The sequence below is a fragment of the Humulus lupulus genome, chromosome 7 (genome assembly GCF_963169125.1).
Source record: "Humulus lupulus chromosome 7, drHumLupu1.1, whole genome shotgun sequence".
Lineage (NCBI taxonomy): Eukaryota > Viridiplantae > Streptophyta > Magnoliopsida > Rosales > Cannabaceae > Humulus > Humulus lupulus.
Genome location: NC_084799.1, coordinates 158,067,160 through 158,139,248, shown reverse-complemented (window position 1 = coordinate 158,139,248; position 72,089 = coordinate 158,067,160). Strand labels below are relative to the sequence as shown.

Below are 72,089 nucleotides of genomic sequence, written 5' to 3'. Positions count from 1 at the left end.
AAAATAAGCCTACCATCCACTACATGTCATCCCACATGGCCCAACAACATCAAAGTTGGCCACATGCACCATCAAACATAGCTAAACAAGATTTAAACTTAAAACTCAAGAACTCATTAGAAAAACCAGAAATAACCTAGCAACTCAGATGATCAAGCTCAGAATTCCTTACATTTGATGGGGAATTCGACCCTAGGTTGTCCTCTAAGCCTTTCTAGCCTTTAACTCCTCAATTCCCAAAGCTTAATTCCCTTAACCTCCATCCAAAACCCAAGTTAAGAAATCAATTCTAACAAAACTCATCAAAACCTTTAAATCTTACCTCAATTGAGTAGCTCATTCCTGCTAAATTCTCTAGCTTCACCAAGGATCCTAGCCCCAAGCTCCAGCCTAAGCTTTCTCTGAGTTACAGCTTCAAAAATCCTCAAGAAATGGTGAAGAATGGACAAACCGAGTGGAGGAGAAGGAGGTAAGCTCAAGTGTTCTATTTTCTCTTCTTTCCTTCTTCTTTTCTTTCCTTTCAGCTTCTACTAATTTCTACAAATCCCACTAAGTCCATAAAGGCAGAATGACCCCTTATCCCCTTTTAAATCAAATGACCATTTTGCACTCTCATTAAGACCTAAGCCTTTAAACATACCAAGGGCATTTTGGTCATTTGCTCCCAATTCCTCGAGTGTCCCTAACAATTACTGCTTAAACCCCGTCACCTAATTAATTACCAATTATTTTCCTCAATGTCAAATAGTCTCCAATATATTTCCCAGATTCCCAAAAATACCCCAGGCTCCCCCGAGCCGGGTATAAATCCCCACCGTGACTTTTTCGCTAAACTGCTCACTAGGATTACCTCGGGTCACAAGCTGCAAATATATCCACATAATAATGTGGTCTCAACAATTTATCATAAATAATTACATTTATGCCCTCAACAGGCCAAGATTACGAATATGCCCTTATAATCTAATAAGGGCCTACATGCATACTAATACTCATAACCATGCATCTCATATATCCATATAATCATATAAGCTAGCATATCACATAATCATGCATTTAATCATTTAAATCACACAAAATCCAGTTATGCTCTCCCAGCGGACTAATCAAGGCCCTTAAGCCTTATTAGTGATTTTGGGTCGTTAAATAAGCATTCATAGCATAAACTTAACAAGTACTTAAACAGAAACAACATGCATAATGGGGCTACGCCCTGCATCATAATTACATAGGACCATGCCCTGAAATACAAACTATAAGGCCACGCCCGGCTCTACGAGTACAACAGTTTTCTTACCTATGTCCCGAGCTTCATGAGCACCAAAATCTCGAGCACAGTCCTCTAACCCGAGCCTCGCTGAAAACCTAGTCACAAACCACAAGTAACACTCTCGTTACTAACCAATTCACAATTGTACCTCGGAACCAATCCCGTGCTCTCGAGACCTCTCATTTCCCCACACAAGGTGGCGGAAGCATCCCTTGAGCCCCCTGAGCCAAGACCCTAAAAACACAAAATACCCTATCCTGAAAATGGCCTAGCACCATGGCACTACCCTATAGGGGCCGCGACGCCCAACAGGGCTCGTCTGACCTGATTCAACCCAACACCGTGGCATGGAAGAACAGAGTCGCGACGCTCATACGCGAACCCAGAAAACTGGGTTTTTCCCAACATTTTTCCCGAGCCAAAACACATCCAAATCACCACTAAGGTACACCCAAGTCCCAAATCAGCTTAAAACCTCAAATAAACAGTATGGTAACTCAAAAATAACAACAACATACTCAATCACTCAACCAAACCCAAAAATCACCTAGTGGTTCAAAACTCCACAAAACTTAAACCGCCTGTAATGACCTAAATTTGCTAATAAGGCTTAGAGCCTTGATTAGTGTGCCTGGAGGGCAATAAGTGAATTACTGTTATAATATGTGAATTTATACGAATATGTGATAGAGATGCATGTTTAGTTGAATTAAATATGCATGTGAGCCCCGTTTGGATATTAGGGGTATGTTTGTGATTTTAGCCCGTTGGGGGCATAAATGTGATATGTCTGTGATATATCTGTGTAGCAAAATCCGAGATAGTTCTAGGGAGCCCTTAGTCAGTAAGTCACAATAGGGTTGAGAATTCGACTCGGGGCGAGTCGAGGGGTATATCGGGTAAGTGATATTTTACGAGGTTATCAGGTTATGGAAGTAAATATTTGGAGATATATTTAAGGTTAGAATGTCTAGGAGGGAATATTGGGAAAATTTACACATTTTTCCCTCGAGGACGTTTTTGGTACCCCGAGCCTTGAGGTAACCACATAGATTTAAGTTAAATAAAACAAAATAAAGGAAACCCCTAGACTTCCTCTAAACCGACCCACTCCCTCTCATTTGCTCTAGTTTTCCTATACTCTTGAAGGCCTAGTAACATCTTGGAGAAAAACCAGCAAAAACTAAGGAATTGAAGCTAGGAACCAAGCTAGAGTTTTGGAAGCTTGGAGCTTAGGAAACTGAGTTGTGGATTAAATTCTGTACAAGGTAAGCTTCTTAATATGTTGAGTTGTGTTAATTTGCAGCTGGTTTTAGGTTGAATTTTAGAGTTTTGCATGTTGGAGGGATGAAGATTCAACCTTGATTTTTCTAAGGGTTTTGGCATGAGTTTCTGTTGGGTTTGGCTGTTGAATCAATATTATAATCTTTGTGATAACTAGTTTGGAATGTTGGCTTGATTCTGGGGATAATTGGACTGGTTTTTGAGGTGAAAATAGTGAGTTTTTCTGGGCTCGAGGGGTCGGGCAATGGCGTTGTTCTTTCTGAGCCGCAGCCCCATAGAACTTAGGGCGCCTGGAAATGAAGGTGCGCCGCGGTGCGTGTGGGCTATTTTGAGGCAAGGCCTCGGGTTGAACTGGGGGCTGCGGCATGAGTCCCTAGGGCCTCGGCACTTATGGTACTTTTGGGTTTTAAAGAGGTTTTAGGCTCGGGAATTCACTAGTTAAGGCTCGGGATGGATTTTATCACCCGGATTGATAGAATTCAATGCCCCGGAGATTATAACTATGGCTTAAAGTTATTTAATAGATTAGAGCTTGATGGGTGGATATTTTTAATGCGTTGTGATTAGGGCTTCGGCGAGGCTCGGACTAGGGAATGGTGCTCGGGATATCGGTGCTTAGAAAGCTCGGGACACAGGTAAGAAAACTACTGTTCCCATAGAGCTTGTGTTGCAGGGCTCGGCCCTATATGATTGTGTTGCAGGGCATGGCCCTTTGACTGGATTTATGTGTGTATTAATATCTGTTTAGTACATAATGTGTATGTGTTAATGATGGAACGGCGATGGCCGAGAATGGCGAAGACCGGAACGGCGAAGGCCGAGAACGGCAAGGGGCTGGGTGCAGCGTTTAGCACGCAGGGTGCGAGTTGCCAGGGTGAGATCCCAAGGGATGCCTGGGATATCCTTACGGTTTAGACCACTAGCCGAGGGCTTGGTAAAGCACCTATGACGACATGGCCGTACTTGTATGACCTGGTGTTGGCTTGATTTTATATTAAGTGTTTGATATATGTTTATCATCTGTTTGTGAGGATTTTCTTGCTGGGATTCGGCTCACGGGTGCTCTATGGTGCAGGTAGAGGCAAAGGGAGGGTTGATCAACCTTGAGTATGGCGAGCGGGATGAGCGGTGCGTACATGTCCGGTCTGTCTGGCTGCCACAACCAGGGGTGTTTTGGGAGATGTTTGTACAAAACTTGAATTTTGTTATTTAGTCGACTCTAACCAAGTTTTGAGTTGTAAATATTTCTAAACAATGTTTTTTTTTTTGGATCCCAAATGTTATATGTCTTATAATTTGCAATGAACGGTTTATTCTCAAGTTTATGACTCTTATTATGGTTTAATTACACGTTTGTCTTAAAACCTCGATTAGCGAGTTAATTACACATTTAAACTCACTTAGTAATGGCTCTAAGGCAGTAGGGCGTTACAACTTGGTATCAGAGCGAGCCAAGTTTTATGGTTTTTGGAGAATGACTGGACATGTACGCTCACCGTCAGTTGCAAGCTCAACTCAGGGTTGGTTGGTAAGATTGACCATTATGTTAAAATATGTGCTTAAATTCTCTGTTTGCCTGCTTATTTGATATAGAGCATGATGAATGATTTAATGTATGCATGATGTCAGGGCATGGCCCATTGTGTGTTATGTGTTATTTGAGTGTCATGTGGATTGGTGCATGTGGTTAACTGATGTGATTGGGAGGTGGTTTTGGATGTTGTTATGATGCCTGATGAGAGGCATCATTGGTTGCAGGCATATTTGTTGAGATGCCTCGTTAATCATCTAGACTCTGCGGCAATCGGGCCGAGGATGATAACCAAGGTCAGGATCCTCCACCTGCCCCACAGAATTGGCAACAAATGTTTGCCGAAATGGAAGCAAGGCTGCAACGAATAGAGGAAGAACTTCGCCAGCTAAGGCAGCAGGCCCCTCCACATGTTACAGGGTTGCCGATTCAGCAGGTTATGGCACCAACGCCTGTACAACCTGTTGTGGAGAATAAATGGGAGCCTTTGTATGAGAGGTTCAGGAAACAGCATCCTCCCACCTTTGAGGGTGGACCAGATCCACTGCGGGCAGAGCAGTGGATGAATATGATCTCCTCCATTCTTGATTTCATGAGGTTTGAGGGGAACGAGAGGGTAGCTTGTGCAAGCTACATGTTCAGAGAGGATGCCCGCATCTGGTTGGATGTGGTGGTCCAGAGGAGGAATGTGACCGTTATGACCTGGGAAGAGTTTAGGAACATTTTCAATGAGAAGTAGTACAGTGTGGTAGTCCAAGCTATGAAGGTTGATGAGTTTATCAACCTAACTCAAAACTGGATGACCGTGACAGAGTATGCTCTGAAGTTTGATCGTTGGCGAAGTTTGCGCCAGACCTAGTGCCGACGGATGCAGCAAGAAGGGATAGGTTTGTACGGGGATTGAATGTTATGATCTCCCGTGATGTAAAAATCACTTTGGATCCAGAGACTACTACCTATGCTCAGGTGGTAGACAAGGCCCTTACAGCTGAGGGGGCCGAGGACCAGATTTGGAGAGAGAGCGTTGTTAGGCGCGATGCCAGGAGGACAGTGCCTCCTTTTTATAGATCCAGCCGGGGTAGTGGCTCCGATGAGCAGAAGAGGAAGGCCCCAGATCCCTTTGTTCCTCCCAATTTTGATAGGAGGGCACGGGGTGGTTTTAGTGGCCGTCAGGGCGGAAGTGATAACTGGAGGAGCTTTACAGTGTGTCCTCGTTGCAGATGAAGACGTCAGGGTAAGTGCAGGATTAGGGCCTGCTTTACTTGTGGGAGCGCCAATCATTTGAAGAAGGACTGCCCACAAGCCAGGAAGGAGGAGCCAAAGCAAGGCGATAGTCTCGCTCCTGCCAGGGTGTTTACTTTGACTCAGACGGAGGCAGAGGCTAGCCCCTCAATTATGACAGGTCGGATCTCTAGTGCTGGTTCTTCTTATACTGCGTTGTTTGATTCAGGAGCTACCTATTCATTTATGTCTGCTAGAGTGATAGATCAGCTGTGTAGACCTAGTGTTCTGTATGCTAGGGGTTTTCAGACTTTGTTGCCGACTGGGGAACTGGTAGTCTCTAGGAGGTGGATTAGAGCTTTGCCAGTAGAGGTAGATGGTAGGGAATTATTTGCTGATCTAATTAAGCTTGCGATGGATGACTTCGATATGATCCTAGGAATGGATTGGCTATCAAAGTATAGGGCGACAATTGACTGTAAGCGCAGGATGGTGACTTTTGAACCAGAAAGGGAGGTACCCTTTATATTTGTGGGAACAACTAGTTGACCACGGGTACCTATGATTTCGGCATTAAAGGCTAGGGACCTGATGCAGGGAGGTTGCGTAGGATTCCTAGCGAGTGTTGTGGATACCTCTAAGGTTGTGTCGATTGGACCGGGGGAGACCAGATTGGTATACGAGTTCCCAGATTTATTTCCAGCAGATCTACCAGGGCTGCCGCCGCAGCGGGAGATTGATTTTGTTATAGAGTTGGTACCAGGAGCGGAGCCAATATCCAGGACACCTTATCGAATGGCTCTGGCTGAGTTGAAGGAGTTGAAGATCCAGTTGTAGGAGCTACTGGATTTGGGGTTCATCAGACCAAGTTTCTTGCCGTGGGGTACTCTGGTGTTGTTTGTTAAGAAGAAGGATGGATCTCTCAGAAGATCTATTGATTATAGGGAGTTGAACAAGTTGACCATTAAGAATAAGTACCCACTGCCTACGATTGATGATTTGTTTGACCAGCTGCAGGGAAAGATAGTGTTCTCCAAGATAGATCTCCAGTCAGGTTACCATCAATTAAGGATCAAAGAGTAGGACATACCAAAGACCGCTTTCCGCACGAGGTATGGACACTATGAATTCCTAGTTATGTCCTTTGGATTAACCAATGCTCCAGCAGCTTTTATGGACATGATGAATAGGGTTTTCAAGGATTATTTAGACAAGTTCATGATTTTATTCATCGACGATATCCTGGTGTACTCACAATCTGAGACAGAGCACGAGCAGCATCTACGTTTGGTATTGTAGCGGTTAAGAGAGCATAAGTTATACGCTAAGTTCAGCAAGTGTGAGTTTTGGTTACCACAAGTTACATTTCTGGGTCATATCGTCAGTAAGAAGGAGATTCTGGTTGACCCAAATAAGATTGAAGCAGTCAGAGACTAGCCTATACCGAACAGTGTTTCTAAAGTGAGGAGTTTTCTGGGGTTGGCAGGGTATTACCGGCGGTTTGTTGAGGGGTTCTCCAGAATAGCTATGTTGTTGACAGAATTGACAAAGAAGAAGACAGGGTATGTTTGGACAGACCTATGTGAGAACAGTTTCAAAGAGTTGAAGCGGCGATTGATTACAGCGCCAGTGTTGAGTTTGCCAACGGATAATGAGAAGTTTGTGGTTTACTGTGATGCTTCCAGACAGGGTTTGGGGTGTGTATTGATGCAAGCTGGGAAGGTGATAGCCTACGCATCGAGACAATTAAAGGAGTATGAGTAGAGATATCCCACGCATGATCTGGAATTGGCAGTGGTGGTGTTCGCACTTAAGATTTGGAGACATTATTTATATGGTGAGAAGTGCGAGATATACACTGATCATAAGAGTTTGAAGTATTTCTTCACTCAGAAGGATCTGAATATGCGCCAGAGATAGTGGTTGGAGTTGGTCAAGGATTACGATTGTGATATCCTGTACCATCCTGGAAAGGCTAACGTAGTTGCTCATGCTTTGAGCCGGAAGGGCCCAGGACAGCTGTTTAGTTTGAGACAAATATCCGAGGAGCTAGCAGAGGAGATGACCAGAGCGGGTATAGAGTTGATGGTTGGTCGGTTAGCCAACATCACTCTTCAGTCTACACTCCTTAAGAGGATCAGGGAGACTCAGGAGAATGATTCCCAGTTGAGGGGTTACAGGGAGAACATCTTGGTCGGAGTGACCAAGGACTTTTCTATTTCAGAGATGGGTTACTGAGATATAAAGGTCGGATCTGTGTTTTGATGGATGTAGATATCCGGCGAGAGATTATGGATGAACTGCATACCACTCTCTATTCCTTGCATCCGGTACGACGAAAATGTACCAAGACTTGAGAACTTTGTACTGGTGGTCAGGCATGAAGAGGGATGTGGTGCATTATGTGGCCAAGTGCCTAACTTGTCAGCAGGTCAAAGCTGAACATCAGAGGCCAGCGGGGTTACTGCAGCCTCTAGGGATTCCAGAGTGGAAATGGGAAGATGTCGCCATGGACTTTGTGGTTGGGTTGCCAAAGACCATAGGACAGCATGATTCGGTGTGGGTGATTGTGGATAGGTACACCAAGTACGCCCACTTTTTACCAGTCAGGACGACTTATACTGTGGAGCAGTATGCTGAGCTTTACGTGAAGGAGATTGTTTGACTACATGGGGCACCAAGGTTGATAGTGTCTGACAGGGACCCCACCTTCACCTCCAAGTTCTGGGAAATTTTGTAAAAGGCTATGGGCACACAGTTACGGTTTAGTACCGCTTATCATCCTAAGACAGATGGACAGACTAAGAGGAAGATTCAGATACTAGAGGACATGCTACGAGCCTATGTGCTAGATTTTGGGGGATCTTGGAGTAGGTATCTTTCTTTGATTGAGTTCTCGTACAACAACAGCTATCAGGCAACTATCGGAGTGGCTCCATATGAGATGCTTTATGGGAGGAAGTGCAGATCACATATTCATTGGGATGAGAGAGGTGAGAGGAGGTATTTAGGTCCTAAGATGGTTCAGAGGACCAATGAGGCAATTGAGAAAATTAGAGCCCGAATGCTCGCCTCCTAGAGTCGCCAGAAGAGTTATTCAGACTTAAAATGTAGGAGTGTGGAGTTCCAGGTTGGTGACCATGTGTTTCTTAGAGTTTCACCTTTGAGGGGAGTGAAATGGTTTGGTGTTCGGGGCAAGCTGAGCCCTAGATTTGTTGGCCCCTTTGAGATTTTGGAACGGGTTGGAGAGGTAGCTTATAGATTGGCAATGCCTCCAGCCTTATCATGGGTCCATGACGTGTTTCACATGTCCATGCTCCGGAAGTATATGTTAGATTCGATGCACGTTCTGAGTTATGAGAATTTAGAGTTGGATCAAGATTTTTCTTGTGAGGAGAAACTAGTTCAGATTCTCGACCGGAAGGATAAAGTCTTGCAGAGCAAGACCATCGCCTTTGTGAAAGTGTTGTGGAGGAATAGAAAGGTTGAGGAGGCGACATGGGAATTGGAATCTGAGATGTGGGAGCGGTATCCCAAGTTATTCAGGTAATTTCGAGGATGAATCTCTGTAAGGAGGGGATAGTTGTAATGACCTAAATTTGCTAATAAGGCTTAGAGCCTTGATTAGTGTGCCTGGAGGGCAATAAGTGAATTATTTTTATAATATGTGAATTTATGCAAACATGTGATAGAGATGCATTTTTAGTTGTATTAAATATGCATGTGGGCCCCGTTTGGATATTAGGGGTATGTTTGTGATTTTAGCCCGTTGAGGGCATAAATGTGATATATCTGTGTAGCACGATCCGAGACAGTTCTAGGGAGCCGTTAGTCAGTAAGTCACAACGGGGTTGAGAATTCGACTCGGGGCGAGTCGAGGGGTATATCGGGTAAGTGATATTTTACGGGGTTATCAGGTTATGGAAATAAATGTTTGGAGATATATTTGAGGTTAGAATGTCTAGGAGGGAATATTGGGAAAATTTACCATTTTGCCCTCGATGACATTTTTGGTACCCCGAGCCTGGAGGTAACCACATAGATTTAAGTTAAATAAAACAAAATAAAAGAAACCCCTAGACTTCCTCTAAACCGACCCACTCCTTCTCATTTGATCTGGTTTTCCTATACTCTTGAAGGCCTAGTAACATCTTGGAGAAAAACCAGCAAAAACTAAGGAATTGAAGCTAGGAACCAAGCTAGAGTTTTGGAAGCTTGGAGCTTAGGAAACTGAGTTGTGGATTAAATTCTGTACAAGGTAAGCTTCTTAATATGTTGAGTTGTGTTAATTTGCAGCTGTTTTTAGGTTGAATTTTAGAGTTTTGCATGTTGGAGGGATGAAGATTCAACCTTGATTTTTCTAAGGGTTTTGGCATGAGTTTCTGTTGGGTTTGGCTGTTGAATCAATATTATAATCTTTGTGATAACTAGTTTTGAATGTTGGCTTGATTCTGGGGATAATTGGACTGGTTTTTGAGGTGAAAATAGTGAGTTTTTCTGGGCTCAAGGGGTCGGGCCGCAGTGCTGTTTCTGCTGAGCCGCGGCCTCATAGAACCTGGGGCACCTGGAAATGAAGGCGCACCGCGGCGCCCTTTAGGAAGGCCCGCAGCGCGTGTGGGCTATTTTGAGGCAATGCCTCGAGTTAAGTTGGGGGTCGCGGCATAAGTCCCTAGGTTCGCGACGCTTATGGTACTTTTGGGTTTTAAGAGGTTTTAGGCTCGGGAATTCACTAGTTAGGGCTCGAGATGGATTTTATCACCCGGATTGATAGAATTCAATGCGCCAGAGAATAGAACTATGGCTTGAAGTTATTTAATGGATTAGAGCTTGATGGGTGGATATTTTTAATGCGTTGTGATTAGGGCTTCGGTAAGGCTCGGACTAGGGAACTGTGCTCGAGATATCAGTGCTTAGAAAGCTCGAGACACAGGTAAGAAAACTACTGTTCCCATAGAGCTTGTGTTGCAGGGCTCGGCCCTATATGATTGTGTTGCGGGGCATGGCCCTTTGACTGGATTTATGTGTGTATTAATATCTATTTAGTATATAATGTGTATGTGTTAATGATGGAACGGTGATGGCCAGGAATGGCGAAGGCCGAGAACGGCAAGGGGTCGGGTGCAGCGTTTAGCACGCAGGGTGCGAGTTGCCAAGGTGAGACCCCAAGGGATACCTGGGATATCCTTACGGTTTAGACCGCAAGCCCAGGGCCTGGTAAAGCACTTGGGACGGCATGGTCGTACTTGTATAACCTGGTGTTGGCTTGATTTTATATTAAGTGTTTGATATTCGTTTATCATTTGTTTGTGAGGGTTTTCTTGCTGGGCTTCGGCTCACGGGTTCTCTATGGTGCAGGTAGAGGCAAAGGGAGGGTTGATCAACCTTGAGTATGGCGAGCGGGACGAGCAGTGCGTAGATGTCCGGTCTGTCTGGCTGCCACGGTCAGGGGTGTTTTGGGAGATGTTTGTACAAAACTTGAATTTTGTCGTTTAGTCGACTCTAACCAAGTTTTGAGTTGTAAATATTTCTAAACAATGTTTGTTTTTTGGATCCCAAATGTTATATGTCTTATAATTTTCAATGAACGGTTTATTCTCAAGTTTATGACTCTGATTGTGGTTTAATTACACGTTTGTCTTAAAACCTCGATTAGCGAGTTAATTGCACATTTAAACTCATTTAGTAACAGCTCTAAGGCAGTAGGGCGTTACACCACCCTTCACAAAACTTAAACCACACTAGCATATAAACTTCAGAAATGCATGGAATTCTTACCTCAAGTAGAAATTCATCCTAGAGATGTATTCAAATCCAGTCCCAAGCTTAAATCCACAAATTTTTAATCTTAACTTTGCCAAATCTTCATTCCAATAATCCACAAGGTAAAACACAATTCAGATCTAAAACCACAACATTTCATGGTTGAATTCAACAGAATAACAACTTAAAATCCTTACCTCAAACATGCAGAACAACCTCTAGCTCCCTTGGTTTGATTCCCCACTTTGATCCCAAAAAATCAGAGGTCCTTCCTTTTAGTTTCTGGTTTTCTCTAGAGCTCCCAAAAGACCCAAGCTTAATGCCAAAGTGAGAGCGACATGTAAGACTTTTCCTCAGCCAAAGCCTATCTACTACTAATGCCAAATGACACATTTGCCCTCCCCTCTAACTTAGACTTTAACTAATCCTCAAGGGCAGCCTAGACTTTTCCTTATCCTCTTGCAAGAATGCCACATTCCCACTTAATTTCCCACCTATAACGACTATCCTCAAGAGTTACTTATAATTACCCAAGTTACCAAAGTACCACTAACCACTATAGTGCTCTCTTTCTAATGCCCCCATATGCACATTAGCTCGCTTGCAAAACTGAGATATCAAGGAAGGGAAAAAGAGGCACCCCACCTTTTTGGTCGCACAACTGCAAATTTCACTGAGAATGATTATGCCCACATCAATAGTTTTGGTTGTCATAATGGCATATATGAGGAACAAAATCTCCAAAATGATGGAGGAGATGCGGGAGAAGGGCATGAAGCTGTTTCACATAAAATAGAACCACACCATGGCATTTGGCACTTAGAATTTACGGCGTAAAGTTGTAGGGCGCGAGGCCTAGACAGAGGCACATCTGTTTATTGGGTCAGACACTAGGTGGAGGCTCCAGTGATCATTAAAGAAAAGTTACAGACACATTTAGCACCCCTGAACCAGATAAGGGGTTCCATAGTGCTCAGAGTAACCGACAGGATGGGGGCGAGCACTGGAAGATTTACCCACAGTGTGCTCGGTGCAAGAGGCGTCATTTGGGAGAATGCCAAGTGAGGGCATGCTTCTTATGTGGGGTGGTTGGATATCGCAGGAAGAATTTCCCATGACTGAGGAAGGAAGAATCAAAGAGGGCGGACAACATGACTCCAACTCGAGTGTTCACTCTGACGCGGTCAGAGGGTGAAGCTAGTCCCTTAGTGGTAACAGGTTAGCCTTCTAGTTTTGATTCTTCTTATATTATGCTAGTTGGTTTGGTATTATGTATTTCATAGTATCTAGGAGAGGCACAAATAAATTGTGTAGATTATTCGATTATTGCGTTATGGAGGTTTGGGACCCCATTGCCCATTAGAAATTTGTAATTTCAAGGAGATGAATTTGATTACTACTATTAGAGGGTTAGTATTGGATTTGTCTAGGCTAGTCATGGAAGATCTTGACATGATATTGGGCATGAACTGACCAGCCTAGTATGGGGGCAATCATAGACTGTAAGGAAAGGTGGAAACCTTTGAGTTCGAGAGAAAGGACCTGTTAACATTTACGGGATTCCTAGCTATTGTGGTGGATACCACCGAAATTATACCAATTAGATCAGACAGGATTGGATTAGCCAGTGAGACCTCATATGGGATTTTCTAAAAATTTATTAGGATCGCTATCACGTTGGGAGAATGAGTCAGCTATGGGTCTGACGCCCGTATAGAACTGGTATTTGAGGTATTGTACATAATAGTCTTAGCAAAATGGTTCTTAAGAATCACTACACGATTGACAAAGTTGACTCGCAAGATTTTGAAGTTTGTTTCATCAGACAGATACGAAAACATCTTCCAGGAGTGGAAATGATGATTGATTGTTGCTCTAGTGTAGGATCTTCCATCAGATTAAGCTTAGTTTGTGGTTTATTATGATGTGTCGAGACAGGGGTTAGGTTGTGTCCTGATGCAGATTGGAGGGGTGACTGCCTATGCATCAGGATAGTTGAAAGAATATGACCAGTAATACCCTGTATTTGACTATGGGGGCTAGCAGTAATGGTATTTGCATGGAAGGGGAAGCATGAGATTACACGGGTTATGAGAACTTAAAGTATATCCTTACTCAGAGGAATCTTAATGTGAGATGGAGAGTATAGTTAGAATTGGTGAAGGATTATGATTGTAAATTTTCTATCGTTTGGGGAAAGCCAATGTAGTGGCAGATGCTCTAAGCCGGAGAGGTCCGGGACAGTTAATTGGTTAGAACAGACACTACAAGAAAAAACAGTATTCATAACACTTAAAAACGGCTGACTGGGAGTATTGATAACGCTTCTGAAAATGCTAACATAGCCCCTGTTATTAAAAGTCTTGTCTTTTCTATAACATTATTTGAATGTTATGTTCGATGTTATCTTAAACTATTCAATAACACAGTTTTAGTTGCAATAATATTCAAAAAATTACATTTAGTTAGAGTATTTGGTTATAAATTTGGAGTTTAATCTTATACTTTATGCATAACACTTTCCAACTATTATGAAAATTGTTATATTTGATCATTTTAAAACTTTTTTAGTTCATTCTATTATATAAATCATAACTTTTTGTCCCAATTATAATATATTATACAAAACAACCATAATTATTGTAAATTCTCCCAGTAATAACATTTTGTTATTTTGTAATATGCATTTTTAATTGTTGTAAAAAGTTTTTATTATTGTATTTTGATTAAAAAAATCACAATTGATCACAAGTGTAATATTAAATAGATCAAAAATTTTAAATATTCAATATATATGATAAACCATGAGTATTTTTACATTTGAAGACGAACTACTTCAAACCATGACACTGTCCACTTCAAAAGTTCTTAGTTCTAACTTGAGTTTGAAAGCATACATAATAAAATTCTATAGTCTTGCACATCTTATGCTTCAAAAGTAAAAATTAGAAACATAACAAGATACACAAAAAGTAAACCATGAAGCTTGCTCCACCCTCCAATTCATCATCCACTCCATTGTGCACTTGTCTTTGTTGTGAAGTTGATTTGCTTAGCTACACAAGAGTTTATATAATTAATGCTTAAACTTAGAGTTAATAGTAAACTAAAAGAGTACAAAAAGAAAGAAAGTTAATAAACTCATTACGACTTTATAAGCTGGCCATGAAATTACACTAACTACATCACATAGGCATGAAAGATTGAAGATTTATGCTTGGTAAAATACTCATTAGAAAAGTTAGCTCAAACACTTTATGATTATGAAATAAAAATGCAAATGATACACCAACCAAACATATATATATACAATACAACAACTAATTTATAAAGAAAATCCAATAGCATAGACACATGAACTAGAATTAGATCAAATATACAGTTCCAAATAGCAAGAGCAATGAATTTGCCATTTTTATTGTAGATTTCACTATTAAAGGTTTCTCAAAATCCTGCAGACCTAGTTTCCATATGATAATCAACACCAACAATTCAAACAAATCAAACAACACACAGGTTTTCATCCATATATCACCGCAGCACACATAATTCTCAGAACCTACTTCACTAAGACATGCAAGTTTTCAACCTTCCGTTATCACCGAAAAACACAGAATTCCCAGAACCTACTTCACTATGGATGAATATCTAAGATATTCAAACTCTACTAAAGTTATACAAATTCTATTCAAAATTATAAAAGATTGAAAATTAAAAAAAAAAATCAAATACAACATACCTCTTGCAATTAGCTACCAATCCAATGCTTTACAAGAATCACTAAAGCATTTATAAATCATAATTAATACCCAATTTGAACACAAACATCAATTTGCACACAGCTCATATTCAGACCACAATTCCCCATCTCAGTTTATGCAAATAAAATTTAAAATCCAAATAAAACTAACAACATACCCCAAGTTATCAGAACTCATTCGAATTTAAAATTTCAAAGTTAGTTTCTCTCCATGAAATGTTTAAAGCTAAAGTAAAAATATCGACATCGGGACAACTATAAAAGTAAAAATCAACTCAATCAAACAGTCACAATTTCATGAAAATAATATTTAGAAAAAAAAAGAAAAAAAAAATCACTCAAGACTCTAACAAAAAAAGAATGAAAATCAAATAGATTGATGGACATTCCATATGAGGTCAAAATACTCCATCTGCACACATTAAAAGAGAATCAAATAACTCAAATATCAACTGCAAAGTAAATTTCACATTGTGACATGGACACATAGACTTGAAATTAATACTGAATAAATCAGATTTTTTTAATGAAAAAACGATAATAAAACTTTTGGCAAGACGTCTTATGATCCAAAATACCATTATCAAATAGCAATCAAAATATCATACTCAGAAATAGGTCAAAGATGAACCACGACACCAGAGACCAATAACATAATAGCAAACAAGGCTCTCCCAAAACAGAAAAACGACAGAAACAACTTTATACAATTGAATCACCTGAAATTGATCAGAACAAATGGCATAGGATCCTTCCTCTCTATGAGGGAAAACAAAATCAGAAGAGAAAAGAGAGAGAGAGAGAGAGAGAGAGAGAGATTTCGAAGAGATACGTACCATCAAACTCCACAGCCACCGGTGCACCTGCAAAATAGAAAGAAATAAGCATAGCTAAGTGTCTAAGTCATTTGTAATTTATATTATGCACCCAAAAGCAAGCAATTTCTTCCACATCAATAAATTTATTGTCAAAAGCATTCTATAAATGAATAATAAATGATAGTATTCTCCATGAAACCAGAAAAGACTCTCAGATCATAACATTACATTATAATAAAAAAAGATGCTACTTTAGAAGACCATGAGAATCAATGGCTAGTTAATTACTTCTGATTTCAATTAAAAATGCATTCAAGCACAATAAAAGTTAAAGAAACCAATATATATCTTAAATAAAAAATAACCACAAACATCTAATTCTACAAAAATCAGCAAGCATGAGCATATATATTAGACCAACAACAAAAATATTTCTTGAAACTTCTTAGTCCCCCTTGCCATAAAAAGATTAAAGAAAACATATTTTTTAAACACAATATTAAACATCATGCTAATTGATACACTAAGCCCAATAACTCAAATTAGTTAGTATTATGAGTATTAGACCAACAACAATACAACGAGGACCGCCAAAATACTCACCATTTCAATGCACAAAGCTAAGAGAACGAATATCAAGACAAGTCAGCCTATAATCAATAAAACTTACTGGAATAACCAATACACCAAAAGGAGGACCAAATAATTGAAAATAGGATGTGTAGATGATAATGTATCAAAAATAAATTCAGATTTAATACATGAAAAATGATTTATTTTAAAAGAGAAATTAAATATGATTTGGGATAATAAATAATACATGGAATCAATTAGCATAGTCCAAGAAGCTAGCTGCAAGAAGCATGCTGTCATCTAGCTCATTCACAAGGCAAAGCTTAAAAATTCATTTATATGAAAAATCATGATTATCAAAGTTGTTGTGAAGTGTATTAAAGAACCAAGCAATGTTGAATAATTTGTTTTTCTTTTAAAGATTTAGTCCACTCTTATATATAGAAAGACAAAGGTATGGCTAAACAATAGAATCATGGAAAGTTTATTGGTTCATTAAAAATATTAAACTCAAGAAGCCTTATTCAATACAGTTAATAGTCTATAACATAATACAAAGTTGGTATATGCATATAGCAAAATATTTAGAGCAACATAACTAACAGAATCCTATTTGAGCTTGCAACAATATCTCAAAACTATACATGGAAGAATTTAAGTAGCATAAAGATCTATTAAAACTACAACCAGTTCACATTCAGAGTTTAGTGTTCAAATTCTAGTTTGTACTTCCAGTTTCACACCCAATGCATGTCACTTGCCAGAGAAGGATCTAAAATTCAGGAAAACATTATCATGCTAACTAAGTGGGGGTGATAATCTGATTTTATCTACACTTATGTGTTAGTTTTTAATAGAGGTTAGTGAAAAAGCTTCTCACTTTAGGGTAGGCACTATTAAGAATAAGATCATATCCATTCTAAAATATATGCAAATTTCTATATATGAATATATATTTTTCACATTTCTTCTACAGATTGAAAGGAGTTGCAACTAATTTCCTTACCAAGCATCATTAAAGAATATTTTATTCTGCAATTCCCATTACATATGTTATAGCTTCACTAAGTTCCATAGAATTAGGATTGCAGGCCCTTGAGCACCATAAGATATTGTGTTTAAAATTACCAAAATAACAATTTAGTAAATGCAACTGAAGTTATGCTTTGGTGGAAAGAGTTTTTGGTAAAAGTATACGTACAAGTATCTCATCATCAAGATATGAGATCATGAATAGTCTCTGGAAAGTTCCACCTGTGTGCATAAGATGAAATGCTTAGGATATTTTCACATTTTATAGTAATAACCTAGTTGTTATCCCCAAAAATTGGAAATCAATGACGTGGCAATAAAGGTGGCAAGTGGCAGTGCATGGTCAATAAAAGACATATTAATAGTCAATAAATACATTGACTCCTCAGAGTTGTGATAAAGTGACCCGGTAGACTGGTGAAGAGTTTGGACTGCTTGAAAGATGTCATAACCAAGCCAAGTGCATCCTAGGAGATCCCAAGGGTGTGGTCCGAGGAGACCCCAAGGGGGTGGTCCTTGGAGAGTGCATCCTAGGAGATCCCAAGGGTGTGGTCCGAGGAGAGCCCAAGGGACTTTGTTCCGAGGAGAACCCAAGAGAGTGGTCCTAGGAGACCCCAAGAGAGTGGTCCTAGGAGACCCCAAGGATGTGTTCCGAGGAGAGCCCAAGAATTTGGTCTTTATACATATGTCCAACAAGTGCATGGTTGCCCAAATAAAAGAGTGCCATGTTAGAGGAGAGATATGGCATGCTAGAGGAGAGTGTCATGTTAGAGGAGAGATATGGCATGTTAGAGGAGAGGAGTGCATGTCCTACCACCATGCACTTGTCCGACCCACAAAAACATGTCCTACCACCATGCACATGTCCGACCAGCACTTGCATGAGTGGTCAGTAGGAGGTGGATCAACTAGCTAGAGGAGGACTAAGTCAAGATTCCCAGAAACAACTTCAACAAGATATGCGGGAATCTCTCATTCTTCCCACAAATGGAGGGTTTGTTACATTTTGAATGTTTTTTGTAATTTAAATGTAATAAATATAATAAAATATCCCGATTCTAGGGGATATCAGATGTATGACCCTAAGCCTATAAATAGAGGGCCTATGGGATTAGAGAGGGGCTTCTGCTTCTTCTTTCTAGACTTTTGGGTCTGAGTATTCTAGAGAGAGAAAATTTGGGTCTGAGTATTCTAGAGAGAGAAAGTGCTGGTATTTGAAAGGATTCTTGTATTTTTTGCAATCTGTACTGAAGAAACTCAGTTGGCTCAGTCCATCTGATCTTGAGTATAGATCTATAATCACAACTCTAAGTGGATTAGGCTATTACCGACTATCGGGGCTGAACCACTATAAAAATCTTGTGTGTTATTTACTTTTCTTGATTAAACTGTCTGTGTTATTTAAATTCTCTTGAAGGTTTGTCGTATTTGACGTTCTCACGTCGTTGGCTAAAAACACAGTCAACACTAGTGAGTCAGCAGGAAAAGTAAACGAAAGCATGATTCAATTCTCATTGAAAATTGAATCTTAAAAATCTCTCTTAAAATATAATCATATGGCACCTTATATTTCTAATTACCACATTTTTAATGTTTTTTTTCCTCATTGGTGGTAGGTACTGTATGGAAACTTAGTGACTGAATGAATAGAATCAATTCTCATTAATGAAGTAATGATACAAAAGAGTACATATATAGAAAAGACCGAAACTAATAAAGTAACTAATCTACAAAATAACAATAATTAGTTACAATGAACAACTAACTAACCAAAATAGTTAGTAGCTGTAAAAATTGGCCTAATAGGTACCACATTTTAATGATCTTTTGCATCTTTCTAGGGAATATTATAATGATCAAGTGTAATCAAAGGTGAGTACAAAAAGTATCCTCAGTAGTCAACACTTAATCATCCTTTGGAAAATTTCAAATTTTCAGTTACTAATAGTTTTCTTAGCTGCTCTAATAGCTTAGGTCATTTTTGTGTTATAAAGAACTGTGTAAAAGCAACTGAAGATAAAACTCCAGGGAACTGCAAATGTCAAGTGTGTTTGGGTGTTTTAAAAGAGCTATATAAAGGAAATCTGGAAGATAATAAAACCCCAAGAAACTGCAAATGTCAAGTGCAGGATACTAACTCGCCAAAGGCTGATTACTGTTTTCTTATACAAGCAAGAATGGTAATGCAAAAGTTGACAAGCTGAAAGGACAGGGTTCTGTCCCATACATCAGTTGTTTCCAGGACAAAGAACAAGCAATATCTGACCAAACACTTTTTGACAACATATTAAAACAGTGATTATAGGTAGGTACTAACTCAAATTTTTAAGGTTTCAAAAATGGTCAATAAAGCATAAATTTTTCTTACTCAAAGGACCTCTCAGACCACCAGTGAAAGCATCCCTAACAGGTACAGGAAGTTGTTGTATTGTGTTTACTGCCTGACCAAGTGCACCTTTAAGCTGTTCTGGCACCGTTTCTTCAATAACCTTTAGTGTCTCAAAAACCCCTCCTGCGTATTCCTCTCTCATTCGAAGTGTTCCTTCAACAGTCAATTTTGTTGACAAAGTAAACTTGGTTTCTATCTGCATTCAAATGAACATAATAAATGCCCTTTAAAAAGAAAGATATCTGCAGCTATGTGCTGATGAAGTTATCAAAGCATACAAATCGAGTCAGCATTAAAAAAAACATGCAAACATATTTATTTCCCATTTGTACTAAATTTTCGGCATCTTAGAATAAGAAGTAAAAGTTAATTTTGTAAAATCATCTGAAACCATATGGTCAATCAAATTAAGTTGGAAGCATTGGGAGAAAAGGAGCCAAATTTGTAAACACATACTATGAAATCCCATTTGTTAAGTAAATTCACATCATTAAAGAGTAGAATACCGAGTTCAAAACTCTCATGTTTGTCGTAACTCTTGCATATCCATCCTTGATCACCATATCCATTTTCGATAAGTTAGCCAAATTTGAGGGAAATATCCTACAAACAGTTCAGGGGTTACAATAAACATTAAACACAATCAGCTGTTATCCAAATCAATCCAATTTCACACTAACCACATAATTTTGGACAACTACAAACCACATTTCTCAAAGCTGAGTAACACATGAGAGCATAGAAAACTCACTTGAATATGAATTTGGCAGCAAATAAACCTGGGCTTCCAGACCCAAACCATTCGAAACTCCACCGACCCTCCAAGAATGGCGACCTGATTAGCTTAAACAAGTAAAAATCCCATAAAAATTGAAGCTTGGAAAAAATCCTCAGCTCAAATGAGCACTTACGTCATTGGAAGAGGCGTCAGATTAAGCTGCTCAAGGCCGGTAATTCTTCCATTCACATCAATTCTCTGCAAATCACTCATCTTTCCAAATATTAAAGCCTCAAAACCCCCAGAATCCTTAAACTGAATAAATAAATAATCCCAAATTCAAAGCTCAAATGTTAGGTCTTATCAACTACAATACACAAATTCTTAAAAATTGAGACTCACAGCAAGAAGAAGGGATTCTTTAGTGGATAGCCTCTCCAATTCTTTGGCGTAACCAGTTGGAGCTCCCCCTTGTATAGCCTGCTGGACCATTGCTCTGCAAGTCAATCTCCGTCGGAGTCGACGAAACATGGAGAGGGAAGTTGTGGTAGATGAGACGGAGGAAGACAACAAACAACAGGAGCGGATTGTAGAGACAACAGATAGCTGGTACAAGACCGTGGTAGACCCACGAGTTGAGCCACGCCGTAGACCCACTGCTGCAAGCACCATCACACCCATGAGCGAGCCACGCTGTAGACCCACGAGTCGAGCCTCCTTGTCACACGACCCAAGCCGCAGGCCCCCATCACCTTGTTACACACCTGCAACAAACAGAGAGAAAGAAAAAAAGATTGAACGAGCGAGAGAGAGTTACTGAGTGTGAGAGAGAAACAGAGGAGGCGTGAAGAGTTATTAGGGATTCAACCTTAGAGATTTCTTTTGTCTTTCATTTGGCGCCTGTGTATTTCATTTACCTCCTGTTTTCATTTCATTTAAGTAAAATGTCTGTGTCTTTTTCTATTATCATGCGACAATAACACTTTTTAAAATATGTGATATTTTAATGTAATATATGGGCATAATTGTTGTAGTGAGATATCCAGAGAATTAGTTGATGAGATGATCTTAGCATGAATTAAGTTGGAGATAGTTCAGTTAGCCAGCATTATCCATGCATGTCGTTTGGAGGGGATAAGAGAAAGTTAGTTAAATGAACCTCAGTTGAGGAAATAGGAAGTGAACGTCCTAGCTGGAGTGGCTAAGGACTATACAGTGTTAGAGAGGTGTTTATTGAGGTACAATTGTCGGATATGTGTTCCGATAGATGTGAGTATTGGATAGGAAATACTAGATGAATGTCATATTATACCATTTCATTGCATCCAGGCACTGCAAGGGTGTAATAGGATTTAAAGACCTTGTATCGGTGGCCTGGGAGGACAAAAGATGTGATTGACTATGTGGCTAAGTGCCTAGAAAATTAGCAGGTTAAAGCTGAGCACCAGAAGCTAGCGGGGCTATTACGGCCTTTGGGTATGCCTGAATGGAAAAGGGGGGGAACAATATTATGGACTTCATAGTTGGACTGCTCGAGACAGTGGGTCAGTATGATTCAGTCTTATGGTTATGGATCAACATGTAGAGTTGTATGTAAAAGAAACATTGATGATTGGAATGGCTCCATATGGCATGTTGTAGAGTAGGAAGTGTATATCACCCTATATTGGGATAAAATAGGTGAGAGAGATTATCTGGGTCTTGAAGTGATTTAAAGGATCAATGGGGTTATTGATAAGATTAGAGCTCGGATGCTCGCTTCCAGAATAGATAGAGGAACTATGTTGGTCTTAAGCGTAGGGGTATAAAGTTCTAAGTTGGAGACTATGCCTCCCTTCGAGTTCACTTTTGAGAGAATTGAAGCGGTTTGGAGAAAAGCAAACTGATTATTTGTGAGACCTTTTGAGGTACTGGAGAAGATTTGGAACCACATACAGAGTTATTCTTTCAGGTCCTGCATAAGAAAGGATAAAGTCTTGAGGGACAGGATTAGTCCTTTGGTCAAGTAACAAGGTCAAGTAAGTGACCTGGGAATTTGAGACAGATATTCTGGAATCAGTACCTCGAATTGTTCAGATAAATTTTGAGGATGAAATTTCTATAAGGAGGGGATAGTTGTAACGTCCCCAAATTCCTAGTAAGGCTTAGTGTCTTGAATAGGGGGCTAGAAGGGCAATATTGTATATTGATGTGATTATGTGAATTTCATGAGTTATATTATTATATAGTTTATTATGCATGTTCAGGTGTATTAAATGTGCGAAACATGCCCGCTTTTATTTAAAGGGGCATATTTTTAATTTTGACCACTTGGGGGTATAATTGTAATTATATGATAATATGTGAGTGAGACCACATTATTAGGTGGATATATTTGAGATATTTTGTAGGAGTTGGTTCTTTCAAGCAAGATAGTGATTTAGTCACCACAGGGAATTTATACCTGGCTCAGGGCAAGCCAAAGGGTATTTTAGGTGATCTAGAGTCACCAGGACTCATTGTAACATGAGTTTTATTTTGGGAGAAATAGCAATGTTCCGGGTTTGGCAGATGTTTTGGGGAAATTTAGGTATAGAGCAGGATTAGAGAGTGAAAATGACCCTTTTACCGTTATGGGGTGTTGGTAGAGATAAGCGGGTTGGGTGGGGGTATTTGGGTCATTTGGGACCATTCGTATATAAGGGTTCGACTGATTTTATTAACTTAGAAAAACACTCAAGCCTCACTCTCATTCTTTCTCTCCCGTTCATTCTTCACGTTCGCTAGTCTTTTCGAAAGAAGCTCGAGTTTTAGAGCTCTGATTCAAGCAAGGATAGAGTCATAACAATTCTAGGGAAGATTAGAAGCTTGATAGCCTGAGAATTTAGCTGGAAACATATTTATCAGAGGTAATTCGACCTCCTAAACCTCCGATTTTTTTTTTAAAAGTTTCTAAAGCTTGAGTGAATTTTATGGTTTTGGTGAGTTTTTGATTCGTTTGTAAGTTGGGTTTTGCTGCCTGGGATGTACTGATGATGTTTGGGAGTGAATTATGGGTTTGGTACTGTTTTGGGGTGAGTTTTTGGAGGAATTGGCTCGGAGAAAACTGGGTTAGCAGGGTCGTGCCGCCACCCTCATGAACCTAGGAGCCTGGACGGTTCCTTGAACCACCATCGCGCTGCAGTGCCTGTTGGGCTGTGTCGCGGCCCGTGTCTAGAGAAAGAGGGCTGGGAGCCCCTGACTTGAGGCGCGCTACAACCCATTAGGGGGCGTCATGGCGTGCATAGGAAGAAATGCCCAGGAAGGGTTTTGAGTGATGGGAACTCAAACCTATGGGCTCGGGAAGGATTCTACTACTGGGTTTTGTTGAATTCGAGGTCCCAGAGACTAGGACTCGGTCGAGAAATCTTTATTTACTCAATATTGATAGATATTGTTTATTATGGTTGTGGCTAGGGTACCGCTAGGGCTCATAACAGGATCATGCTCGGGGGTCGTGGTTAACTAACCTGTGCTTGGACAAGAGGTAAGAAAACTGCACCCAATACATGTTATATGCGACTAGGGCTTGGCCCAACTACTGAGATTAGGGCTCGAGCCCCTGTGAATGAGCATGATTATGGTTATGCCTGTGTTTGTTTGATTAAGCATGTTTGAATGCTCGGTATCTGGCTAACTGCTAAATGATGTATGCTCGTCTGTATTGTTTGATCGAAAAGGCTTGACTTATAAGTCAAGGACGGTAATAGCGCGCTGAGCGCTGGTCAAAAGGATTGACTTATAAGTCAAGCGTGACAATAGCGCACTTAGTGCAAGCCGATATGGTTAGGCCTAATCAAGAGTGTGATATGCGCTTGACCGACCCTATGGTCATTTGGAAATCAAAGCGCTAGGTATGCTGGGCCAGATCTAAGGCTGGTTATACAGAGGATAGGGCAATGGGCCTTGTGGTGACTCTATAACCCCATGTCCTAGGGCAGTGGATCCCTATGTAACTTTATAGTCGCTTATGTGGAATAAGAAGCTCGACTTATAAGTCGAGGATGACAATAGCATGTTGAACGCAGGTTATTGTGGCTAGGCCAACTCAGAAGTGTGATATACGCTTGTACAACCCCATGGTTGCCTGGAATATTAAGTGCAAGGTATGCTTGGCTAGCTCTAAGGCTAGCTAAAAAAGGGAATAGGGCAAGGGGGCCCCAGTTTGGCTCTATGGCCGCTTGTATACATTAAATTCGATATGCTCATTACCTTGAGCTATCGATGAATGAATGATATAACTGATTTTTTGCCATCGCATTGAGCATGGGGCTGACTGGCAAAGTGTGTGGATCGCAGGCCGTGAAGGTTAGTTTAGTTTGGAGGGTGTAGTCCCCATTTTCTGGCATGAACTGTAACGACCCAAAATCACTAATAAGGCATAAGGGTCTAAATTGGCGTGCCGGGAGGGCATAATTGGTATATGTGTGATTAAATGGTTAAATGCATAATTGGTATATGTGGAACGTGTTTACAAATTTAAATGTATTGGATAGTTGTGAAGCATGTGTTTTGTGCTTTTGAATATTGTTATGCCTTGTGAGGTTTTATTGCTGGGCCTCGGCTCACGGGTGCAGGTAAGGGGAAGGAATAGTTGGACCAGCTCTGAGTTTGAGAGCTTCAAGATTAGAGTGTATATATGCAGCCTACTCGACTGCCACGGTCAAGACACCTTGTTGGAATCGGGTTGAACCCGGAATTTTGCCGCCTAGGCTGACTTTTGGTGTTTATGTTGTTCATGTGTCAGTTTATAAACCCTTTTGGGATCCCATCTACGAATCCAAACCTTTTAATGAAATGGTTGTTGTTGACCAAAATTTTTAATACCTAATCATTGGGTTAGTTTCAATTACACGATTTTAGTCTAAATTACTCATTTAACGAGTTAAGCATCATTTAAAGTACACAATGTAACAGCCCTGATTAGTAAGACATTACACTTGTGGACTAAAGTTGTTTTATAACCTGAACAACATAAATCTCGGTGTCATTTCCATTTTCTTTTAAGTTCTCGTTTATTAAAGTTGATAGCGGAAAAAATAGTCAACAGTAAAATTCCATTAAAGTTGATAGAAGAAAAAAAAACCAATTGAACTATGAATCCATTAGATATACACTTTTAATATATAAGTAGGTGAAAGCAATGTGCAATATACATGTGGCTAATTTTATTTAGAAAATTTATTAATTTATTTTTATTATATTTTTTTAATTATCATATAAATTTTAAATAAATAACATTGTGATATATTATAAAGAAGATATCTAATATAATGTATGACATAGACATATTACAAAATAATTTAAACCAAAACATTGTCTATACTTTTTTTGAAAAATATCTTCACATATATCCCATCTAAATTGGATGTTTAAATTTTAAAATATTTATAATATATATAGATGATAGTACTTCTTAAAAAAACTTTTGTTTATATATACTTAAAAATTATATTTTATCTATCAACATTTGCTAATCAATTGAGTTGAATAATTTTTTTTATGGAATAAGATTAGTCAGATATGTTTTCTTTTCAAAATATTAGTAGTAATCAAGTTTATTTTTAAATATATATATTTGATTTTAAATTAAAATTTAACTTATAAAAACAGGAAACAAAAATAAAAATTAGGATTATATATTAAATATTATTATAATAATATTTTAATTTATAATAATATAATGATTAAATATCTAGTCTAGCATATTTTTTAATTAGTTTTAAAAGATATATTTGTTAAATTCTGTTAAATTTTTGTAAAATCTCGTTAAAATTGACATAAAAAACTTTGTTAAATAAAGAAAATTCTGTTGCATTTTTATATATATAAAGATATAAAAAAAAATATATGATATAAAAATAATGGAAAAATTTACATATTTTATTTTATTTTTTCCCATCTATATGCATAATTACTTTCAACCATCATTGATTTAGTGTGATGATTATAATTCACTTCATTACTCACAAACTATTAATATTAGTATTTATTTCTGCAAAAAAAAAATCAGTATTTATTATTTTTTAAATTTAATTTAATATTTCAAAAACAGAATTATTTCCCCTATTTCATTCCGATTCCTTACATAAATATGCGTGCATACTGTATACATATTACATCAACAAGGTGACGAGTCAAGTTTGTAATATTGGATATATCGTACGTGTACATGCAATATTGCCATATCTTTATCTAATAAATTATTAGAAGAAAAAAATTGTTGAAATACTTGTTTTTTCTCAAAGGAGAAGTACTTCTCTATTTTGATACTTCTGTCTATATTTTTTTAAAGAAAAATCCTGTTCATCCCGATTGAAACTTCAAACCAATTTGATTTGGTTTAAACTGATTGGACGAACATAAATTATTCTTTCCTTTTAATAATATTTATTTTTGTGAAATTTTTAAAAGCCAATGACAAGAAAACATATGGATAGTTATACAATTCTACTCGTAACGTTTAGCAAGTTTCTCAACCTATGGATACTTATTTTTTTAATCAATAAATTTGAACAAGTACAAATTGTGAGGGAAGTTGCTCAACCTAATCTAACAGAAGGAGACTGAAGAGGGATTTGCACATAAAAAAGATATGAGACACCTAATATATGTTTCTTTGGTGATGTAATCTGCAAGTTTGGAATCCAAAATATTTGAATACACCCCAATAAAGATTTTTGTTTGGTAGAGAAGAGGATATTTGGTTTAAATTTGACAAAAATATTTTGTATATTTATGGATATTGTTTTAATGGTAACTTCATCATATAAATATATATTTGTAGATATAGTGTTTTTTATAAATGGTATTGATAAGGAATCGGTTGTTGGTTAAAAAAAAATAATACTAGTATGGTGCATAGTGAAACCTTTGGCATTCTTCTGAAATATTTAATTAAATAATATGGCGATTTGCAATGTAGTCACACTAGAGCCTAGATGCGTATCATATTTATAATTCTATAAAATAATGTTGACGACATAATTTGGGATGCATTGTCATCAGAGGTACCATACTATAATGCAATGCACCTTATTTATGTTTAAAAAACCTATAGTGATTTGTTCACGTGACCTTAATCTCAAACTAATATATTGGTATATAAACGGGGGCTTTCAGGAGACGAAGTACTACTCTCTTTTTCTATTTATTTTATTTTATTTTATTTGTAGTTTTTTCTAATTTTATATTTAACATTTATTTTAAAAAAAATATTTAATTAACAATTATAAAACATCCCTATAATTCCACATAATTTACAAATAATTATAAAGTAAGTATTTTTCATTTACATTAATTTGTCCCAATATTAGTATTCTTTTTTATATGAGTTATTTATTTAAATAAGAGAATTGAGAAGATGAGTTGACATCATATTCTTCTATTTGCTCTAATTTGTCATATATTTTTTTTAATTTTTCATTTTAAAAAATAATGAATTATTACTTAAAAAAATCTTTAATAGCCCTTGCTCTAATTTGTTATTTTTTCTACTTGTTTATTTATAGAAATAATTAACCGTTAAAAAAATGTCTATAATCACACTATCATTGAATCACATTAATTTATAGAAACATGAGTATTTTTTTATTATATGAGTGATTGAATTAACTCAATATTAATAGAATAGTCATTTCTTTTTAATTTATCAAATTTATATTAATATTTAATATATTATTTTATATTTAATTTTTGCAGTATATATATTTTATATAATTTTAATTTATAAAATTTGTATTATATATTGATTTTTTTTTACATAATATAACTATTTAGAAATATATTTGATTTAAGTGAGAATATTTATATAAAAATAATAATATTATTAAAAATAATAATACTAAGGTGCTCGGACAGGGGATATGTTTCCTAGTTATAATGTAAATAAGGATTTTTTTAAAATAGCCCATAGATTTCAAGCTTAGTTTGGTATAAATTAACATACCTTTATTACAATGAATCGGTTTTATAACATTCTGGTAAACAATGTCATATAATCGTTTATGCATATTCTAGTACATTTGAGCATGATACCATGTAAAGATAATGGCTTAGAACTTTTTATTTATTATTTTCTCAATATTTCACCAAAAAAATTCCATTTATCTACTATGGTTTGTAGTTTATACATAGGGCATATACCAAATTAGTAAATAGTGAGAAACAACAACAGGTCTTAACCAATAACTACCAACCAATATCCAAATATTCATTATTCTTTTTCTACGTTTCAATGTTTATCACCTCTGGTTGGACGACTTTTCCTCAACTTGTTTGTAAAAACAGAGTTAGTTTTTTGTTTTATTGAATTTTGATTGAAAGCTTTAGAAAAAAAACAACCCATTTTAATAATGACCTCTTGTTGCACCAGGTATAAATAAATTTTGACTTGTCTCTCGTTTGCCCACTACCTGTTTGTTAATTTGCTTGAGAGAAAAAGACAGAAAGAAATAAATAAAAACGAGAGAGGGATAGAGAGCTTTGTGGGTGGGGGAAGAAAGATTAAACGAGTTTTGTGAGGAAGATTATGTTGGATTGAAGTGAGGAGAGGACCCCACATCTCACGTTCACCATCTTCTTCATCCAATTTTTATTATATCTCCTCTTTTTTCATTTCTTTCTGTGAAAATAAAAGAATATATCACCAACCCACCACCTTAAGATCCTCGTCTCGTCCTCCTTGTTTTTTGTCAGCTATTTTTATGGTCATTTCCTGTTTTTACTCATATTAACTGCCGGGTTCAGTTTATTTTGATTTAATATTATCCTATCAGGATCTATTTTTTTTTAACTACCTTATTATTTCCAAAATTTTGTTTGTTTCAAAAGATTAAAATTCTAGAGATTTTGAAGATATGGGTCTTTGAATCTAGACTTATCTTCATCTCCTTTTATTGGGAACTCCAGGTGTCAGAGAAACCCATATCAGATCTGAGTGCCCCACCTCTCTTTCTCTCTCTCCATTAGCTTCCTTGGTTCATCCAATTAAACCCCATTTACTTCTTGTTTAGCTCTCTTCCTTCTGTCCTTGAATGACAGCTGTTTTGGGTGTCTGTACGATTGGGTTCTTGTTAAAGGGCATATCATTAAGATCAAATAAAGATGTCTCAACTATTAAGTTCATTTGAGGTAGCTTGGTTAAGGTGACTGCCCACCAAATTCGTCTAAAAATTTACCCCTTTCTATCTTGTGATTTAGAATTGGAAGAGGAGGCCCACCGTTAGGTTTGGTGGGCTTCGTTAAACTATTTCAATAAATAAAACCCAAATTATTCTAAGTGGGGAGTTGGGTTGTGTTTAAGATCCCACAATTGCCAATTTATTTACTCTTATTTTCATTCATTTTCATTGGTTATTTAAGAAGGTGGAGAGAGAAACGAAACAAAATTCAAGCTTCCTATTTTATATATTTTTACCATTTTGCTTTTGTTACAATGGGTTCCTCTTTGTTTTGATCCTTGTAACCTTTTTATCATTTATGCCAAACTTGAGTTTGACCCGTAAGAGAAAAAATATTCACCTTTTCTCATGCTACTCTACTTGTTAATTACTTGTGTCCCCTTCTTCCTCTTTTTAAAGTCCCTCTCTCTCAGAACACTCCCACCATGGGCAAGTGAGATGAGATTGTTGTCACCCTGGTTCTGGAAAGATTTGTCTTTCTTTAACAAATCCCAGCTGACAAACAACAAGAAGAAGCGAAACAATATCTTTTCAAGTGTCTTCCTTTCTCGAAATATGTCCCTGAAGAGAAAGGCTGGTCTCAGTTCGAAGGTCGAGAATGTCGAGGATATGGGACAGATGTCGTTTTTGGACTTGCCAGAGCTGGTCTTGGACTGCATTCTTGATAGACTTCCACCTAATGCTTTATGTAGCATGGCGGGTGTTTGTACTTCTATGAGAGAGAGGTGTATGAGTGATCGTCTTTGGGAGAAGCACATGAAGCTGAAATGGGGTGGTATCATTGGCCAAGCTGCTTACAGAGAGTGGCAATGGCATATTGCTTCAAAAACTGATATGGGCAATCTCAAACAAGGCAAACAAAGAGGTCTGATGAAAATGATTTCTCTTGGTTGGCCTTTTTCGTGGATTATTAGATCAAAGGTTGACGATATTAATAGTAAGCAGAGGAGTACTTTGCCTGTTGATTCCATCATGGCTTGGTATCTTGCTCTTGAAACCGGCAATTTCTTTTTCCCAGCTCAGGTCTACAACCGCGAGGTATATACAATATACAGATGTATCTTGATTAGAATAATTTGTTTCCATCTTTGAAAAAAAAAAGCTCTCGGCGGGCTTCTGCATCTGATGTCATTTTCTTCCCAGATACAAGTTTCTGAGTTTGTGCTTTGGTTTTTCATCGGAAGTCATAGGTTTCTACACTGTTTATTGATTTTTATTGTTCGTCCTGTCTGTCTTTTATGCAGAATGGGCATGTCGGGTTTATGTTGTCATGCTATGATGCTCAGCTTAGCTACGACCCTCGTACTGACACCTTCCAAGCCAGGTAATTTAAAGCCTATTTTTTAAAAACTTCCGTGAACTCTTTCCAATGAAACTTGTATTGTTTAGCGTTTTGGGTTCAAGAGTCTCTTTCTATTATTTTTTTTCCCCATGGCTTTCACAATTAGTATGTGTTTAAGATGGTCCTGGTCATTTAACTTTAAGGCTCGTTGTTTATTTTAGGTACCCACCACACGGAAGGAGGGCAGTAGCGGTTGAGACTGGTGTTCCATGGGAAAGGCTTAGAGCACCGCCTGTTGAGACTCCTCCTCATGATCTTCATATCTCTGACTCCTTGCATGAATTACGCCCTGGAGATCACATCGAGATTCAGTGGAGAAGAAACAAAGAGTTCCCTTACGGTTAGTCTCTCTTTACCAAACTCTGGCTTTCTCCTCCTCATCTTTTTTATTTATTTAAAAAAGATTTTGTATTTCAGTATTTTATAGGATCTGGTTTTTGTTTTCCAACTATGTTTTTCCTATTTATTTTCTTGGTTTCTTTCTGTCATAGTTTGGGGGTTGGGATGTTAAAGCAGAAAACAGTGATGTAGCAAAGGTTGGCTACAGTTTCCAGATAGATGATTCTGCACTACACGTAATATATCTGGATTTTTTAAAGTGAAAAGAAAGGGCGATGGGGGGTTTAATTTGCACCAAGAAAAATCATACTCAGATTTGATTATTCCATTGTTGACTTTTTCTCAGTATGGTGTTGATATATCCAATAATCATTGTTATAATGCTTCAAAATATTCTCCAATCTGAGAGTAAAATAGTTGACAGCTAATATGGAAGGAAGAGATTTTTGCTTTTAAATTTCATAAACACACTCATCATATGCGTATGACTTATATTCTTGTACGAAGGTATATGTATCTGTATAATCAATTTACAGTGATTGATTTAATAACATGAGGTGCTATGTATGTTGTAGGTTGGTGGTATGGAGTTGTTGGTCACTTGGAATCATGTGATGGGAATGAAAATTACTGCCGCTGCCATGATAGCGGTGAGTTGATTATTATCTCTTTCTTTGAAAGAAAATAAAAAATTATTTTCTTTGCAAGTAGGATTTATCTATTGAATTATTGATTAGTATAGCTGAAGGAATTGTAGCTAGATTCCCAGCCTTGATCTTTTCACGTCTTTCCTTATTCTCTATTATTGGACAGAGTGGTTCTAAGATAACAATTTCTCTTTCTCTTATGTGCATTTGACGCCAACCAATCCATTATTGATAGAGAGAGAGGGGCTGCTAAAGCGTACATAGTTTCTGATTTTTTTTTCTTCCATAGTTTGTAAGACACCATTAAGGTTTCCCAAGTTGTGGATGACGTGAATGTAAAGTTTACTTTCAAAGGCCAGACCCAGTTTTGGTTTGGCCTGGTCCTTTTCTTGATGCCCATTTCTTCAATTGGTGGACCACTTTTTCTTTGAGCTATTTCATTGGACCCCTAGACATATCATTGTCAGTATGTCGTAATTTCCACCAACATTGTGATAACTTCTGTCTCGGCAGAATATTTATAGCCAACCACGCTGATAAAACTTAGTGTTCCCTCAAGTCTGTTTTCTTTTTCTTTCTTTGCTAAAATGGAATCTTCATGCTATGTGTATGTGGGGCTCAACTGCTAGTCGTAAGCTTCTAAATCGTTGTTTATTAATCGTCTCTCTATCGTTTTAGTTACCCAATAAGCTTTACTTCTTTTTAACTGGTTTGTTTAACAAAAACATCACAGCTGTTGATCAAAGTTTTGATTCTCAGTGGATGAAATCATCTTTTGCCCAAAAAAAAAAGACCTTTTGCAGATTGTTGCACATGTAAATAAGCTCAGCCATTATACACTGATTTTCATTGTCCCAATTTTATAATATCTGTACATTTCTTTTATTATTACTAATTTGGGGAGGGGTGGGGAAAATAAATTAAACAAGAGGAAATTACATTTTATATGAGTTTTTTAAAAAAAAGTTTGCAAAAATATGGTATTTTTTTAAAATTTTCACTTTTATGGGATTAATTTCTCATATATATATATTTATTTATAAAAATTGGTTTATGCCATAATTTTACTCTTAATTAAATTAATTTTCCGATATCTAGTTAGTTAGTAATTGTGTTTTTCATACTTTGTTTTTTTCTTTAATAAATCTTTTCATAGAAATTATAAAAAGTATAATCAACCATCTTTCACCGTCTACCTTTTAAAGTGTTCCTATTTTTTTATTTTTTTTCAGCCTGTTTCATTTAGGAGCGGTTGTTTTGACATTTTTCTAATAAACTGTGGTGATACATTGTCTTATTTTTTTTTTAGTGGTTTCATTTTAAAGAATGGGTTTTGTCTGGTGACTTAAACTAGTTAAAGTCGAAAGGCTAACATCAGGTTTTGTACTATAATTGCCCTGTGACGGCTCATATATATTTTTTCTATTATCTTATTCTCTACTTTTTAAACTTTACACAACTTGATTGCATGCCAAAGTTTTACTGACATTGAACATCTGTTTTCAGACACTGTGGTGCTGGATTTCAACCAGTACACGCCAGGTTCGCGATGGAGACATACAACAGTCAGTAGAAAAGACCATAGAGAGGAAGGAAATGAAGCTGATGGTTTCTATGGCGGAATACGTAAGCTTAACAAAGAGGAAGAAATATCGACGTGGAAGAAAATTTGGCCTACTGAAACCTTGGATTAGGCTTTGGCATTAGGATTTTAGGAGAGAAAAGAATATACTACACTTCCCACGCTTTGATCGATGTACAAGACCCATTTTTATTCTGATCAAAATGACTACCCATTCATAGTCTTGCTTGATAGAAGCTAAGATTTCAACCGAGACTTCTGAGGCAATTGCATGAATTAAAAGGCATTCTTTTTTTCTCTTTCTATTGTGGAAGATTTCTCGGTTATTCCATGCAGTTAAGTTCCATGTATATTGCCCCAAATTGGTGCTACATTGATGATTTGATGTATCATGTACTATATTTAACACTTCATAATATAAAGTTGTAGTTTTATATTATCTTTCTCTTGTTCATATAATGTACATCAGCTTGTAAGCTTATCTGTCCTGTATGGATATGCTGAAAATTTTAATGAGAATTCATAGCAAAACAAGTGCCATCAAACTGCATATGTAATCCTTTTCGATTTTCGAAAAATGAAAATGTAACTCAAAGCAATTAATCAAGAATCACAATTAAAACAACAAAAGAACTAATGGCGATTCAACAGACATAAACTAAACAAACACAAAAATAAAAAACAGTAAAAGGAAGAGCAACACTAGTTTTTATACTGGTTCAACCAACTTAAATGTTGATCTACATCCGGTTTCCCTTGAGGTTCATTATCCTTTGAATCAACTCTGTTACAGGCTTGATATTTTCTTCAAGCAATTTACAAAAGAAAGACATTTTGGACCCTTATTCTTCTCAGACCCGAAAGCCTCACTCTCAGAGAGAAAACTCTTCTGTCAAAACAATGGTTCTCAAGATTTCTCTTTCTCACTCAACTAATCTCTCTCTAAAACCAAACCCTTAGTGATAGCAATGAATACAATATGTACTGATTACAACAAAAGAAAAGGGCTTAAATACAAAGCTTTTAATAATAATGACAGCTATTACATCTTAGTTCCTTAGGCTTTGTTTCTCATTCTGTTGTGTATGTTATTCTGTTTTACTTATTGTTTCAGTTCTTGTTCAGTCTGTTTTGTTGTCTTTGTTCAGTCAGTTATTGTTGTGTATGTATACCTTAGCTAGTTCCTTTGTAATTAATTTGACTCACATAATAAAGCTTTGTTTTTCATTTCTCTTACTTTCAATTTATCAGAGCAGGACCTTTGGTATTCCATGCCTTAGTCTAATCCTGCTCTTCGTGCTTTCCCCTCCTCCGACGTAAAAGCGTTCATCCTTTCGGCTCCAGCGTTTGTCGACGAGCATGTTCTTCCACTTTTCCCTTGGTTCTCCTTGCTCCTTCTTGTTTCGTTTTATTTTCTTGCGATGTATGATTCTTCCAAGACCGGTGGCCACGATTCATCTCCACCGACTACAATTCGAACTGGTGTAACAGGAGAAGATAACCCTCTTGCCATCCAGAATTCATCTATGGAAAAATACTCCATTGAAGATCCTTCCGACCTGTACTACCTTTGTAACGCCATGGATAGCCAAGACTGTTATACTGTGTATTTATAAAGGTGCAAGACCTGCTAATCAAGTCATTTAATTCAAAACGTTACTGAAACTATAGTTGAACTAGGGTTAAAAGATTTTGGTCTCAAAAGCTGCATTTCTTATAAATAATCATTTTCTTTTTACATGGGATCCCAAAAGTAATAAGTTTAAGACTGTCTACAAAAGATTCAAGATTTAAATACAGTGATTAGCCATACTAAGGAAAAACAGAGAGTTAAGGATATCCAGTCCTGTTCCACTCCTCAACCGTGGCGGCCGAACAGCTGACTATGTACATTCAGCCTCACAGCCCTCCATCTGTGGATTGGTCCAACTTACCTTTGCCTTTACCTGCACCGCGAAGCACCCGTGAGCCAAGGCCCAGCAAGAAAACACAATAACAGAGCACAATCATTCAATAGACAATCAGATAACTCATATCGCATAAGCATGTACTCAACAGTTTAAGCATTCATGATAATCAAGTATTCATCATACCAAGTATATCATTTCATATCAATAATCAATCCACATATGATAACTAGGGTTAATGCCCTTAGGCCGCACCCTCTATTTATCCCACTGACTCCGGCCCGCGTAAACCGAGCTCAGTGAATGTTAAGCTGTCCTCGGCTACTAGTGGCCAAGCCGCGCCCTGTACATAAGTATAATTTTCGGCTCCCTTAGGCCGTTTATCACATATCCCATGGCGTAATACCATCTATGACATTATATAGATATCGGGAGAACTTAGTCCCATCACAAACACATAACTGGGTGCAGTTTTCTTACCTTTAGATTTGCTAACTTTGTTCGATTTGATCCTCAAGCACGATCCCTCTTGAGCCCAAGCGTACACCTAGTCACAACCATAGATCAGAATCATCACCAAACCTCAAGTCCAAAACCTAGCCTTGGGACCAATCCTGAGCCCTTGGGAAGCTCTAATTCCACCAAACGGGGTGGTGGAATCAAACCCCGAACCCCCGGGCAAAAACCCTTGAAAATAACCCAAAAACCCTTTTCTGGAAACAGCGTAGCACTACAGTGCTCTAAGGAGAGCACTACACTGCTACAAATAGAGCATAAGGCACCCCAGACCACTCAGCCTAGTGTTGTAGCGCTAGTCACAGCACAACAAAACTTGCCATTTCCTCCTTCGATTTTCCCCGAGCCAAACCTTACCAAAACTCTTCCAAACTTCAACCAAACATAAAAACAAGCCTACCAACATCCTCCACTCATCCCAAGCATCCCCAACCACACATAACCCAAGCACATGCACCCCTAATCAAAGAATTCACCATAGCTGGACCTAAAACTCAGAAACTCAGCAAAACCAACAATTAAAACCACATAACTTGAGCTAGAATTCCTTACCTTTGCTAGATGAGCTTAGCCTAGGTTATCCTCCTCACTAGCTTGGCCTTCACCTCCTCAAAGCTCAGCTTCAATTGCCCTAGAATTCCCCACCAAAACTCAGCTCAAAATCCACAACAACACCAAAAACTAAAAGCTGAAAACTACCTTGAACCTTACCTCAAATGATGAGTATCCCCTGCCAATTACTCAAACCAGACCAAAGACCTTAGCCTCAAGCTCCTGCCTAGACTCCCTCTGAGATTTTGCTCCAAGAAACCTCAAGAAATGGAGAAGAGACCTCCAACCGAATGAGAGGGAAAAAGATTCCCAATTTCCCTTTTACCTTCTCTTCTTTCCTTTCTTTCCTTCAGAATTCCAGCCCTTTCTACCCAATCCACTAAGTATAAAGCCTAATAACATTTGTCTCTTATAATCCAAATGACCACAATACCCTCCCATAATTCCTAAGCCTTTTAATCCACCTAGGGGCATTTTGGTCATTTAACCCAATTCCCGCTAATTCCTTGAGTGTCTCTAATATTTACCACTTACTTCCCGACACCTAACTAATCACCAATTATATTCCTTAATGTCAAAATAGACTTCAATATATTCTCTAAATTCCCAGAAGTACCTCCAGGCTCGCCCCGAGTCGGGTATAAATCTCCGCCGTGACTTTTTCGCTAAACCGCTCACTGGGTTCGTCTCGAGTCACAGATTACAAATATATCCACATAATAATGTGGTCTCGACAATTTATCACAAATATATACAGTTATTCCCTCAACGGGCCAAAATTATGATTATGCCCTTCTAACCTAATCAGGGCCTACATGCATACTAATACACATAGTCATGCATCACAAATATTCAAATAGTCATATACACATGCTTTTAAATCATTAAATCACATATAATCCAATTATGCCCTCCCGACACACTATTCAAGGCCCTTAAGCCTTATTAGTAAATTTGGTCATTACAAGTATCCTCTCCTAATGAGAATTTCGTCCTCGAAATTTACCTGAATAAGTCGGGATACTGATCCCGCATCGCTGTCTCCAACTCCTAGGTCGCTTCCTCGACCCTACTATTCCTCCATAACACCTTAACAAGAGGAATTGTCTTATTCCGTAGTACTTTATCTTTCCAATACAAGATCTGAACTGGTTGCTATTCATAAGCAAGGTCTGACTGCAATTCCAAGTCTTCATACCTCAACACATGAGTCGCATCTGAGACTTACTTCTGGAGCATAGAAACATGGAGTACGTCATGGACTCCTGACAACGATGGTGGCAAGGCTAACCTGTAAGCCACCTGACCAATCCTTTCCAGGATCTCAAAAGGTCCGATGAACCTAGGGCTTAGCTTGCCCTTCTTTCCAAACCTCCTCACCCCTCGCAATGGTGAAACTCGGAGAAACACGTGGTCCCCAACGTGGAACTCCACGTCCCTATGCTTGGGATCAGCGTAGCTTTTCTGTCTGCTCTGTGAGGCGAGCATCCTAGCTCAAATCTTCTCTATAGCTTCACTTGTCCTCGGAACCATATCTGGCCTCAAATACTTCCTCTCACCTATCTCATCCCAATGTACGGGTGATCTGCACTTCCTGCCATATAACATCTCGTAGGGAGCCACTCCAATTGTTGACTGGTAACTGTTGTTATACGAAAATTCAATCAACGGGAGATACTTACTCCATGACCCTTCAAAGTCGATCACACACGCTCTGAGCATATCCTCCAACACCTGAATCGTTCTCTCAGACTGTCCATCAGTCTGAGGATGAAAGGCTGTGCTGAACTTCAACTGAGTTCCCATAGCCTTCTGTAAACCACCCAAAAACTTGGAAGTAAAGATAGGATCCCGGTCTGACACTATAGACTTAGGAACCCCATGGAGACGTACGATCTCTCTCACGTACAACTCAGCATACTGATCCATAGTATATGTCAACTTCACTGGAAGAAAATAGGCTGACTTGGTGTATCTGTCCACTATCACCCACACCGAGTCATGAATCCCTACCGTCTTGGGTAAACCGCCCACGAAATCCATCGTAATATCCTCCCACTTCCACTGGAGAATACCCAAAGTTTGAAGTAACCCTGCTGGTCGCTGATGCTCAGCTTTCACCTGCTGACAGGTTAAGCATCTGGCTACGTACTCCACCACATCCTTCTTCATCTCGGGCCACCAATATAACATCTGTAGATTCTAGTATATCTTCGTGGTACCCAGATGAAGTGAGTACGGCATCATATGAGATTTATCTAGTATCTCTCGTCTGATCCCCTCATCAGCTGGAACACAAATCCGCCCCTGATACCGAAGTAAACCAGCCTCAGAAATAGAATAGTCCTTAGCTACTCCCGCTAAGACATTTCCTTTAACTTCCTGTAACTGAGCGTCTACCAACTGTCCCTCTTTAATTCGCTCTAGCAGGGTCGACTGCAGAGTAATATTGGCCAACCGGCCTACCACCAATTCTATTCCCACTCTGACCATCTCATCAGCTAACTCTCTTGAGATCTGGGTGGAACTATATAACTGACCTGGGCCCCTCCGGCTTAATGCATCTGCTACTACGTTGGCTTTCCCCGGGTGGTAAAGAATATCACAATCATAATCTTTCACCAACTCTAGCCAACGCCTCTGTCTCATGTTCAGGTCCTTCTGTGTAAAGAAATATTTTAGACTTTTATGGTCAGTGTATACCTCGCACTTCTCCCCATACAGATAATGTCACCAAATCTTCAGTGCGAATACCACCGCCGCTAACTCCAAATCATGGGTAGGATACCGCTGCTCATACTCCTTTAGATGTCGTGATGCATAAGCTATGGCCTTCTCATTTTGCATTAACACATAGCCTAAACCCAACCTCGATGCATCGCAGTAAACAACAAACTTCCCTTCCCCCGAAGGAAGACTCAACACGGGCGCAGAGATAAGTCGTCGCTTCAGCTCTTGGAAACTGTCCTCACACTTGTCTGACCAAATAAACTTCAAATTCTACCGTGTCAATTCTGTCATCAGTGTCGCTATCTTCGAGAAGCCTTCCACAAACCGTCTATAATAACCTGCTAGACCAAGAAAACTCCGCACCTCCGAGGCGTTCCTTGGCCTCGGCCAATCAGTAACTGCCTCTAACTTAGATGGATCCATCTTAATCCCATCTGTGCCCACAATATGTCCAAGAAATGTCACTTCTGGTAACCAAAATTCACATTTCTTAAACTTGGCGTACAACTGATGCTCCCTCAACCTCTGAAGAACCTATCAAAGATGAATCTCGTGCTCTGCCTCTGAACTGGAGTACACTAGGATATCGTCGATGAAGACGATAACGAACTGATCCAGAAAGTCCTTGAACACCCTGTTAATTAGGTCCATGAAAGTTGTTGGGGCATTGGTCAAACCAAATGACATGACCAGAAACTCATAGTGCCCGTACCTCGTTCGGAAGGCCGTTTTCGGTATGTCCTCGTCCTTGATCCTCAGCTGGTGATAACCAAATCGAAGATCAATCTTCGAGAACACTGTCTTACTCTGCAGCTGATCGAACAAGTCGTCAATCCTTGGTAGGGGGTACTTATTCTTGATAGTCAACTTGTTCAATTCCCTGTAGTCTATGCACATTCTCAAAGTCCCGTCCTTCTTCTTCACTAATAGAACTGGAGCACCCCACGACGAGTAACTAGGCCTGATGAACCCCAAATCCAGAAGCTCCTGCAACTGTATCTTCAATTCTTTCTGTTCCGCTGGTGCGATCCTATATGGTGCCCTCGACACTGGCTCTGTCCCCGGTGCCAATTCAATGACAAACTGAATCTCTCTACGCAGCGGCAACCCCGGCAAGTCCTCAGGGAACACATCCAAGAACTCGCAAATCAATCTGGTCTTTTCCGGTCCTACTGGCGAAACCCTGGTGGTATCCACCACACTAGCCAGAAAACCTATATGCCCTCCTTGTAACAGATCTCTGGCTCTCAGTGCTGATATCCTGGGTACGCGGGGTCCATGTACCGCTCCCACAAAAACAAAGGGATCCTCGCCCTCCGGCTAAAAAATTCACCATCTTCTTCCTGCAGTCAATAGTAGATCCTTATCTAACCAGCCAATCCATACCCAAAATCATATCGAAGTCCTCCATACTCAGCTCAATCAAATCAACCGACAACTCTCTACCGTCAACTATCACTGGCAGTGCCCTAATCCACCTCCTAGATACTACCAGTTCCCGTGTAGGCAAAATAGTCCCAAACTCTGAAGTACAATACTCACTAGGTCTACACAGTCTATCAATCACCTTACTACAAACAAATGAATGTGTAGTACCAGAGTCTATCAATACAGTAAAAGGAGAAACAGCACTAGAAAGCTAACCGGTCACTACCGAGGGGCTAGCCTCGGCCTCTGCCTGCGTCAAAGTGAACACACGAGCTGGAGTCAAGCTGTCCACCTTCCCCGCATCTCCCTTCTTCATTGTCGGGCATTCTTTCTTGAGGTGCCCCACCACCCCGCACACATAACAGGCCTTAGCCCGACACTCGCCCGGATAGTGTCTTCTGCATCTCGTGCACTCAGGATAAGTCCTCCATAGATCACCGCCTCCCTGACGGCCACCCCGACCTCTCCTATCAGGACCAGGAACGGTCGGAGCATCAGGGGTCTTCCTCTTTAGATCACTGGGGCCTCCCGCCTCGCTGCACTCTCTCTCCATATCTTATTTTCCGCTTCCTTAGCGGTAAGAGCCTTCTCCACAGCCTGGGCATAAGTCATCCCTCCAGGTACTGTTGTAATTCTCACATCCCGGGCTACCATAGCATTAAGCCCTCTGATAAATTTGTCCTGCCTAGCTGCATCAGTAGGCACAAGATCTAGTGCGAATTTTACAAGTTTGTCAAACTTTAGGGCATATTCTGTAACGGTCAAGCTGCCCTGAACCAGCCCCACGAACTCATTTACTTTCGCTGCCCTGATGGCAACATTATAGTACTTCTGACTAAATAAATCCTTGAACCCTTCCCAAGTTAAAGCGGTAACATCTCTGGTCTATGATGCCATCTCCCACCAGATTCGGGCATCCTCTCTCAGCATATATGTGGCACAGGCCACTCTATCATGTCCCTCTACCCTCATAAAGTCCAGAATGGTAGTAATCATGGTCATCCACTGTTCAGCCTTCAGTGGATCTGGTCCTCCCTCAAAGATCGGGGGCTGCTGTTTCCTGAACCGCTCATACAACAGCTCCCATCTATTCCCAACCTCAACTGGCTGTACAACAAGTACCACTGCAGGTGGCATAATGGGGGCAACACTCCCTAATGGAGCCTGCTGCCACAGAATTCGGATCTGTTCATCTTGGCTCTGTAGCCGAGCCTGCATGTCTACCATAAGCTGCTGCCAGTTCCAGGCACTGGCGGAGGGGTCTGGCCCTGATCATCATCTCTTGTCTCAAACCTGTCGGCTAGTCGTGTAGATTTTCTTGGATGCATAATTCCAAGTCAATCTGCAATCAACGATTCGGCAATCAGTCTATGATGACAGGGTAATAATCCTTTCATGGTCCATCACTGGAACTCCAATCATACACAAGCAATCAAATTATAACATTTTTTCCAAATATTCATCCATATATTCATTCACATACATAGCAGTGCTGATAAGCACGCCTCAATATCATCATGCAATAGTCAAGGGCCAGGCCCTATCAGTATCTCATGCTCCCTATTAATCAAGCAGATATCGACAATCATATCTCATTCAAATCATTTAAACACATAGTCATGCATACATAATTTACCAAACCCTGAGTCGAGCTTGGCTTTCACGGTGAATGTACATGTCCAGCCAGTCTTCAGGAACCCTTAAACCTAGGACGCTTTGATACCAAGTTGTAACGCCCTAGATAGCCAAGACCGTTACACTGTGTGTTTATAAAGGTGCAAGACCTGCTAATCAAGACATTTAATTCAAAATGTGTTACTGAAACTATAGTTGAACTAGGGTTAAAAGATTTTGGTCTCAAAAGCTGCATTTCTTATAAATAATCATTTTCTTTTTACATGGGATCCCAAAAGTAATAAGTTTAAGACTGTCTACAAAAGATTCAAGATTTAAATTTAGTGATTAGCCATACTAAGGAAAAATAGACAGTTTAGGATATCCAGTCCTGTTCCACTCATCGACCGTGGCGGCCGAACAGCTGACTATGTACATTCAGCCTCGTAGCCCTCCATCTGTGGATTGGTCCAACTTACCTTTGCCTTTACCTGCACCGCGAAGCACCCGTGAGCCAAGGCCCAGCAAGAAAACACAATAACAAAGCACAATCATTCAATAGACAATCAGATAACTCATATCGCATAAGCATGTACTCAACAGTTTAAGCATTCATGATAATCCAGTATTCATCATACCAAGTATATCGTTTCATATCAATAATCAATCCACATATGATAACTAGGGTTAATGCCCTTAGGCCGCATCCTCTATTTATCCCACTGACTCCAGCCCGCTTAAACCGAGCTCAGTGAATGTTAAGCTGTCCTCGGCTACCAGTGGCCGAGCCGCGCCCTGTGCGCAAGTATAATTTACGGCACCCTTAGGCCGTTTATCACATGTCTCATGGCGTAATACCATCTATGACATTATACAGATATCGGGAGCACTTAGTCCCATCACAAACACATAACCGGGTGCAGTTTTCTTACCTTTAGATTTGCTAGCTTTGTTCGATTTGATCCTCAAGCACAATCCCTTTTGAGCCCTAGCGTACACCTAGTCACAACCATAGATCAAAATCATCACCAAACCTCAAGTCCAAAACCTAGCCTCGAGACCAATCCTGAGCCCTCGAGAAGCTCTAATTCCACCAAACGAGGTGGTGGAATCAAACCCCGAACCCCCGGGCAAAAACTCTTAAAAATAACCCAAAAACCCCTTTCTGGAAATAGGGTAATGCTACAGCACTCTAAGGAGAGCGCTACAGTGCTACAAACAGAGCCTAAGGCGCCCCAGACCACTCAGCCTAGCGCTACAATGCCCAATGGCTAGCGCTGTAGCGCTAGTCACAGCACAGCAAAACCTGCCATTTCCTCCTTCGATTTTCCCCGAGCCAAACCTTACCAAAACTCTTCCAAACTTCAACCAAACATAAAAACAAGCCTACCAACATCCTCCACTCATCCCAAGCATCCCAACCACACATAACCCAATCACATGCACCCCTAATTAAAGAATTCACCATAGCTGGACCTAAGACTTAGAAACTCAGCAAAAACAACAATTAAAACCACAGAACTTGAGCTAGAATTCCTTACCTTTGCTGGATGAGCTTAGCCTAGGTTATCCTCCTCACTAGCTTGGCCTTCACCTCCTCAAAGCTCAGCTTCAATTGCCCTAGAATTCCCCACCAAAACTCAGCTCAAAATCCACAACAACACCAAAAACTAAAAGCTGAAAACTACCTTGAACCTTACCTCAAATGATGAGTATCCCCTGCCAATTACTCAAACCAGACCAAAGACCTTAGCCTCAAGCTTTTGCCTAGACTCCCTCTGAGATTTTACTCCAAGAAACCTCAAGAAATGGAGAAGAGACCTCCAACCGAATGAGAGGGAAAAAGATTCCCAATTTCCCTTTTTCCTTCTGTTCTTTCTTTTCTTTCCTTTCTTTCCTTCAGAATTCCAGCCCTTTCTACACAATCCACTAAGTATAAAGCCTAATAACATTTGTCTCTTATAATCCAAATGACCACAATACCCTCCCATAATTCCTAAGCCTTTTAATCCACCTAGGGGCATTTTGGTTATTTAACCCAATTCCCGCTAATTCCTTGAGTGTCTCTAATATTTACCACTTACTTCCCGACACCTAACTAATCACCAATTATATTCCTTAATGTCAAAATAGACTCCAATATATTCTCTAAATTCCCAGAAGTACCCCATGCTCGCCTCGAGCCGAGTATAAATCCCCGTCGTGACCATTTCGCTACACCGCTCACTGGGATCGTCTCGAGTCACATATTACAAATATATCCACATAATAATGTGGTCTCGACAATTTATCACAAATATATACAGTTATGCCCTTAACGGGCCAAAATTACGATTATGCCCTTCTAACCTAATCAGGGCCTACATGCATACCAATACACATAGTCATATAACATGCTTTTAAATCATTAAATCACATATAATCCAATTATGCCCTCCCGACACACTAATCAAGGCCCTTAAGCCTTATTAGTAAATTTGGGTCATTACAACCTTCACCATGCCGATAACCCAGGCAATGTGCTCGTTTATAAGCTTCTCACTGGTCAGGACAATTATACCGCCTGGAGTAGAGCCATGACGTTGTCCATTTCAGTCAAGAACAAACTTGGCTTTCTAGACGTGTCCATTTCTAAACCCTCATCTTCTGATTCACTATTATACAATGCCTGGCTTAGAAATAACAATATGGTTATTTCTTGGATTCTGAATCGGGTCTCTAAGGATATCTCTGCTAGTATTTTGTATGATGAAAGTGCAGCTGAATTATGGAATGACTTAATGGTCAGATTCCAGCAGCGAAATGGTCCTCATATTTTCAATTTTAGGAGAGAATTGATTAACCTAAAACAAGATTTACAATCTGTTAGTATAAACTATACTAAACTCAAAACTCTTTGGGAAGAGTTATCCACTTACAGGCCATTTTGTACCTGCAATAGCTGTACCTGCGGGGGAGTTAAAGCCCTTCAAGATCATTACAACATGGAGTATATAATGTCCTTCTTGATGGGTCTTCAAGATTCCTACTCACATGTTTGGGGCAACATTCTGGTCATGGACCCCTTACCATCTTTAAGAAGGGTTTTTAATCTTGTCTCCTACGAAGAAAACCAACGTGGCCCCTCTCCTACGGAACCTGTTACAAACCCTCCTAAGGCTTTTGCTTTTTCCAACTCTCGGGCTAACAATCAGAAACAAGATTCTAATGCACCTCGGTCGTATACTCCTCGCAAGAATCGACCTTTTTGTACTCATTGCAATATCCATGGACACACCATTGACAAATGCTACAAGATTCACGGCTACCCTCTTGGCTATAACAAACCACGACCTCAACACAATTCAGTTGCAACAAACCAAATCAATACCAATGATGTTGATGCTCAAACTGGTTACACCAGCACTACTTTCTTACCTCAACTCAATGCTACTCAATATCAACAACTTCTTAATCTCCTTGCTACTCCACAAACCGGTATAATACCTTCTAACACTACTACTCTCACAGATACATCAGGTATTATCTTATCTTCTTCTCATAATTTTCAAAATGCAAATGATAATTCTTGGATAATAGACTCTGGTGCCACTAGGCACATTTGCTCTAACATAAATATGTTTACTTCTCTATGCCCCATACCTCCTACTAAACTTATTCTCCCAAACAACTCTCATTTGTTTGTTCATCACTGTGGTAATATAAATTTACATACCAATCTTGTTTTAAATGATGTTCTTTATGTGACTCATTTTAGATACAATATCATATCTGTAAGTGCATTGACTTTCTCTCAACAAACATCTGTTATTTTTACTCACAATGAATTCACTTTACAGGACATTCAAACCAGGAAAACGATTGGCAAAGGTAACACCCGACAAGGACTATATACTTTCGATATGACCCTTCAACAGTCTACCATAAACTCTGTTAGTGTTGAAATATGGCACAATAGATTAGGCCATCTTTCCTCTAAATGTCTTGATTTACTTAGTAATGTTTTGCAGTGTAATTCTCATCATTTACACAAAAACTCTTCTTGTTACATTTGTCCCAAAGCAAAACAGAAAAAGCTACATTTTCCTAATAACAATACATATGCTTCTCAATTCTTTGATATTGTGCATTGTGATATATGGGGACCTCACCATAATCTTTCTCGTTCCGGATACAGATTTTTCCTCACTTTAGTTGATGATAAATCCCGTTTTACATGGATCTATCTCCTTAAACACAAATCAGATGTGCTTCATATTTTCCTACATTTATTTCCATGATTGAGACACAGTTTCATACTGTTATAAAATGTATAAGATTAGACAATGCCCTTTAGCTTGGCTTTGCTGATTTTCTTGCTCAAAAAGATATTTTGCATCAATTTTCGTGTGTTGAAACACCACAACAAAATGCTATTGCAGAACGCAAGCATCAACACCTCTTAAATGTTGCTCGCACTTTATTTTTTCAAGCACATACCCCAATTTCTTTTTGGTCAGATTGTGTTCTTACTGCTGCCTATATAATCAACAGAACACCTACCCCAAATCTGACCAACCATTCTCCTTTTGAACTATTATACTCTAAACTGCCTGATTACAATTTCTTTCGCACTTTTGGCTGTCTAGCCTTTGCTTCTGCACTTTCTTCACATCGCACTAAGTTCGAACCACAGGCTCGAACTTGCATCTTTGTCGGCTATCCCCCGGGAATAAAGGGATATAAACTTTATGACATTAACCCTCATCAATTTCTTATCTCCAGGCATGTTGTTTTTCACGAAAATATTTTTCCTTTTGCTAAATTGAACAACACTACTGTTTTGTCTGATCCATTTCCTAATGTCATACTACCCTCTGCTATGATTTCTAACATCCCTATTGAGGATCCTGTTGTCACTCATTCATCTCGCTCTACAAATGCCCCTCTTCGTGGTTCTGATCTTACACCAGCAAGTCCTCTTAGTGCTGACTCAGCCTCCACTATACAAAATGATACTCGCCTTGAGTCACTTGATGATGCTTCCTCCTCACCGCATTCTCTACCTGATGTGCCCCACGAACATGCTCCCACTCACAAGTCTGCCAGGACATCAAAACCACCTGCCTATCTTACAGATTATGAGTGCAACAAGGAAACTCCACTCACATATACTACTCCTTATCCTATTGAACATTTTTTGTCTTATTCCAAACTATCTTCTGTTGACGGTGAGCACTTGTCAACTCAGTTAAGTTGGAAAGAATTGCAAGATAAAGATTCTCAATAGAAAAAGCCTTAGAAATTTAAATATCAACTCTAAGAACAATTGCAGAAGGACAATGACGAAATTAGTTTTTCATTCACTATGATGCACTTGCTATAATAAATTTTCCAACCCCCCTTCAGGTGGGGTTAGAGTTCATTTTATAGGGGGCTCTAATGGCCCTGGGTACATGGTGGTCCAGAAGGTACACAAGTACACTAACAGGAGAGTGGCTTCAGGGGTAATGGTGTCGGCTCTGGTACATGGTCAAAGTTCGTGGGAGCACCTCAACTTTTGTACCCGGTCATGACTCCACTAATTTTCTTGTACGGGTGTCAGAGACGTGGTGGTGGTGTAGCCACTCCTCGTACTATTCCCAACCACCACTATTTGTTGGGTACAGGTGTCAGGCTTGTCCCATGATCCTTGTAGGCATGTACGTACCCCTTTAGAGGTACCTTGTTCGTATTCTTTTTGTCTCTTGTGGGCCACCTCGAATATTGGCATCACGCACGCGGTTCCTTTGGGCGAGACCCATTGGGGCGAGATCGCCATATATGCGTAACCCTTCGGACGAGGCCATCATGAGATGCCCCCCGCGAGGCTGCTGGCCGCGCTAAGACGTTGCACACGAGACGGTGCGTGCGGCCTAAGCATGGCCTCGCGTGGACGTGCTGAGAGCGAGGCGTGCCTGGGCGTGTCCGAGAGAGGAGGGCCTTGCACCTAGGCGTGTCCGAGCGAGGCGGGGCCTCGCGCCTGGGGCTTGTCCGAGCGAGGCGGGACTGGGCGCCTGGGCGTGTCCGAGCGAGGCAGGGCCATGCGCCTGGGGCGTGTCCGAGCGAGGCGGGGCCTCGCGTGGCCGAGGCTGTGCGCGAGACGGGCCTCGCGCCTGGGCATGGGCGAGGGCTTCGCATGGCCTCGCGTGGCCGAGGCGAGATGCCGAGTTGATGACTATGCGGACATGGTCTCGCGTGGGAGTGCTGAGAGCGAGGCGGGGCCTCGCGCCTAGGCGCGTCTTGGATCTTTTACGGGCGCGGAATATTGAGCATCCACACTTGCCCCCCAGTCTAGGAGAGGACCTTTAGGTGCTCTTGTAGACTATTTTCCTTGATTCTTATAAATAGGCCTTCATGCATGGCTCATTATTTTCACCTTACTTCTTTGGCTTAGTGGTTTTGAGAATCCTTCCCCTTCCAAGAGGTAAGGGGTTCAATCCCCCACTCCTTTATTTTTGCCATAGTTTACTTCATTTTATTTTTTCATCTCATCATCAATTTTTTTTTTTTTACATATGAGCTAATTTTTTGGTGTGTCTATTTGGAGGCTGACACATCCTTTTGGTCTATTTTGTAGATGCGTATATTCGACCATTTGGTGCTTTTGGCCCTCGACCCCCTTTCGACCTCGATAACGCTCCATCTTATCTGCTTGAGGTACATTTTCTTTTTCCCTCACGTTCATTGTGTCCAAATTAGCATTACTCGGGATGGGGTACCTTGGCCTGAGCTTGTAGTGAGTTTGACCATTTTGCATGCCCCTATTTTTTATACCCTGTAGTGGGCGATTTAGGACGTTTGCATCTAGAGATATTAAGCCTATTCCTTTGTGTTTTGTAGCCATCCCCTCATTTATACGTGAACCCCTTTTCGCTTTCGGGATGAGGTCTCATGGCCAGTGACGGCCCGTCCGACATACCTCCGGGGGTTGAGTTTATTGACCTATCCTCAGACTCAGAGTCCCCTGAGGAAAACCCTTACCAGGACTATGACTCCTTAAGGCAGGCCCGTATCCTCCATCTTGAGTACATGGCTGAACTTAGGCGTAAAATTTGGGTGGTGGAGAGCGAAATTGACTCGGTGTCGAGGGGAGACAGAGCACCTTCCCCCCCAGACTTTAGTGACCATGTAGCGAGCCTTAGGGTGACCCTCTTAGAGTTGCAGAGGGAGTTGGAGTTTATGGAGGGACACCTTCCGCCTGAGCCCTCCAGCCCATCCTCGCCTAATGACTGTCATGGGGCTGCCTCCGCTTCTCATCAGCCCCTAGTCTCGGTTTTTCCTAGCTTAGCACTTCCGCAGTCGCTCCCTCGATGGAAGACTCTTGCTAGGAAGAAAAAATGGAGGGTCAAGTGTTCTGTCTCTTCCTCACATTTTTCTTTTGATTTTGCAGATATGCCGAGGGAACGACGACAGGTGGCTTCCAATGAACCGGACGATGCTCCTTTACTGGCAACTGAACTGGTGTCGCGTGTGTCCAAAAACAAACTGATGGACATCATGGATCACTATCGTGTCCCTCCGGAGTACGCGTTATATGTTCCTCAGGAGACATGCCGGGCTGACAGTCCTAGGCCCGGCTTCGTGGCCCTCAGTGAGCACATCCTGAAGGTGGGTGGTACCATCCCGTTACACCCGTTCTTTGTTGCGGTCCTCAACTACTTCGACCTTGCCCCGCTTCAGCTGGCTCCCAATGGCTGGCTGACTTTAAGCTGCCTTTTCATTGCATTTATGAAGCTATTTAAACGCGCTCCTACGACGACAGAGGTGCATTTCCTCTACAACCTCATGCCCCTTCCCAAGTCCAAGGACTTTTACTATTTACAAAAAGCCAACAACGAGGCCTCTTTGATAGAGGGCTCAGTGTCCAACCCGGGGTCCTAGAAGCAGGACTTTTTCTTCGTGGAAGGCCCCCTCTCTGCCCGCGAGGACTTCCGGGCCACTCTCAGTAAGCACCCTGAGCATCACTTTCTCTCTTTTACTTTCTTACAACTTATTGTTTCATGACTTACGTTCATATCGACCATGGCATGTATTATGCAGAGCAATTTGCCGAACCCACAGTTGTCGGGTCAGAAGCGAGAGACATGAGAACGTTCGTCAGCGCTGACCTTGCTATGAAAAAGGCGGTGTGCCTATTCACCGTGAAGAATCTGAACCGCCATAAATTGTCCCCTGTCTCGGACCCCAAGTTGCTGTGGACCATCTCTGGGTCTACGAAGATGAAAGGGGGCCTTGGCCGAGCCTTGCCCAGATGACGATGAGGATGAGGAAGAACCGGAGGAAGCCCCCCTTGATCGCGGGGGATCTCACCAGCTGCCTCCATCTCCTGGGGGATGCCCTCCATGTGCCTCCTATGATCCGGACATAGCCCCTCATTCTCAAGACCAGCAGACCGTTTTGGGGTGTTATGTTTGCCCTGACCCCGAAGGCTACTATGCCTTCACTCAGGCTCCTCTCGTCCCTGGACCATCGGGGACTTATTTTGCCGACCTCCCGGAGCCTCCCTCTGATCTACCAGAGCCTCAGTTTTCCACTTTCACCATGCCCCCTCCCGTTTCAGAATGCGGGTCGTCTGTCCTCATCCAGCCAGGCACCCCTGGTGCGGATGGGGAGCCCTGGGTGACTCGGATGGCGACGTCTTACGGGAAGCGATACATCCAACTTGCCTCGAGCCTCCCCGTATCTGATTGGAATGGCCTTGGGAATGTTGCTCAGTCGGACCTTGGGGAAAACCTAAGGCGCACCATGACTTGGGTGAGTTCCCACACCTTGCGTCGGCCCTATTATGTATGGGTGTTCATGCATATATTTTTTGTTTTTGTCACTTATTGTTGCTGTTGTTAACTTTCTTGTGCAGGTCTATACTGTGGCTCTGCGGTTCGCCGAATCGGCTGGCAATCTCTCCGCGTCGTGCACCGAGAGGGACCGTCTCGCAGCACGGGCTCAGGAGCTTGAGAGAGATCTTAATGAAACCATGGACAAGTTGTCAAGGGTTCAGACCAAATTTTCCAACTCGTTAGTAAAGAGGAAGAAAGTGGTTGCCAAGGCCTCAGAGCTGCAGGACAAGGTTACCAAGCTAGAGAGCGAGCTCCAGGGTGCCCAGGCTACCGCGGCTACTGCTCAGGCGAGGGTCTCCTCCCTAGAGATCGATCTTGAAGCTGCTAGAGCTGAGGTTGCTGCGTCGCAGGAGAGGGTTGCCTCTTTAGAAGCGGAGAGGGCGATGTAGAGTCCAAGAACTTTACTTAGCTAGTTAGATAGTAGTATTATAGTATTTATAGCATTATCTTTGTAACTGTGGATTTTTGGTTCAGACCGGGAATTATTTGGACACTCATAGTAGTACTTATAGATTTTCTAAGTTTAACCTATAGTTTAAGGATATTAATGTTAACCTAAGGTTTGATTATATGACTGATATTAAGGATAATATTTATTATACTATAAGGTTTAGATAAGGACCAATAGGATTTTAAGCACATGTTATGTATGGATGATTAAGGATTAAGTATTTTTTAGGATTAAATTTAATAAGGGTAAGAGTTTGAATGCTATAAGGTCAGTCAGCAGCTTTGAATACGTTGAGGGCTTAGTCAAGGCTGTTTACTCCATTCAAACTTAGCTAAAAATGTGTAATTTCGTGTTTAATTAATCAGCGTGTGCCGATATATCGCAGCTATGGGGGGCGATATATCGCAGCACGTAGATACAGAAAACACGAGACGATGCACGACAGCCTCGGGCATACTGGCCCAGGCGATATATCGCCTACAGGGGGCGATATATCGCCTCCTTCAGCATCTTTTGAAACATTTTGAATTTGTTTTCCATTCAGCCATTCAACCTCTTGATAAGTCCAGCACCTTTTTGAACGAGTCTTCAGCCTCTGCTGAACGATTATTCAAATTATTTTCACCTAAAAAGCTATTATTTTTATTCAAGTTAAATTAAGATCCTTTAATTCCTAAACTCTATAAATAGGACCTAGTACCCAGCCAATAATCATCTTTTGCTCTAAGTTCAGAGGTTGCAAGTGCTAAGTGAGTGTGGAGTGTAAACACCTGGGTTGGGGAATCATAAGCTTGATCATCATAAGCTTATCAAACACTTTGGAAGTAAGGTTTTATAGTATTTCGGTTTGAGGTGTAGATTGGTCTTACAAGTCTTCAAGGTAACCCAAAACTCTAGTTCATTTCTATACTTGTTCTTTTAAGTTCTCATAGTCTTCTACTCAGCCTCTAACCTTAATTTTTATTTTGGTTAGGAAATCTAAGAACTTGCACATATGTTTTTGGTAAGTATGTTTCTCCAAGGTTTAGTCCTTCCATTCCTTTCATTTTTCTTTTTCTTCTATAGACTCACCTTTTCTTAATGGTTATTAGGAGTGTTCCAAAAGTCCCAACGCTGTCCTCTTATCCCGGTAACTTTGGTAAGGAAAATAGGATAGAATCTATATGTTTTATGCTTATGTTATCTTATGTTTTATGTTATGATATATGTTATAAAATATGTTATGAATATGTATGTTTGTAGGCTTGGGCATATGACCCATATGACTAACAAGACCCCAAATAGATTATGGGCATATGACCTACTTAGCTAGTAGGACCCCACTAATCTCATGGGCATATGACTTGTTTAGTCTATGGGACCCCAAGTAATAATGGCCATTATAGTATGTGTATGATAAAGTGTTATGTTAAGATTTTATGTTTCTCATGAAATTTATGTATATGAACTACGTGTTAGATTTTTCCTTGCTGGGCATTAGGCTCATTCCTTTTTGTTTATATGTGTAGGAAAATAGCTACAGTGGCGGTAAGATTCATGGATGCTTGGGAGAATGTGTATTGGTGGTGAATGGATTCAAGGAGTCGAGAGTTCGATTTTCGAGGATGTAGTCTTGTTTTACTTTTTTTTATGGTTCTACATGTATTTTTCCGCACTTTCTATGTAACTCCTTTTCACTTTAAATTATGTTTTGTTTTAAAGACAATGGGATCCCATATCCCATCTTTTCCAGCGCTGGTCGATACAAGATGTCCACAGAGCTCCCGTTATCCACCAAGACCAGATGTACCCTCATGTTAGCAAGCTGGGCAGTTAGCACCAGGGGGTCATTATGAGGGAAATGCACCCCCTGCACATCTTCTTTAGTGAAAGTTATCGAGTCATTCTCGCCCTTGAAGCTCTTCGGGGGGCGTTTCTCCAAACTTAGAACGCAAGGTGGTGGACTTCGTCTAGCCTCCTTGGCGTACTTGTCTCGCCCCTTCCTTGAATCGCCTCTAAATCCTGGTCCTCCAAAGATGGTCCTGACCTCTCCCTGCACTTCTAGGGCTGCCCCCCGTGCCGGCGATGGGGACACTCCTTCTTCTGGCCTCTGGTTCTCCTTGCACACATATCTGCCCAAATGTCCTCTGCGGATGAGCTCCTCGATTTCCACCTTCAAATGGTTGCACTCCGTGGTGGTGTGGCCGATATCCTTGTGATATTGGCAATACTTGATGGGGTCTCTTTTTGACCGATCTTTTTTTATTGGCGGGGGCCTTTTGAAAGGGACCTGGTTTTCGTTCGTAACGAAAATATCCTCTCTCGCATGGGTGAGGTCTGTGTAAAAGGTGTATGGGCTCTGTATGCGCTCATCAGAGCATTGGTGCTTCCGGGGTCGATCATCCCTCGTTCCCTCATAAACCCCCTTCTACTTTGCACCGCTTTGGTTTTCCCGGGCTGAAGGTTTCGGGGGTGATGGGCCTTTTCCATCTTTGAGGTTCTCGTGACCATCCTCCACGCGAATGTACTTTTGTGCCCGCTCGTAGAAATCATCCAAGTCTGTGACCTCTCTCTTGAGCATGTTACCCCATAACTTGCTCCCTGGGCGTACTCTAGCTGTGATGGCCATTTTCAGCTCTCGGTGGGTCAGGCTCCCTACCTTAGCTGCCTCCATATTGAACCTGTGGATATATCTCTCCAGACTCTCGTTTCCTCCTTGCTCCACATTGGCGAGGCTGGTGCCTGGCATCGTGTAGTCTCGCACGGCGTGGTGCTGCTAGAGGAATTCATCAGAAAGTTATTGCCAAGATCGGATGGACCCCGGTCTAAGCCTCTTGAACCATTTGTATGCAGGTCCTCTTAGTGTGATAGCAAAGCAATGACATCTCGCCCCGCTGCCAATTCCCCTCAGCTTCATTAGGTCATTAAATGTATCTAGATGATATTTTGGATCCGTGCTTCCTTCGTAGAGGGTTATGTGGGGTTCTTTAAAGTTGGCAGGGAGCCTGATGGCCTGGATCTCCCTGACGAAGGGTGACTCATGGTCGAACTCTTCCTCAAAAATTTGACCTCCAGAGGCGGCGACGATCTTGCTCTGCAGGCTCCTCATTTCTGTGTCCAAGTCCTGCCTCCTCTTGCTTAGAGAGTCCCTCAAAGCAGATGGGTTGAGATCCGCCTCTCCCTTGCCCTCTTGAGGCGCCATAGGGGGCGTGGTCCCTTTACCTGCCCTCTTTTTATTGAGCTCCTCCCGTAAATCCAAGGGTTCTCTTTTAGAGGTGACCTCATCCTCGTTGCGAGGGACAGCGTTGGTCCTTGGCTCTGGTTTCTGGGCCTGCTTCGATGGTTCAGGATGTTCGCGTTGCTTCGCTCGGGGGGTGTTACTGGTGGAGTGTCGGGTCCTCCCATCATCTACTGGTATGGTGGTCTCTACCCCCTCCCGACCTTTCTCCTTCCACCTAGGCAAGGTCATGCTTGACTTACCCTGCAATAGGCCATTCTGCACCTCTTGCATGTTTTCCAGGGTGGTCTCCAACCTTTGCTTCTTACGGTGGAGCTCATGTATTTCTTCTTCATAGAATCGAGATTTTGAACTCGAGCTCACGGAATGGACCCGGGGATGCTTATCGTGCCTACGCGTAGAGGGGCTCGGGTCCTGCCGGCCGGAGTTTGGTACTTGGGATGGTCTAGGGAGCGGGAACTCGTTAGCATTTCCCAGTGGTGCTCTTAGAGGACTCTCTACAGGTAGGACGCCCGGTGATGAGGCCTCTTTATCACCCTCGTAAAACTTAGGGTCCCTTGGGGGCTCCACCTCTCTGGGTGGAGGGGGATCCTTCATGGAGGCCTTCAGCTGGACTCCGTTAAGGTGGACCTCCACCTCTCGTGGCTCCCTGAGTCGCTTTTAATGTCTTGGCATTTCTTCTTGCTGGAAGTAATGGTAGAACAGTAGCTTGGAAGTTAAGTCCCCACAGACGGCGCCAAACTGTTGACGGTGAGAACTCGTCAACTCAGTTAAGTTGGAAAGAATTGCAAGATAAAGATTCTCAATAGAAAAAGCCTTAGAAATTTAAATATCAACTCTAAGAACAATTGCGGAAGGACAATGGCGAAATAAGTTTTTCATTCACTATGGCGCACTTGCTACAGTAAATTTTCCAACCCCCCTTCAGGTGGGGTTAGAGTTCAATTTATAGGGGGCTCTAATGGCCCTGGGTACATGGTGGTCCAGAAGGTACACAAGTACACTAACAGGAGAGTGGCTCCAGGGGTAGTGGTGTCGGCTCTGGTACATGGTCAAAGTTCGTGGGAGCACCTCAGCTTTTGTACCCGGTCATGACTCCACTACTTGTCTTGTATGGGTGTCAGAGACGTGGTGGTGGTGTAGCCACTCCTCGTACTATTCCCAACCGCCACTATTTTTCGGGTACAGGTGTCAGGCCTGTCCCATGATCCTTGTAGGCATGTACGTACCCCTTTAGAGGTACCTTGTTCGTATTCTTTTTGTCTCTTGTGGGCCACCTCGAATATTGGCATCACGCACGCGGGTCCTTTGGGCGAGACCCATTGGGGCGAGATCGCCATATATGCGTAACCCTTCGGACGAGGCCATCACGAGATGCCCCCCGCGAGGCTGCTGGGCATGCAAAGATGTTGCACACGAGACGGTGCGTGCGGCCTAGGCAAGGTCTCATGTGGACGTGCTGAGAGCGAGGCGTGCCTGGGTGTGTCCGAGCGAGGCGGGGGCGTGCGCCTGGGTGTGTCCAAGCAAGGCGGGACCGGGCGCCTGGGCGTGTCCGAGCGAGGCGGGGCCATGCACCTGGGGCATGTCCGAGCGAGGCGGGACCTCGCGTGGCCAAGGCTGTGCGCGAGACGGGCCTCGCGTGGCCGAAGCTGTGCGCGAGACAGGCCTCGCGCCTGGGCATGGGCGAGGGCTTTGCATGGCCTCGCATGGCTGAGGCGAGACGCCGAGTTGGTGACTATGCCGACATGGCCTCGCGTGGGAGTACTGAGAGCGAGGCAGGGCCTCGCGGCTAGGCGCGTCTTGGATCTTTTTTGGGCGTGGAATATTGAGCATCCACATCTTGTAACCATCATAATCTAGTTCTTGGAGTATCAACAAATCTATAGCCAACCTCCAATAAGCAAGTTGTCAGTGATCCCAATTGGGTACATGCTATGGATCAAGAATTGCAAGCCTTGCAAAACAACAACACTTGGACCATTTCTACCTTGCCTCCAAATAAAAAGGCCATTGGTTGTCGATGGATTTACAAGATTAAATACCATAGCAATGGCACTATAGAGCGTTACAAAGCTCGTTTAGTGGTGAAAGGATATGCTCAACAAGAAGGCCACGATTTTTTTGATACTTTCTCTCCTGTAACCAAAATGGTTACATTTAAACTAATCTTAGCTATCTCTGCCATAAAAGAATGGCATACTCTTCAGTTGGACATCAATAATGCTTTCCTCAATGGTGAGTTAAATGAGGAAGTATACATGACAATTCCCCTTTGTAACGCCCTACTGCCTTAGAGTCGTTACTAAGTGAGTTTAAAATGTGCAATTAACTTGCTAATCGAGGTTTTAAGACAAAAGTGTAATTAAATCATAATCAGAGTCATAAACTTGAGAATAAACCTTTAATTGAAAAGTTATAAGACATTTAACATTTGGGATCCCAAAAACATTGTCTAGAAGTATTTACAACTCAAATATAATTAGAGTCGACTAAATGAAAAAATTAAGGTTTTGTACAAACATCTCCCAAAAACATCCCTAGCTGTGGCAACCAGACAGACCGGACATGTACGCGCCGCTCATCCCGCTCGCCATACTCAAGGTTGATCGGCTCTCTCTTTTCCTTTACCTGCACCATAGAGCACCCGTGAGCCGAAGCCCAGCAAGAAAACCCTCACAAGCAGATAATAAGCGCATATCAAACACTTAATATAAAATCAAGCCAACACCAGGTCATACATGTACGGCCATGCCGTCCCAGGTGCTTTACTAGGCCCTGGGCTCGCGGTCTAAACCGTAAGGATATCCCAAGTATTGCTTGGGTCTCACCCTAACAGCTCGCACTCCGTGTGCTAAACGTTGCACTCGACCCCTTGCCGTTCTCAGCCTTCGCCGTTCCCGGCCTTTGCCATTCCATCATATACATACACATACGATAAAGCTAAGCAGAAATCTACACATATAAATTCAATCAAAGGGCCATGCCTCGCAACACAGTCATATAGGGCCGAGCCCTGCAACACAAGCTCTATGGTAATAGTAGTTTTCTTACCTGTGTCCCGAGCTTTCTAGGCACCGATGTCCCGAGCACGGTTCCCTAGTCCGAGCCTCGCCGAAACCCTAGTCACAACGCATTAACAATATTCATCCATCAAGTTCTAATCCATTAAATAGCTTTGAGTCATAATTCTAGTCTCCAAAACCTTGAATTCTATCAATCCGGGTGATAAAATCCATCCCGAGCCTTAAATATTGAATTCCCAAGCCTAAAACTCCTCTAGAACCCAAAAAATGCACTAAGCACCGCGACCCTAGGGACTCATGCCACGGCCCCCAGCTCAACCCGAGACCCTGCCTCAAAATAGCCCCCACGCATCGCGGCCCTTCCTGAAGGGCGCTGCGGCAAGCCTCCAATTCTAGACGCCCCAAGATCAAGGGGGCCGCGACTCAGCAAGAACAGGGTCGCGGCCCGACCCCTCGGGCCCAGAAAAACTCACCATTTCACCTCAAAAACTAGTCCAATTATCCCCAAGATCAAGCCAACAATCCTAACTAATTATCACAGAGGTTATACTATAGATTCAACAACAAAACCCAACAAAACCCAACAAAAACTCAAGCCAAAATCCTTATAAAAATCAAAGTTGAATCTTCATCCCTCCAGCATACAAAACTCTAATATTCAACCTAAAACCAGATGCAAATTAACACAACTCAACATATTAAGAAGTTTACCTTGTACAGAATTTAATCCACAACTCAGTTTCCTAAGCTCTAAGCTTCCAAAACTCTAGCTTGGTTCCTAGCTTCAATTCCTTCGTTTTGGCTGGTTTTCTCCATGATGTCACTAGGCCTTCAAGAGTGTAAGAAAACCAGAGCAAAGGAGAGGGAGTGGGTCAGTTTAGAAAAAGTCTAGGGGTTTCCTATATTTTGTTTTATTTAACTTAAATCTATGTGGTTACCTCAAGGCTCAGGGTACCAAAAACGTCCCCGAGGGCAAAATGGTAAATTTTTCCAATATTCCCTCCTAAAAATTCTAACCTCAAATATACCTCAGAATATTTATTTCCATAGCCCGATAACCCCATAAGACATCTAATACCCTAAATACCCCTCGACTCGCCCCGAGTCAGATATTCAACCTCGTTGTGACTTCCTGGCTAACGGCTCCCTAGGACTGTCTCGAATCGTGCTACACAAATATATCACAAGCATATCTCATTTATACCCTCAACGGGCTAAAATTACAAACATGCCCCTAATATCCAAATGGGGCCCACATGCATATTTAATCCAACTAAACATACATCTCTATCATATATTCACATAAATTCACATATTATAATCGTAATTCACTTATTGCCCTCTAGGTACACTAGTCAAGGCCCTAAGCCTTATTAGCAAATTCGGGCCGTTACACCCCTGGTTTATTGATTCCAACTTTTTTGAATGTAGGCACTCAACCGGTTTGCAAACTTCACAAATCCCTTTATGGTCTTCGGCAGTCTTCACGGCAGTGGCACACTAAGTTGACAGAAGCTCTACTGGATGATAGTTTTACTCAATGCAAGGAAGATTACACCTTATTCACAAAAGGAAAAGAGACATCTTTCATTGCCCTCCTAGTTTACGTTGACAATATAATCATTACTGGACCAGACTTACACCAATTACACCAAATACAACAAACTCTTCACACCCATTTCAAGCTCAAAGCTTTGGGACCCTTGAAGTACTTTCTTGGTTTCGAGATAGCTCGCTCCTCTGCTGGTCGTTTTCTTTTTCAACGACAGTACACTCTTCAACTATTACAAGATACAGGCTATTTGGGAAGCAAACCTGCCGCCACACCAATGGATCCATGGGAAAAAATTGATTCCACTTCTGGCCAGCCCTTACATGATCCTTCCCAGTTCAGAAGACTTATTGGTCGTCTCCTTTACCTCACTCTCTCAAGACCTGACATCACCTTCGCTGTTCACTGCCTTAGTCAATTTATGTCAGCTCCTTGCACTCCCCATTTACAAGCAACGCATCATCTTCTCTGATATCTGAAGTCCAAACCGGGGCAAGGCCTTCTCTACCCATCTTCTTCTTCCCTCAACCTTAGAGCTTTTTTAGATTCTGATTGGACTTCTTGCCCCAGCTCAAGACGGTCCACTACAGATTTTTGTGTCTTTTTAGGAGATTACTTAATCTCTTGGAGCTCCAAGAAACAACCTACGATTTCAAAAAGTTCTGCAGAAGCTGAGTATAGGGCGTTGGTTTCCACTGCAAGTGAACTTACTTGGCTACAATATTTGCTTGATGCTTTCCAAATTCCTCAGACTTCACCTGCTTTCATCTATTGCGATAATGTCTCAGTAGTTCATATTGAAAACAATCCAACTTTCCATGAGCATACAAAGCATATCGAGTTGGATTGTCACTTCATCTGAGACAAAATAAAAGCTTCAGCTATTCGCCTCATTCTTATCAATAGCAAGCACCAGCTCGCAGATGCTTTCACGAAGCCGCTCCCTTCTACAACACTGCATTCTCATATATCCAATATGACTGTGCATGATGTCCACAGTCCATCTTGAGAGGGGGCTATTACAACTTAGTTCCTTAGGCTTTGTTTCTCATTCTGTTGTGTATGTTATTCTGTTTTACTTATTGTTTCAGTTCTTGTTCAGTCCGTTTTGTTTTATTTGTTCAGTCAGTTATTGTTGTGTATATATACCTTAGCTGGTTCCTTTGTAATTAATTTGACTCAGATAATAAAGCTTTGTTTTTCATTTCTCTTACTTTCAATCCTTCATATTAATAGCTATAACAGAATATAACTAACTTACTAACCAGCTAGGATTGAGAAAAAAACTTATGTTTGGATTATTATTACCACAAATTCCACCTTAATCCAAACATAATAGTTGGTGATACCTCAAGGGAGTCAAATTTTTTAACCTATTACAATGTTCATAAGTTTCAAACAATGATGAAACTTATGAATAGGTAAAACTTTGGTGCCAGCATCTGCTGCATTCTCTTCACATTGAACTTTTTCAAGTTAAATTTCTCTTGCCTCAATCTTGACACAAATCCAAAATAGCCTGACATCAATGTTGATAGACCTTTCATGATAGACGGGGTTCTTGCAAAAATCAATTGATGTATGAGAATCAGAAAAAATCGAAACTTTCTTCTTCAACATTCTAATTTCTTTAAGTATTCCTTTCAACCAAGTTGCTTCTTTGAATACCTCGGTGGTGGCTATAAATTCTGACTCAGTAGGGGACTATGATATTATTAGTTGGAGTTGAGACTTCCAAGAAATGCAACAGTTGTTTAGAAGAAAACAATAGGAAATCAGCGAATTTCTTGTGTCTTTGTTTGAGGCATAATCGATATCCACATACCCTTCAAGCTGCACTTGAGTTCCTGCCCTTTTAAACACTAGACCAGTAGCTGAAGTTGCTTTTAAATACCTGAGAAGCCATTTAAATCCTTTTCCAATGTTCATTTTCTGGATTGGACATGAACTGCCTCAAAATACTTACTGAGTGTACAATATCTTGTCTGGTACTAATCATTACACACATAACACTTACAATAGCTTTCGCATATGGTACTTTTGACATTTCTTTCTTCTCAACATCTATTGTGGGTGAGTTATCAGCAGACAAGTCAAAGTGTCCACCTAGAGGAACACTCACATCTTTAGCTTCTGTCATTTTGAACTTGTTTACAACTTCTTAGATAGAACAAGTTTCTGTCCTATCCGATCCCTTAGTATGTCAATACCAAGTATTTTTCTTGCTGCTCCCATATCCTTCATTTCAAATTCACTCTTTAAAACATCCTTAAGTTTTCAGATCTTATCATAATCCTTGCCCATAATTAACATATAATCTACATAGATCAATAAGAATGTAGGTGCAGCTAAATTTAGATATGTATAGTACAAGCATGTGTCATAAGCTGATCTATTGTACCCAACTTTTGTAACCACAGAGTCAAACTTTTTATGCCATTGTCTAGGTGATTGTTTCAGCCCATATATGGTTATTTTAAGTAAGCACACAAGATCTTGTGCTTGAGATTTTAACTCATAACCTTCAGGTTGCTCCATGTATATCACTACTTCTAGTCTTTTATTTAAGAAAGTTGTCTTTACATCAATTTGCTCAACTTCCAAGTTAAATTGCACAACCAAAGCTAACATCATTCTCACTGTCTTCATCTTGATAATTGGAGATAAAATTTATGAGTAATCAATGCCTTCAACTTCTGTAAATCCTTTTGCTACTAGCCTAACTTTATACTCCTTTGGATATGATGCATCAATCCCATCTTTGAGCTTGTAAATCAACCTACAACCAATTACTTTCCGCCTTACTGGTTTTTCCATTAGAATCCAAGTGTTATTGCTTCTTAGAGACTTTATTTCCTCCTCTGTGGCCGGAATCTATTCATGCACATCTTTGCTCTTGATAGCTTCTTTGTAACATCTTGGTTCAGCTACTGACAGATTTGTCATTGCTGAGAGTGCATATGCCATGATATCGGCTTCTCCATACCCTGTTGGTGGCCTTATGTCTCTTCTAGTCCTGTCTCATGCTAATTGATAGTCATATAAGTCTTCATTGTTAAATTTTTCTGGTGCTTCAGCTTCTTCAACACTTGAATCTTCACTTAAAATTTTAGCTTGAGTTATTTCCACCACAAAATGAGTTGTATCTTTGTGTGAAACCCGCTGATCTGCATCATCATAAGAAGTACGTTCCTCATTTCTTTTAAAAGGAAAATTTAATTCATTAAAGATGACATCTCTACTAGTAATTGTCTTAAGTGTCTTAATAGATAGGAACCTATATCCTTTAACACTTGTTGGATAGATTAGAAAAACACATTTAATGGACCTTTTAACAAGTTTATCATCGACATGGTGTGCATATGCAGCACACCCGAAAACTCTTGAATGAGATAGAGAAGGTGGCTTGCTAGTCCACCTTTCTTCAAGGGTTTTGTTTTCAATGACTCTATTAAGACTATGATTTATCAAATAACAAGCTGTATACAAAGCCTCACCCTAATAGACTCTCTTTAATTTTGATTCAATTAACAAACATCTTATGCTGTTTAATAATGTCCTATTCATTATTTCTGCAATGCCATTCTGTTGTGGTGTGTTAATCACATTTCTATGCCTTTGTATACCAAATGTCATGCATAAATCATCAAATTCTTGGTTTATAAACTCAAGCCCATTATTTGTCCTAAGAGTTGTAATTTTGCAACAAGTTTGATTTTCAACAAGTGTTTTCCAAGTTTTAAATATTTCTAGACACTCACTTTTATGTTTATGTAAATAAACCCAAACCTTTTCTACTATAGCCATCTACTATTGAAAGAAAATATTGGTTACCTCCTTGAGTTGTTGTTCTACTTGCACCCTACAATTCTGATGGACATATTCCAGAATCCTCTTTGCTTTGTAGTTGTTATGATTGAATTTGAGCCTATGTTGCTTTCCCTGAACACAAACTTCACAAAAAGGTAAGTTAACATGTTTATAAATTGGAAATATACATTTTTTGGAAAGTTCCATTAGGCCAGCTTCACTCACGTGTCCCTATTTGAGATGCCACAACTTGGAATTTGCACTATTGTGCTTTACAAACGCTGCTTGTCGAGGTGGGACAGTGGTCCCATCTAGAACATACAATCCGTGTTTCTTGGTGCCTTTAAAGACCACTAATGATCCATTTGTAATTCTCATCATTCCATTGCTAATTTTGTAGTCATAGCCTTCATTATCAAGAGTTCCCAATGATATTAAATTCCTCTTCAAATCTGGAATATACCTCACTTTGTTAAGCACCTTGACAGTATCATCCGAGCCTTTAATGTCTATAGAACAAATTTTAATGACCTTGCATTGTTGGTCATTTCCCATTAGAACATTACCTCCATGAGCCTCTAGAAAATCCATAAAAACCATTCCTTTACATGACACAAGTGGTATGTATAACCACTATCTAAGATCGATTCATAAATATTCTGGTTTAGTGTTACAGCCAAAAGGTCTCCATCAGAGTTGTAGCAATTATCCCTAGTATTTTCCTCATCTTGAGATGTCTTAGTTTCATCTCCCTTTTGTTTTGCTTTAATTCCCAACTGTGTCTTATCAAGTGCCCAACTTTCCGACAATGATGGCATTTTCTGGTCTCTTTTGGTCTTGAACTTGATTTGTGATTGAACTTGGAATGGCTCATTTCCTTCGAATGACCTCTAGAGAAATGTCTTCTTGGTTTTCTACCTCTAATGATGAGACTCTCATCAATTCTTTGATGTTTGGCTTCTTTATGCCAAGTCTCGTAATCCATGCAAGCAACAGTGGATAAGAGTATACAGATAGATTTAAGCATGGCTACAAGTGAAAACGTTTCTTCATAATCAACTCCTTCTTTCTGCGTGTAGCCTTTGGCTACTAGCCTTGCTTTGAAAGTCTCTATATTCCCATCTGCTCCTCTCTTATTCTTAAATATCCATTTGTAACCAATAGGTTTAACATTTTTAGGTGGATCTTCAAGACTCCAGATAGAATTGGAATACATTAATTCAATTTCCAGGTTCATGGCATTATGCTATTCTTCTTTGTCATAATCCTCCATTGCATCTCTATATGTTAATAGATCATCTTTGTTTGTGTCAGACACAAGCATCTGAACTTCGTGTTCATAGCGAACTGGTTGTCTAACAACCCTCCAACTACGACGAGGCTCTTTATCGTTCTGACTAGAACTGGATGTATCCTCTAGTCGTTTTTCATTGTTTATTACTTATGATTTGTCTACTTTACTCGAGATCATTTCCTTTTGTACAACTATACTTCGAGGTTGGTGGTCATTCATATAGTCATGCTCCAAAAAAGTTGCATTTGTAGATACAAACGTTTTGTTATCTTTAGGACTATGAAATATTCCACCTCTTGTCTCTTTGGAATATCCTACAAACATGCACAATTCAAAGCGTGATTCCAACTTCCCAGTATTTCCTTTAAGCACGTGTGCTGGATGTGACGTGCTGCATCATGACACACCTCCAGGGGGCCATTTTGTATGTATGAGCATGCCTTGGTGCTTGATCATTAGTCAAGTCTTGCACCAAGTAATGTCATGGGTAGGGGATGGCACTTTTGTAATTATTCATATGTCTCCCAGATAAAAATCATATATGTTCCTGGAAAGACTTCATTTCCTTAGAAGGCTCCTTAGGGGGGGGGGGGGTGACCTGGTGACTTAAGGAAGTACCATGGCCACCAGCAGATAGGGGCTTAAGCTGTGTACTCCCTTGCCCTATCAAGGCCTTATATGAATAAAACGATGCTTTGCCATGTCCCTTTGTGTATGCTTTCTTTACGGTCTATGTGTTACTTGTTTGTTACCTTCGTTGGGCCATTGCATGCCACTTGATTGTGTTGTATGCTCTGATTGTTATGTGGGATGTTGTCTCTGGATAGCTTGCCTCGTGCTTGCTCCCGCTTCATAATTGCCCTTATTTGTATGAGACTTGTAACGTGGCTAACCATTGAGTTTGCTTGCCGCAGGTGTGAATTCTAGGCTGACTTGCTATCTAAGAGCGCTAACAAGTGCCGCACGTTCCGTCAATTCGAGTATTGAAGTTGGCGGCCCATGACAGTTGGTATCAGAGCTAAGTATGAGAAAGCTTGGTGACCCTGTAGGATGGTGAGCAACACTCAAAGGATTGAAGTGCTGGAGAGGCGCGTTGGAGAGCTAGATGGCTTGGATGAAAGAGTCAGGGATCTTAGCTCTGTCCGGCTAGAACTGGAGACGACTAATGCACTAAATTCCGTGGCTGTGTTGGAGCGGGATATGACCAATCTACTAGCCCGCATAATGGCAATCGAGCGGAGGGAAAACCTTTCAAGCACATCCAATAGTCCTCAGAGGGAGGAACATATTGAGGCAGTGGAACGAGCGGTGAAGGACCTACAAGAAGCATTAAATGACTTCGTAGAGAATTATAGGGGGTCAGTTGAGGCAATGAAGGACGAGATGTTGGAGATGAACACCAAGCTGAACCTCACCATGAGGGCAGTTGGGAATCAGCCTGCAACTGGACCCATTGGCATGAAATATGGGAGAGTAAAAGTCCGCCGAGGCTCTACGGTGGGGCTAGAGATGCGAAGGACTTAGAGAACTTCCTTTTTGATATGGAGCATTACTTCAGAGCTGTGAGAGCTAAATCAGAAGATGGCAAGGTCGCCATGGCAACGATGTACTTGTCTGCAAATGCCAAAGTGTAGTGGAGGACAAAGTACGCCGATATTCAGAACGGCAGATGCACGATAACAACATGGGAAGATCTGAAGAGAGAGTTGAAGACGCAGTTTCTCCCTGAAAATGTTGCCTACATAGCTCGACGCCAGTTGAGAGAGCTGAAGCACACTAGAACAATCTGAGAATACGTGAAGAAATTCTCTGAGTTGATCCTAGATATCAAAGACATGTCCGAAGTGGACAAACTCTTCGTGTTTTTAGAAGGTCTGAAGCCTTGGGCAAAGCAAGAGCTCGAGAGACAAAGAGTGGCTGACCTAGCCACTGCTCAAGCTGTGGCCGTACGACTGACTGATTACTCATCAGGGAACATTCAATCCAAGAAGACCAATCTGTCGACTAGTGGAAGTAATGTTGGGAGTAAAAAATTTGGGAAGTCTTGGCAGAGCAAGAGTGGGGGAGGAGAGAAAAGGAGTGTGGAGTCTAACTCTCCTAGCAAAGGTAGTAACCCCCAATTCAAGAAGCCTCTTACATGTTGGATCTGTACCGGACCTCATAAGTTGACAGAGTGTCCTCACAAATCCAAGATGAGTGCCCTCCAGGCGTCATTTTCCCAAGGGGAACAAACCAACGAAGAGGAGGAGGAGGAGTATACGCAATGCCCTCCGGATGCTGAATGCTCTCAAGAAACACAGTGCGAAAGTGAAGAAGACCCCCGGAAAGGGACTAATGTATGTGGACACCACTCTAAATGGTAAAATGGCTGGAAGTGTGATGATCGACACGGGTGCCACTCAAAACTTCATTTCGGAGATTGAAGCTAAACGTCTGGGACTGAAAATGGAGAAGGACCATGGCCGCATGAAAGCGGTTAAGTCAGAAGCCTTGGCCACAACCAGCGTGGCCAAAAAGGTGGACATGAAGATCAGCTTGTGGGAGGGGCAGACTGACTTGGTGGTCGTGCGAATGGACGACTTTGATGTGATATTGGGTATGGACTTCCTTACGGAAAAGGGAGCCATTCCCATCCCAGCTACGGGAAGCTTACTAATAATGGGGGAGACACCTGCAGTGGTGCCTGCTAAAGTAGAGCAGCCCCCAGAAACCAAGTTGCTGTCAGCCTTACAATTGAAGAAGGGCATGAGAAGACAAGAGCCCACGTATATTATCCTACCCACAGTATACGAGGATACGGTGGATGAAGTCATCCCACCAGAAATTCGAATGGTCTTGAAGAAGTATGGGGATGTTATGCTGGATCAACTCCCCAGAGCCTTACCACCTAGAAGAGGGATTGATCACCAGATTGAGCTGGTGCCGGGAGCCAAACCACCTACAAAGGCGGTCTATAGGATGGAACCCCCTGAACTAGCAGAATTGAGGAAACAGTTGAAGGATTTACTAGAGGCAGACTTCATCAGACCATCGAAGGCACCATATGGTGTGCCCGTGCTATTTCATAAGAAGCACGATGGGAGCTTGAGACTATGTATTGATTATCGGGCTCTCAATAAGGTGAAAGTGCGTAATACGTACCCCATCCCCTTGATCGCCGACTTATTCGACCAGTTGAGTGGAGCGAAATTCTTTACGAAACTGGACTTGAGATCAGGCTAGTATCAAGTGCGGATAGCAGAAGGGGATGAGCCAAAGACAACGTGTGTGACTCGATATGGAGCATACGAGTTCCGAGTCATGCCGTTTGGGTTGACAAACGCACCAGCCACATTCTGTACGTTGATGAACCAAGTTTTCCAGGAATACCTAGACAAGTTCGTGGTAGTCTACTTGGATGACATTGTGGTCTATAACTCCATAATAGAAGAACATCAACGACACTTATCTCAAGTGTTTCAGAAATTGAGAGAGAACCAACTCTATGTGAAGCGAGAAAAGTGCTCATTCGCACAAGAGAGAGTCAAGTTCCTATCCCACATAGTAGAATGTGGTCGGATCCGCATGGATCTAGAGAAGGTGCGGGACATTCAAGAATGGAAGGCCCCCACCAATTTGAAGGAATTACGCTCTTTCCTTGGTTTAGCCAACTATTATCGAAGATTTGTAGAGGGCTATTCAAGAAGGGCAGCGCCCTTGACCGAGTTGTTGAAGAAGGGTGTAACTTGGACGTGGACCGATAAGTGTGTCGAAGCATTTAAGAGTTTGAAGGAATCCATGATGCGAGATCCTGTCCTCGCCTTACCAGATGTTGGTAGGACCTTCGAAGTGCAGATAGACGCATCTGATTATGCTTTGGGAGGGGTGCTTGTACAAGAGGGCCACCCTGTAGCTTATGAAAGCCGTAAACTCACAGAGGTAGAGAGGCGGTGCACTGCACAAGAGAAGGAGCTTCTCACAGTAATTCATTGTCTTCGAGTGTGGAGGCACTACTTGTTGGGGTCGAAGTTTGTGGTGAAAACAAATAATGTCGCGGTGAGTCATTTCCTCACCCAGCCAAAGCTTGCCCCTAAACAAGCACGATGGCAGGAGTTCATAGCAGAATTCAACTTTCATTTTGAACACAAGGCGGGCCGTCTAAACCAGGCAACTGATGCCCTGAGTCGCAAAGCTGAGTTAGCGGCTCTAAAATTGCTAGCAAATATGTCAGCTAGCATGGTGACCACTCCACACCGAGAGCGCATTAAGGAGAACCTGGTGAAAGACTCGGTGGTGAAGACCATCCTGAATCTCGCAAAAGAGGGGAAGACTCGCCAATTTTGGGTAGAAGACAATCTTTTGTGGGCCAAGGGTAGCCGCTTATATGTTCCAAAGATGGGAGATTTGCGGAGGACACTAATGAGTGAGTGTCACGACTCCTTGTGGGCGGGTCATCCAGGGTGGCAGAGAACTCATGCCTTATTGAAGCAGGGGTACTACTGGCCACAAATGCGCGACGATATCGTGGAGTATACCAAGACCTGTCTCACATGCCAGCAAGACAAAGTGGAGAGACACAAGACGCCAGGGTTGTTGGAACATTTGTTAGTCCCAAGCCAACCATGGGAGAGTGTGTCGCTTGAATTCATTACTAGTTTACTGAAGATGGGAGACTTGAGTGCGATCTTGGTGATCGTGGACAGATTTTCAAAGTATGCAACCTTCATACTGGTATCAAAATATTGCTCGGCAGAAGAGACATCGAGACTTTTCTTCAAGTATGTAGTTAAGTATTGGGGAGTACCCCAAAATATAGTTAGTGACCGTGATGGAAGATTCACAGGGACCTTTTGGTCTGAGTTATTCAACCTTTTGGGGTCACAACTAATATTTCCTCGAGCTACCATCCTTAGACAGACGGACAGACTGAAATATTCAATGGGATGCTGGAAGAGTACTTGCGGCATTTCGTCAGTGCTAACCAAAAGAATTGGCTGCAACTACTAGACATAGCTCAATTTTGTTTCAACTCTCAGAAGAGTTCTTCGTGAAACAAGAGCGCTTTTGAAGTTGTTAACAGCCAGCAACCGCTGTTACCCCACACAATTGATGAGTATCGAGGAAGAAATCCGAGAGCCTTTAATTTCACGAAAAACTGGAAGAAAACAACCGAGATTGCCCGAGCCTATCTGGAGAAGGCATCAAAGAGAATGAAGAAGTGGGCAGATCAGAAGAGACAACCGCTGGAATTCAAAGCAGGCGACTTAGTGATGATCAAGCTGAGGCCCGAACAACTGAGATTCCGAGGGAATAAGGACATCAGACTCATCCGCAAATACGAGGGTCCTGTTCCAGTCATCTCGAAAGTGGGCCTGACCTCCTACAAAGTCAGCTTACCAGAATGGATGAAGATACACCCGGTCTTGCAGGTCAGCAACCTCAAGCCGTATCATGAAGATCCAGTGGGCAACCAGTCTACCGGAGAAGGAGTCAGCGTCAAGCCATGAAGCAATAGACAACCTGAAGAAATCCTAGCAGAGAGGACCGTGGTCGTGGACAGAAAGAAGAAGAAAGAGTTTCTGGTGAAGTGGAAAGGGCTTGGGGATGAAGAAATTTGCTGGGAAAGGGCGGAGGACTTGCACAAGCATACGCAAAAGATTGAAGATCAGCTAGGGGTAGGTTCGTCGAGGACGCCGAAGATTTAAGTGGGGGAGAGTGTGACGTGCTGCGTCATGGCACACCTCCAGGAGGCCATTTTGTATGTATGAGCATGCCTTGGTGCTTGATCATTAGTCAAGTCTTGCACCAAGTAACCTCATGGGTAGGGGATGGCACTTTTGTAATTATGCATATGTCTCCCAGACAAAAATCATATATGTTCCTGGGAAGACTTCATTTCCTTAGAAAGCTCCTTAGGGGGGGGGGGGGGTGACCTGGTGACTTAAGGAAGCACCATGGCCACCAGCAGATAGGGGCTTAAGCTGTGTACTCCCTTGCCCTATCAAGGCCTTATATGAATAAAACGATGCTTTGCCATGTCCCTTTGTGTATGCTTTCTTTACGGTCTATGTGTTGCTTGTTTGTTACCTTCGTTGGGCCATTGCATGCCACTTGACTGTGTTGTATGCTCTGATTGTTGTGTGGGATGTTGTCTCTGGATAGCTTGCCTCGTGCTTGCTCCCGCTTCATAATTGCCCTTACTTGTATGAGACTTGTAACGTGGCTAACCATTAAGTTTACTTGCCGCAGGTGTGAATTCTAGGTTGACTTGCTAGCTAAGAGCGCTAACAAGTGCCGCACGTTCCGTCAATTCGAATATCGAAGTTGGCGGCCCGTGACACTGGACAACCCCATATAAGAAAAAGGTGTAAACTAGGTTTAGTTTCATTCCATAATTCCAATGGTGTCTTCTGGATTGACTTAGAGGGAACAACATTAAGTATGTATAGAGAACATTGAATTGCATAACCCTAGAATGACAACAGTAATGATGAGAAGCTCATCATCGATCTAACCATATCTAATAAGGTTCTATTCCGTATTTTTGAAACACCATTTCTTTGTGGCGTTCCAGGTGCAGTGAGTTGGGATTGAATACCATGCTCATGCAAATTGTAACGCTCTGGTAATTAGGGTCCATTACCACGTGTGTTTAAATTAGTGCTGGACTCGCTAAACGAGTCATTTGGACTAAAACATGTGATTATGCCACTAAGGGTTCAGGTATTAAAAATTTTGGTCAAGAAGTAAACATTTTCATTAAAAGAAAAACTTTAGTCTTTACATGGGATCCCAAAATACAAGTTTAAAAGTTTGTTACAACTCAGGGACTTCAAAAAAAGCCGCCCTAAGCGGAAAAACAGAGTCCAACTCTAGTTCCCCTACGATATCCCTGTCGTGGCGGTTGAGGGAACTGCATATGTACACGTCACCTCTAATGCTCTCCAACTCATGGAAGGACAAGCTTCTCCTTACCCTTACATGCACCACATAGCACCTATAAGCCAAAAGACTGAGCAAGAAAACATAATAACAAATTCAGATAGTTCATAGAACACAACTGTAATGCCCTAGATAACCAAAGCCATTACACTGTGTATTTTAAATAGTGCAGGACTTGCTAACCAAGTCATATAGTAGAAAATGTGATCCTATAATCATAAACTGGTTAAGTTTAAAAGATTTTGGTCAAAACAGATCATCTTCATTAAAATAATTATTTAGTACATGAGATCCCAAAACAGGGTTTAAAAGTCATATATACAAAAATTCCAACAGTTATAAAAAACCATGGCCACTATAATGGAAAAATATACAATTTTAGGTTCCGTCCCTGTACAAACCCTCCACCGTAGCAGCCGAGCAGCTGGCAATGTACACTTCACCCCCAGAGCTCTCCAACTCATGGCCGAACCACCAAATCCTTGCCTTTACCTACACCACGAAGAACCCGTGAGCCGAGGCCCAACAAGAAAACATAATATCATAGCATAATCAATATCAATAACCAAATATTCCACAAAGCATAACCATGTATTCAACAATTCATAACATTCACCTATTCAGTGATAACAATCAACAAGTTAACAACTTATCATCCAGTGTAATGGGTTAAACAGAGGGTGCCAACCTTGAATATTGTGTAATGGTTGCAATAACTATTGATTATGAATGTGATTATTGTTGTTAATC

The 72,089-nt window shown here is 41.0% G+C and overlaps 2 protein-coding genes across 4 annotated transcripts; one reads left to right on the top strand and one right to left on the bottom strand.

The window, feature by feature from the left end:
• Positions 1-15,193: 15,193 nt before the first annotated feature.
• LOC133792324 (probable plastid-lipid-associated protein 13, chloroplastic) lies at positions 15,194-21,037 on the bottom strand. The gene is made up of 8 exons (XM_062230227.1): positions 20,759-21,037; positions 20,550-20,671; positions 20,390-20,473; positions 20,145-20,241; positions 19,618-19,834; positions 17,419-17,471; positions 15,546-15,689; positions 15,194-15,238 (listed from the first exon to the last, which is right to left on the bottom strand). The coding sequence occupies exons 1-8, from the start codon at positions 21,035-21,037 to the stop codon at positions 15,194-15,196; spliced, it is 1,041 nt and encodes a 346-aa protein (XP_062086211.1).
• A 7,888-nt stretch (positions 21,038-28,925) lies between these two features.
• LOC133788741 (F-box protein At2g26850-like) lies at positions 28,926-33,905 on the top strand. Of its 3 annotated transcripts, none has more exons than XM_062226329.1 (5): positions 28,926-30,594; positions 30,801-30,880; positions 31,060-31,238; positions 31,813-31,887; positions 32,120-32,442. In XM_062226329.1, the coding sequence occupies exons 1-5, from the start codon at positions 29,905-29,907 to the stop codon at positions 32,146-32,148; spliced, it is 1,053 nt and encodes a 350-aa protein (XP_062082313.1). In that variant the 5' UTR covers positions 28,926-29,904; the 3' UTR covers positions 32,149-32,442. The 3 variants fall into 3 exon arrangements, with proteins under 3 accessions (XP_062082313.1, XP_062082312.1, XP_062082311.1); XM_062226327.1 differs by lacking the exon at positions 32,120-32,442 and adding an exon at positions 33,391-33,905 and having other exon boundaries at positions 28,954-30,594; XM_062226328.1 differs by lacking the exons at positions 31,813-31,887; positions 32,120-32,442 and adding an exon at positions 33,391-33,905 and having other exon boundaries at positions 28,929-30,594.
• Positions 33,906-72,089: the final 38,184 nt, after the last annotated feature.

What these genes read in the sequence shown, in the direction of transcription:
- LOC133792324 (XM_062230227.1), bottom strand. Translation starts at nt 21,037, where the DNA reads ATGGGTGTGATGGTGCTTGCAGCAGTGGGTCTACGGCGTGGCTCAACT. An exon ending in ACATGAGAGTTTTGAACTCG is followed by an intron (nt 19,835 to 20,144) that starts GTATTCTACTCT and finishes ATTTGAATGCAG; the next exon opens with ATAGAAACCAAGTTTACTTT. An exon ending in TGGTCTGAGAGGTCCTTTGA is followed by an intron (nt 17,472 to 19,617) that starts GTAAGAAAAATT and finishes TTATGCACACAG; the next exon opens with GTGGAACTTTCCAGAGACTA.
- LOC133788741 (XM_062226327.1), top strand. Translation starts at nt 29,905, where the DNA reads ATGCTACTCTACTTGTTAATTACTTGTGTCCCCTTCTTCCTCTTTTTA. An exon ending in AAACAAAGAGTTCCCTTACG is followed by an intron (nt 31,239 to 31,812) that starts GTTAGTCTCTCT and finishes TGTATGTTGTAG; the next exon opens with GTTGGTGGTATGGAGTTGTT. An exon ending in CTGCCGCTGCCATGATAGCG is followed by an intron (nt 31,888 to 33,390) that starts GTGAGTTGATTA and finishes ATCTGTTTTCAG; the next exon opens with ACACTGTGGTGCTGGATTTC.